This window comes from Magnolia sinica, chromosome 13, assembly GCF_029962835.1.
Source record: "Magnolia sinica isolate HGM2019 chromosome 13, MsV1, whole genome shotgun sequence".
In the NCBI taxonomy this organism is placed as follows: Eukaryota; Viridiplantae; Streptophyta; class Magnoliopsida; order Magnoliales; family Magnoliaceae; genus Magnolia; species Magnolia sinica.
In genome coordinates, this window is record NC_080585.1 from 9,510,354 (window position 1) to 9,565,665 (window position 55,312).

Genomic DNA, 55,312 nt, shown 5'->3' on the forward strand with positions numbered 1-55,312 from the left:
GGTTTTCAGCCAAAATACCCAAACACAGCGACCCACCTGAACTGCATTCAATAGCGGTGACAGGCATGACAAAACAGCATTCCCCAATCAACCAAGTTAGAAAATCAGGCTGCTGATGGGGCAGTTGGACCACCATTGCCTCATTGAAGTTTCAATCCGAAAGGATCGAATTGATGAAACTTAACCACACCGGAGAAACAGGCAGCAATAAGAAATTGGGATTAAAGTGATCTTGATAGATCAAATCGGTGAAACTTCATAAATCAGCGAGTCAGTTGAATAGGGTTAGGAGTGGAAATAAATTCATCACAGCAAAGGCATCACATGGTAGTACATGGAAATAGTGAAAAGGCAAATTATTAGCTATGGAAATAAATGGAATAGAGGAATCCCTCCCCTGCCTATATATATACACATTGAAGATGAAAAGGTCTGTTGACTGGACATGACTCCCAGCTGAGATCCCATTCAGTACACCCAAAAAAAAAAAGAAGAAGAAGAAGAAGAAGAAAAAAAAAAAAAAAAGATAAAAAGGGGGAGGGGGAGAAGGCAAGAAGAAGAAGGAACAGATCAACAGGAAAAGAGGTATTATGGTAAGAAGCCTATTCTCTCTTTTTTTTCATCTTTAAGCAGCAACAGAATGAAAACACTCGGCGCCCATCACTCACCAAAATGAACGCGCAACAAGGCAATCACTCACCTAAAGCTCTGCACCCAACAAAAAAAAAATGCATCTAGCTTCGATGGTACCCGTCAACATCATGTCATGACTGCCAGAACACGTTTTGGTCTTTACTGTACAACGAGCGGTCTTGGATTTCTAGATTAGCGACATGCCAATCGATAAGCCGTGCCTGGACACATTTACACAGCGCCAGTCCCATAGGCAACATCCACCATCCACCCTCATCCCTAAATCACAAACCCCAAAATGTGAAAATGGCCAAATGATGTTTATGACATGTTGAGGTTTGCTAATACCACACATGTAGATCCTAGCTCCATGCCTGGGCATATGAGCCATCCATCACGTAGGGTCCACAGTGTAGACGGCACCCAAGAATCCGGCATGTTGACTCACTAGCAGGCAACCAGTGTATGAATAAATGATAGGATCTGCCTGATAGAAAGCTTGGATGTCCAGCATGTTGACGGCTGGGATCTACGCGCGTGTGGAATTAGCAGATCTCAAGTACTAAACTGAAAAATAGCCAGCAGGCAAAAGATGGTAAAGAACACTCACATGCTAAAACTCAATGGTTGAAAGTTTTGATGTCTTCCATTCGATTGGGTTTTGTAATGGATGAATCCGCATATGAAGGCTACGACCTGTTCAAGAAGACAGAAATTTCAGAACATAAGTGGGATGAAGAAGACTGTTAAAACAGTCCAAGTCACGGGAACACATCATGCTAGGAACCATCATCTATGATCCATGTCTTTCCAAAGTCATGATTTATCCTTTGCTGGGACATGATATTAAAAAGACAATGTTAAAATGAATACTTCACTCATAAGGTCCAGCTAAAAAAGTGTACTTTAACTCATTGCATTGTAAGTTACTGCACACATTGCTTTGTCACAAACATACCACATAGCAGCTAGGATCACAGACCTCTCCCTCCCTCCCTCCCTCCCTCCCTCCCACAGCAAGTTCGGGCCCCTGAGCACGAAAGGTCAAGTCACATCCGCTTGATTGTTCGCTTCTCTCATGATGTGGTTGAACATCATGCAGTCAGTAGAGCAAATGTCTATGGCTTCGCCCAGCAGATTCACACACTTCCAAGTGTAGAGTCATGAAGATAATGAGCCAGGGGCCACCTTTGAATCCCATCCACAATAAGGGAGGGAAATGGGAAATACAATTGAGCTCAGGCTACTTTTAGGCCACATGTGATCGCTGAAGCTTTTGCAAAATTATACTTGTGAAACCCCACTGGGCTGGAGAAAGACGTGTATAGCCCCTATGGCTCCTAATAACGCCCCCAACAACAGCTCACCAAGGGTTGCCACAGGAACAACCATCAAAGTTGAGTTTGAAGATGTCCTCCAGCAGCGGGTGCCATAAAGCACCAACCCTCAAGGGGATCCACCTAAAAAGCACACCTCACTAGCTGCAACCCAATATTACCGCACCACTCGCGCGCGCGGGCAACAGCAAAGCACTAGACAAGGAATGGAGAGCAAGGTGTTCCATAACAGTAACAGTAGGCGTAATGGCCACCACCACAACCATTATGATACAGGCCATAACGGCCATTACAGCTCATTTTTTCTTTTTTCTTTTCTTTTCTTTTCTTTCAAAAAAAAACTGTTACAGGACCATTATGGCCTGTTTTTTCTACAACAGTTATTATGTAACTGATTTTGAATACCTTGATGGAGAGATTTAGCCTTCTAAAAATGCAAGTTCCAGCCACCTTCTCCACACAAAAAAAAAAAGCTTTTGCCAATGATTTCCACAATATCTTACCAGCCTGCACACATGCTCTAATCCACCAACTATTGAGCTGATTTGGGTTGCACCAGCTGCACTTCAAACTTCTTTAAAATTGCATCCCGGAGACTGCTAGCCACTGGACAGTGAATGAAGAGATTGACCATGCTTTCCTCAGCAGTGCAACACAGGGAGTGTCTGTTCTGGATATGGAATCCTCTCCTCTTTTAAGTTATCCACTGTTGGTCACCCGTTGTGACAGGGCAACCACCCCCAAAAACCATAGAGAACCTTCTGCTCGACTGACCACTCCAGTATCTTGTCATTCGCTGTTGGATGAATGTACGTACCTTTCAGTAGATCATGTATTCTAGTTCAATGATCTCAGCCTGTCTTGAATTTCTTCTAAAAGGCGGGTTCAAGTCATTACCTTTTGCACCTTTCTCTACAGATTTCACAACCAATTTTCCTTTATTAGTGGCTAATGGCTAAGGCATAAATGGATTCAAAATTTTCATCTGCTAGGAGTATGTTGCTGCACCAGCTAATTTCCCAAACTCTGACATTGTCATCGCACCCAACCCTGAATTTGTTATGTAAAAACTGAGGTACAACAATGATATAGCCCACTAAATTGCTCAACCTTTCCTGCTGCTTATTGGTTTCACATTCCTGCCATTTTTCAAAGCATGCTTAGCCAAAAGAAGCATACTGGATTTGTGCAGCTGACCCCAATCAGTTGGGATAAGGATTAAATCGTGATGACTTAGGCAAAAGTTATCATCATTTCAATCGTGATGAAATAAAATTATCATCGTTTCAGAAGGAAAAAAAAAAAGGAGAAGAAGAAGAAGACTTAGCCAAAAGAATGTTCCTCAACAGAGGCGCCTCCACCTAGTCCAAACACCACCATCCCTTAGCCAAGAGAGCCTCATTGACTAGCGAGCTTGCCTGATCCCAAGCCCACCCTCATTAATAGGCTTACAGACATCATACCCATATAGAAGGTAGATTTCGTTGTCATGTTCCCTGCTGCTCCATAAGAATTTTCCTTGCATCTTTTCCAAGTCACCACCATCAAAGGGCATTTGAACATCAGTATCATATACACCAGCAAGTTCCTCAAACTATTCGAAAGACATAAACTAAAGAATCAAACTACGCCCCAGGATTCAATGCCTGTTTTGCTAGTAAGTGTAACCAGAGGTAAACTGGGGATTTTCGCCTGTTGCTTGGTTAGTCTACACTCGATAATCTCCACAAAACTGATACTGGGTCTTCGTCAAGATTGAACCGAGAAATACTGCTCTTTGCTAGATTGATATGGAGTCAAGGGACTTATCTCAAAACACATCAGTACAAGCTTCACATTGCTTCTCTTCCTTAGAACCATCCCCGAAGACGATGACATCTGCATATTGAGAATGCATAACAAGTACTCCATCCTTGTTGATCAACATACCTGTCATCACCCCCACCTCAACTGCGTGATCAAACAGCTTGCAAAGAGCCTCCACTGCCACCATGAATAAAATAGGAGACAGCGGGTCTCCTTGCTGGATTCGGACCCCTTTTTGACTGCCAAAATGCCAGTTTTAGACTTGTAGATGTTCCTAATTAGCTCTCTTCTTGTTGAAGGATTGTAAAGTTTTATTCTTGGGTGTTGAAGAATCCATGTCACTAGCAATTGGCCCGAATTATGGATAAGATTTCAGCTTAATCATCATTTAGGCATATACATTTCAAGAGGATGAAATGATGTAGCCAACACCTATACTAGGGCGGAGTGTCCAGAGGATCTTTTTGTATGAAACATGCATTTCTGTTAAAACTAAATCCTTCAGATTCATTAGGGATGATTTTGTACTAATAAGTGCAATATTTTGGTACCCAATGAGACCGTGTTAACACCAAAATGCCTAATTCCAACGATAGAAACCCTTGCTGAATAAGCCCATCTGACACATAACAACATGAAAGTGCAGAAAATGTTCCTCATATATGTGTAAACATCATAGAGATTAACAAGTGCAAGAAATCAAACAATTCTTTAAATCTCCCATGCAGAATACTTGAATAAATGTACATCGTTAAGTATTAAGCTAAAGAAATGCCTCATCGTTAAGTATTAAGTTAAAGAAATGCATAATGGGCCATCGTAAGGGGACAAATCAAGCAATCAACCAAGGCTAGAACCGAATGAAAGTACATCATTAAGTATTAGGCTAAAGAAATGCCCCATCGCTAAGTATTAAGCTAAAGAAATGCATAATGGACCATCATAAGGGGACGAATCAAGCAATCAACCAAAGCTAGAACCGTATTTCATTCTCTCGATGCTACCGTCAGTAGCAAATCATTAAAAAAAAAAAAAAGGTGTAAATGCATAAAAGCTTACCAATAAGAGTTCAACACAATGGAAAAAGCAAACATTTATTGATTTTGTCAGAAGAAACAATGTTTTAAATATCGACAATATATGTCGATATATCCCACGATATATCTTGTATCCCACCTGTGCAATATGAAACACACAAGCAGTGCCGATATATCTCACATGTTCGATCCGGTGAGCATTTTCAATGCCTGATCCCTTTTTGTTGAAATTATGTTAAATCAATGTCAAAATGGCTACAAATCCATTAGTTCTTCATGTTTTGCATGAAAAATCATCGAGTCGGAGTTTTGACTTCGATATCCATTAGTTCGCCATATTCTTTTACAAAAAAAAAAAAAAAATTCAAATTTTCCTTCAACCAACCTTCAATTGAGATTAATTTCGAAGTATTTAGGAGTATTTAATTAAACGATCATCACATACACTAATTTCAAAATTTGATGAAATTTGAGGAAAATTCAAAATTTCCCCAATTTCTCCCAAATTGCTTGCAATGTTGCACTCCAAACATGAAATCAAGCATGCATGAGGGTTGATCTACTGATTTATCAAGTCCTTGTCAATTTTCAGAAAATAAAAATAATTTTTTATTAAAAATTAATTTTAAAAAATATTAAATTATTTTTTTCGAAATTTCACTTCAAACAATTGTCAATTGAGACTAATTTCGAAGCATTTAGGAGTGTTTGATGAAATGATCATCACATACACTCTAAATGTTATGCATTCAATTTGAATATAGTTGCGTTAGTTGAATCAAACAACGCATATCTTAGGACCCTATATAAAGGAAACCTATTATGCACACTTCTTTTTTGAGATGTTCTGATTTAAAAGTGTGTATTCAGTTCCTTTTAACAATCCCAAAAGTTTTATTGAAAAATTCAACCATTTTCCCAATGTTTCCCCATGTTTCTCAAAAAGTGCGATAAATTACCCAATACAAACAATTTATCCAGTGCGATAACCGATACGTATTTGTATCCCAAGGATGCGATACACAACGCGATACCAATATTCTGAACACTGAGAATAAATTTTATGGTCTAGCGTGACAAACATAAAAACAAACAGAAAAACAAATACTGTAAAACTAATCCCTTTCCTGATATGATCCCACTTTCAATGTTGGCATGACACATTCATATGAAAACACCATTAATAAAAACTATTTATGTTCTGTTTAAATGTAAACTCTCTTGGAGGGGCTACCAAGGTTGTTAACAGTTGGCAACAGGGTGCCCCAAGCAGTACGGTTAGCAATTGTCAGGCCTGGACAAATCTCAAGCTCGATTTTGAACTGCATGTGTCAGGGCCTACTCAAAAAAATTCTTTTGCTCAGCCCGATCTCTGCCCATTGCAAGCCACAATGATTTTTCTTTTGCTCAGCCCCAACTCTGCCCGTTGCCAGCCCTATTGACTTGTACTATCCTTTTTGCTCTTCTTCTTTTCTAATAACAGTGTTTTATTCTCCTTTGCTGATTAAAAAAATCTGTGTTTCTTCTTTGAGGATGGGAAATTTATTTAGGCTATGTTTGGATATGAGGAAAACCATAAAAATCCAGATAAATGAAAAGGTTTTCCAATGATGTGACCTTTTGTGTTGTTTGGATAACAAAGAAAAGGTTGCAATCTGCAAAGTAATCAGACTTTTCCATAGTTAAGTTTCTATGGCACAAGAAACTAGGTGACAGTTGTCTAATGGATATGAGAATTCCACTTCCAATCCAAACAACACCTATTGACAGGAATTCAGAATAGTCCCTTGGGAAATGATAACTACGTCATCATCAGGTTTACCCTTTCCACAAGCAGATCCAAACAGGGCTTGAGAGAAAAAGAAATAGATTACAAGGAGAAGGAATCTCCAAACAACAGTGCTTCAAGATTAATCCATTGCCACCCAAAGCTACCAGGTACATCATTTCCTTCGCTGGGGAAGTGAACGGAATCAACCAAGAGATCCATCTTTCTGACTTCCCCCACCCATCTTGCCAACCTCCGAGTGTACTACAAAAGGATCCCTTTTTCTTATGATGGAGGAGCAGGCAAGTGGAGAAGTTGTTTAAGACCTGCCATAGGGCCTTCACCTCCACATCATTTGAGTCAACCCCAACAGGGCCCGCATAGATCCACTGCACCTCATCTTGACCCCCTCCCAAATTCCAGCCAGTCCAAGATTCCCTCTGGAGCTCCTGCCAAAATTGAGCTTCCACATGCCTCTTGGCAGAGACTTCTAATCCAACCCCTCCTGAGATCAGCTCGAGCCACCCCCAAGAACTCCTTAAAAAATCTGTGTTATTATTAACAGTAGCAGCAGTAGTTTGCCTATTGCAGAAGACTAGAGATGGACAGTCAGAAATCCTTCATAACATGCTGGCTTTCTGAACCCTCAAGCTAACATTTTATAGCGACCCACTCAATTACATTGAAAATATTGCACAATAATGGAGCATAAAGCAGGCTCTATGATTGAGGAGGGGAAATATGTTTTGGGAGAGAGAGCAGCTTACCACGTTAATCAAGGATGTAATGTTCCACAGAGCATATACACGTGCAAGACCTGCTGATCGCCGAGGACCATGGCTGAATAGAGCGTTGATTCCGGCAGGGAATGGAGAAAGTATGCCCAGAGGAAGGATCAGCAAAACTAACATGAAGTCCACCAACGAAATAGAATACAACAGGAGCAAAGTAAGTAGCACTAAGCTAAAATCTGCTAAAAGTAGTATTGAGATGACCAAACCAACAAGATCCTGCAATGATAAGAAATGACAAGTCAACAAGATTGCCATGGCAAAAGACAAAAGCATACTTTTAGGATTGCATTGTACATACCTGGTGGCCAACAGGTTTAGTATTGTGAAGTATTAGAGAGAAAGGGTAGAATATATCTTTCTTTTCCTCAAGCATGCGCAAGCTACAAGTATCTAAAACACCTCCGCATATCCTTTTACGTGTCATCATACTTTCATGGCTCCTCAAATTTCCTGGCGGATTATCTCTATGGATGCTATATGCACTGCAGAGCACACACAAAAGAAAATAAACAGAAATGTTGACCACTCAATGGCATTAAAGTACAGGCAACAACAAATGCAACATGACAGTGTAATAGAATTTGAAATTTTCATGCTACCTTGATCGTTGGTCAATTCTTATTGCGCCAACTGAATCTTCAACTGCTGGAGTCTCAGATTCTTCTTCAACTGCATATACAACAAGACCGAACTGGCAATAACCAAATCCTGTAGCCTGAAACCAGGCAAGATCAACCCGCACCCCATGTGCACTCAAAGCAGGATTTGCATGAGTTTCAAGCCAGCTGATGACAGGCAGAAATGTCATTCTCAGGTGTCCACGGCGAACCAAGCGCAGATTTGCATTCAATCCAGCCACCAGCCGGTACCAAATGGTCGATGGAACAGACTGTAAGATGAGTAGAAATATATCAACAATTACCAGAACACAGAATGTACCATCCAACCATAGCAATGCATGCCCATGAGTTGGTTGGATGCATGGTAGCTGTAACTAAGTAGCTTCTAGCAGGATCTGAATAAGTACCTGGCTCATGAGGCTAGTGAGAACATTATCACTGTGAAGAGAGAAAGGAGCCGTGTAACTTCCTTCGCCTCCAAAGATTAAACACATGGGAAATCTTTGATGAAGACGAGGAGGAAGATCAGGTCTCTTTTCATCTCCACCGAGGAAAAAATCTATATAGGCTAGCATTAGATCTGGAGTGGCAGCCACCTGCATAAACAGTAGAATGTAACAGTCAGATTGGCTTTGACAGTGCAAAACAAGAAAAACTTAAAAAGCAGGCACAAATATACTGAGAAGTAGAATGTATAAATATGCATATAGATCTATACTCACAAGTCAATTAACCAACCCAAAGTGACTAGGGATTTTAATAACTATGATCTGGACAATAAAATGCCCAACGTGCGTGCATAAACATGAATATGCAACACAACAATGGAAGAGAACTATTGTAGAAAAGAACCTTAAGCCCTTCATATAGAGCACGTGAACGGCAAGAACGTAAGCATGCATGATCATATTCTGATCGAACAAATTCACGAAGCCGTTGTAATTTCTTTCTCCGGCGCCATTGCTGCCATGACCAAGCAAGGGGATATGCAAGAACAGAAAGAATGCTGTGGACGGATCCCTCCCACCATTGATAAGTGGCCAAGGCATTAATCTCATCAACAAATCTGTTGAATGCATCCTCATATCTGCAATACAAAAAAGCGAACACAAAAACCATTATACTTTCATATTTCAGAAGAAACATCAGTCAACAGGAATACCAAATTAAGACTTTACAGTTGCCAGCTACACAAATGGGAAGAATTTGTGCAGCTGCAAATGACATTCTGGTTCTCCAGTAAGTCCGATTGGAAATAACAGCAGGAGATCTGTGAACATCTCACGTACACTATCTCTGTTACTTGGTCTGGAGGAGAGTGAGGAAGGTGCCAAGGTTCACTGAAAGTATTAGGACCCATGAAATACATTCTATGCACATGACTTTGGGACTCCTCGGCTCTATTAGTTTCCAATACCTGTATGTAGGATGAGAAGAAGTTAAGTACCCTCAAAAATAAAAACTAAAGTATGTAAGGTTGCCACTACACAAGGTTGCCAGTGTATGTAGATATTGCATTAAGGCAGTATAGACATTAGAAGTGGAAGAACACCTCATTCAGTGACTCTAAAAAAGGGAAGGAGTGATCAATTTGAGACCCATGCTGAGTGGGAGCAGGGCCTGGTAATTCATCAGTACCAACGAATTTCATGCGTGCAACACTGAGCACCAAAGCTAATAGGACAAGAAGACCCGAGAGAAGAAGACCAAATAACCATGGCCCACCAAAAGTGTATATCAACTCTTCGAGAGCAGTATAGCAGCGTGGCAAGTGATATCTGTCCGAAATGCATTTGTAAGGACAAGGAGTTTCAGCAACACCACCTGTCAAAAAACACAAATTTTTGGAGCGAATTTGACACAAAAAGCTATAAATAGCAATCTTGAAAATTCTAGTTATCTTGAAATAAATCTGAGAATGTGTATTTTGAATGCCTCTCCAGAAGAAAGAAAGCTGAAGATAATCATAATACAATGCGATGTTGCAAAACTTCAAAACATCTGGACAAAGTATTGATGGAATGCAACTCCCTCTCTAATGGCAGGATGCAAACCCATGCTTACAATAAAGTTCTGAGCACAGAATTGCATTCAGCCCCTATATGCGATATTCTTAAATATAGTGGAGCTGACAAGCAGATAGTATACAGATACCTCGGATATTTATGAATGTGGCTCGATGCGGAAGCTGGTCAGGTGGGCACTGTAGGCAAAGAGCTCCATCAGATCCGCTGACATTCTTGAAAGTGCCAGCAGGGCATTCCTGCAGAATGCAATCAGGAACAGAATATCACATAAAAATGCTACCAATCAAAAAATAGATTGCATCTAAACTTTTGCATTCTACAACTGCCTCATAAATTTTCTTTTAGTTTTACTTTGCCTCCAAATCATGACAATGAAGTATGAAAGAATGCAAGGAAAAATTATCTCCCAACACTGAAACCATCCACACAATACCAGCAAATGCCCACAAGCAACAGCAGCAGCATTCAATTCCCAATCATCTCTATTATCTCTTTTCTTTTCTTTTTTTTACCTTTTTTTTAAAAGGATAATCACCTCCATTCTCTCTTTGACTACTTTTAGTTGTTTTAATGCTTTTAAAGGATCTTGTGTTGAGGTTGAGGTATTCCATAACAGTAATAGTGGCTGTAATGGCCACCACTTTTACCGTTACAATATAAGCTGTAACAGCCATTACAGCTTTCTTCTTTTTTTTGAAGAAAAACTGTTTCATTTTTTTTTCCCCATAACAGCCGTTACAACACCGTAATGTGCAACAGTTTACCCCGTTACTTTTACATAACGGCCGCTATGGTCGTTACATAGCCATTTTTTAACACCTTTGTTAGGTCTCATAGACAGTATCATAGCATCATCCATATCAATTGGTTTAGGTTCCACTATAGATGGGTGAGTGGGCAGGCGTGCACTCGTGCATGTGTGTGTGCATGTGGTGTGTGTTTGTGTACACACAGCCACACATATGGTGATAATCCTATATATATATATATATATATATATATATTAAATGCCAAGTCAATCATCAAGTGGACCACACCAAAGATAAATGTAAAATATTCTCTAAACCCCTAAATTCGGTGTGATGGCATATCTGGTGATTGGATTGACCTAATTTCTAGGCATTCCATGATCATGGTGGGGCACACCTAATGCAAGGGTTGTATGGCATACACACACCATGATGGGCCCCACACAGAATCCATGAGTTTTTTTATGGCACATCATCCCTTTCCATTGCTCCCTATGGTGTGGCCCGCTAATGATTGGTTCAGCCTGAATTTTTAGCTGCATGGGGAGGCCCCCTTGATGGACAGGTTGGATGGCAAGCACGTAGATGGGGCCCCACAAACAACTGCTACCATCATAATTTTTTTCTGAGAGATCACCACCATAACAGTACGGTTGGTTTGGTGTTGTATGGGGCTTCATGGGGAGGCCCACTTGATGGACAGGTTGGATGGCATACACATGGGTGGGACTGCCACCATCACAAATTCTTCGTGAGATTACCACCACAACATTACAGTTGGGTTTAGTGCGGTATAGGGTAGGGTTTCGTAATGTTTGTCTCTGCTGCATGCAGAATGAGGAATCAGTGGATCACCTTCTGCTTCAGTGTCCATTTATTTCCCAAATTTGGTGGGAATTCTTCAGCAAATTCAACATCAGCAGCTGTATCCCGGAAACTACTTCTGATATGCTTCCTTCGTGGCATGGTTTTAAACTGGGCAAGATCCGATCTCGCATTTGGCGTATGGCTCTGCTTGCTACCTGGTGGTCTGTTTGGGAGGAAAGGAATGGCAAATGCTTTAATGATAAGCATTCTTCAGTTCAAGCGGTGTGGGCCAGGGCCAAAATTTTGGTCATAGAATGGGCAGGTTCTATCAGTGGTCTTGGTGACGCTGATCTTTTGTTTCTAGGCTTCTAGTTCTTCTTTTCTTTTTGCTGCTTTCTCAGCAGTCCCCTTGTAGTTCCTCCCTCTTTTAATATATTCTCGTTACGTTCTTTTTTTCTTTTTTCTTTTTTTCTTTTTTTAAAGGCTGGAATTTGGGTTTGGGATTGGAGATATGGTTTGGGGATAAGGGCCCTATGCAGGTTGCAGCTGAGGGTTAACAAGCTAGGGTTTAAGGGCCTGTTTGATAGGTGGCAAACCATGGATGATTTTGGCAGATTTACATGATATGATATTTCATCATGTTTCATTCACCAGGATTTTGCAACTTTTCTAAGGTCGATTTCCTCTGACAAAATCAAGTGCATAAATTTTTATTTTTGTTTTTTTAAATGGCATGGAAAATCTTGGCAAATCTGCTTCATATGAAGCCAAATTGTCTGCAACATTGGTTAAGGCACCTTATAGAACATCCTAGCTCTATGGGGCCCACTATGTTTTGATTTTGTAAAGCCAGTCCATCCATTAGAGATGAGAACCCTCATTTGAACCATGCATACAAAAGATCAAACCCATAAAAAACACTCATCCAAACCCATCACGGTGGGCACTAGGAAGGTATCACTAGTCAGGGTTTTCATCCCCATTGTTTCTGTGGTGGGACCCACTTGAGGAGTGGATCTGCCTCATGGTTGGGCTGATGTCGTAAAGTGAGCTGATGAGATGGACAGATGGAGGGTTTATAACTATAACACCACAGTAAGGCCTGTAGAGATTAGGGTAACAGAGGAATCCTATAACCACGGGTTAAATGCAAGTCAAGTCCAATTTGAACCATCCATATTGGATGGGAATTTCCCATAACACCTGTTATATGGAGTTGTAACGGAAAGCACTATGCCATACAACCCTTGCATTAGAATGTGTTATATGAGACCTACCGTTGCGTAGCAGTAAAATCCACTTTGTCCATCACCTTTGTAAGATCCCGTTAGAATGTGTTCAAAGATTATGCAAATCCACGGAAGATACTAAAAATGATTGCGAAATGGCCATTAATCGTGGCAACCGTTACATGTTATATGGCCGATATAGTTCTTTTTTTTAAAAAAAGGCCATAACGAACTGATCCAGGGTTCAATCTCCGGTACTATAACCTTTCAAAACAAAAACAAAAACAAAACAAAAAATTACGAACCATATAGTAACGATAATGACAATAGCTGTTACCGTTATTGAATACCTAGGATCCAAGACTCAAGTGGATCACACCACAGGAAAGTTTTTCTTAAAACACCGACCATTGAAACCTTCCCGGGGCTCTCCTTAATTTTTTGTGGGCAATCCATGCCCTTCACAAGGTGATTCCAACAAGGATGGAGGGAGCGCACAACTATCATACTAACCCAAAGCTTTTGTGGGCCCCACAAAACTTTCAATTTTCGATTTGGAATCCCTACTTAGGGATTTTTGTATGGCCCACTTGAATCATGGATCTACCACAATGTTGGGCTCTCACCCTAGTATGAGCCGTCGTAAATGATGGAACGTTGTGGGTTTCACACAGGCACTATAGTGTGCCCCACATGTCTACCGATTAAGCGCACATCATTATTTTTGGGATCCAAGGTCAAAGAGAGGCAGATGAGAGGGCAGGATCTTTCGTAAGGATTTCCACATGGTGATAACTACATTATCAGATACCCATACAAGAATGCAAGAATGAGGCAGTTACATACCCCATAGCTTATCCAGTACAAAATCTCCTTTAAGATGTAGATATTAAACAAGGGAGTTGTACTCGTCCTCATCCACGGGAGGGTGTTATACTCAGCCTCCTTATTCAAAGGATTTTCAAACTCTATCAAACAATGGCAAACTCCCCGTATTCTCCGTTTTGCCATGGATTTTATTGTGGCAGAATCATTATTGACACTTTCCATGATTTTTCATGAATCGTCGCCTATCAAATAGGCCCTAAGTTTCGGGGCTACAGTTTAGGTTTCATTAGAATTTAGAAATCTAAAGCTTGGTGATTTAGGGTTAAATTCTATGTATGGGGATTGGCAATAGGCCATGGTTTGGAAATTTGTAAAAAAAATAAAAATAAACATTAGGGAGTTGGATCTAGACCTAGATAGCGATGTTGTTCGAAATTTGATTTTAAAAAGGGACTGCAATTAGGTTTGATAGGAGAGCTTGGATATTAGATTTTGGAGTGACCAAATAGGTACTGAATTAGTGTTACTATGAGAGGGGTTGCATGAGGGTTACTATGCAATTAGGATGAGGAATTAGACTTCAGGTATTTAATTGGGAAAATTCTAAGGAGAATTGGGGAAATTAGTAATTTTAGTATTGCTATTGATGCATGTATCACATGTATCGCTATTTTTAAGAAACATTGGCAAACACTGGGAAATTGGTTGAATTTTTCAATGGAACTCTAGGGCATGTTAAAAAAGACATTATTAACAAAAAAAAAAAAAAAGGAGGAAGAAGAAGAAGATCACAAAACACGGGCACACATGATAAGTTCCCTCTATATAGAGTCTTAAACTATGCAATGTAACAAAAAATAATAAATAATATTTGTTTTTGGGAGGAAACAAAAATAATAATAATAATAATAAGCACTTGCAGAAGCGGGAAAAGAATACAAACAGACTTTCAAACAAATAGCACTAAGTAGCAACAAAAAAAATTAGTGAATAAACCAGCTTTAACATACATCGCGTAGCTTGATACAAGCCCTTTAATAGATCTGATGGCCTCACCCACCCCCAGACTTTCATTACGAACACATCTCCAATTCTTAGCCCCCCAAATAACCAAAAAGACGGCCATGAGAATCAATCTTCATTTAGCTTTACCAGCTTTCCCAACATCTCCCCCATGCCAAGACCACAAGAGATCTCCAACAAACTTCAACATCACCCAATCTATACGAAGCAACGGCAAAAATTGGGCCAAACTTGATAGGCAAAAACGTCAAAAACAAATGATCAATTGACTCCGCATTTTCCATGCACAAAGCAAATATTGTGGAAATTAATCCCCTCCCTTAAAGATTATCCATGGTGAGGATCCTTTTGCGACCCACAAGCCAAACAAAAACTGCTACCCTAGGCGGAGCTCTGTATAACCAACAATGAAAAGGATGGGACAGGGAGATACTCTAGGAAAGGAGGTGATGGACCTATAAAGCAATTGAACAGAGAAATTTCCAAAAGAACGGCCCAACCAAACCATGGAGTCCTCTAGAGAAAGGGAAGGCAAGACATTATTGAAATGATTTAAAAGCAAGACGTACTGGCCAAATTCATCATATATCATATTCTTGTGAGAAGGGGGATTCCACACCACTAAGCCACCACACAGAGAAGCAATCCGCCACAAAAACCACTCTAGGGAAAAGGTTCTGAAGAGCACGATCACCACACCAAATATCTACCCAAAAAGGGATGTGGTTGACATTTCCCAGAGAGAAGTCAATCCTCCTGCAAACAAGATTGTTTGCCACCACGATCGCTTTCCAAATATGAGAGGTTCTATATAACGAGAAACACTTCACAAACCACTCGCCATCCTGGACCCCTTATCTTATGGCTACAAGATCCATCCATAACCTCCCTTCTTCAACAACAAATCTCCAAATCCAACCCCACCACTTGAGGAGGCAAAACTTCCTCCCTTCCAAGGTGCCTTTCCAAAAGAAATCTCTTCTCATCTTATCGAATCTATCCAAAACCTCTTTGGGACACTCGAACAAAGATATGTAATACAAGAGCATATTGAAAAAAAAAAAAAATTTACCGCCTTTATAAGTGTCGGTCGACCTCCAAAAGACAGTATCAACACTTCCAAGAAGCTAGATTCCTCTCTATCCTTTTTATCACCCTATCACAAAGGTGTCTAACCGGCTTCCCAATGCACAAGGGCAAACCTAAATACGCGCAGGGAAAATATCCAGGCTTTCATCCGAAAGTACACGTTAAGCGGAAAAGGTCTTTGTAACCACCTCAAAACATTTCAGTCGGGCCAGCATTTCAGATTTCTCCACTTTAATCTTCAACCCTAACGCCGCCTCAAAACAAACAACTTCTAAAGATTATCCACCAACAACTATAATATTTAAAATAGTAAATAAAAAATCACTAATATTACAATAATTCATGTCATTTATCAACACACTCAATGTACAAAATGCTTGCATTAAATTTGTCCTACAATGTACGATGCATTTATTTAAAAAATATTTTTTTAATTATTATTATATTTTAAGAAAATAAAATTATTTTTGTAAGTAAATAAATGAGAGTGGTCGATATTAAGAACAACATACACTCGCAAATATATAAATCCTAGGCACAAATAACATCTGATTAATCTAATTTTATTTTTAAAAAGTTAGTTTTTATATATTTTTCGATATTTTTAATTAAAAATATTTTTTCCAAAAATTCCACCAAGTTCAATCAATCTATAGATCAGCCTCTAAGCACTATAATGCGATTTTTCAACACTAATAACAAGTTAAATGGGTGAAATGGGAAAATTTTGAGTTTTTCCCAAGTTCCTTAATTTTTCACAAATTCGAAAATCAAAGGTCAAAATCCATGATTATGTAAATTATGTAAAATTATGGATTTCATTGATTCCAAGCAATTTAAACAAGAGAAAACAATTCAAATTAGCAAAAACTCACTAATTAGGTTTTCGGTATTGCATGTTTTTTTATCTGAATTTTCGCACTCAAATCCCCTTTTCTCTCCAAATAAATGTAAATTAATGGTTGAAATCCACATATGAAGGGATTCTCAATAATAAATAAATAAATCACAAAAAAGGGTTTATTGAGAATTTTTGGCAATTTTGGAAAAGGGGTGATCTTGCAAGTGCGATATCGTTGGTACATATTACACATATCCACAATATCAGGTAATTTAATAAGGAGAATTTTCAAAATATCGCAATGTATCGATATGTTGTTGATCCATTACAATATTTTCGAAAACATGATCCATACCAAAAATTTTGACACCTTCAGCCTTAATTTCATATCACTATTGTGCAACACCGATATTTATAAATTGTGATAGATTTGCGAAATATCAATCAATACCAAGAATTTCATATCACTGTTGTGTGACACCATTATTTAAATCAAGGGGGGGGGGGGGGGAGGGGAAATGGAAATTTTGGGAATTTGGGGTACGTGCGCCAATTTAAGGAATGGGGAAAATAAAGGGGAATAAAAAATAAATAAATACCTGAGAATGGAATGTGCTCTGGTATCAAAGTTGATGGAGATTGAACCCAGGAGAATGTTGAATTGTACTTACCACTAAAGGTTCATTAACAAGTCAACTTAGGTTGTACAAAACTCAATCATATCCCATGCTAGAATAGCTTTATAGCAAAAACAATAAAGAATATAAAGGAATTGCAAAGAAAATAGAACATCAAATAGAGTATAGTCTCACCACCAAGGAAAAGCCCTGAGGATCAAATTTAAAGAGGAAAACTTGCAGTTGCAATTTCCCATCTTAGGGAAAAGAACATCCTAAAGAGGTTTAATAAGAAGAAATAAAAATGCAAATTAAATAATACACCTAAGGACTATTGACTACGAAAGTATATACAACCATTGTTGTCATCATCATCATCTAAGCCTTATTCCAATTAATTGGGGTTGGCTACACGAATCATGTTCCACTATTCCACTCTATCAAGGGTCATACCTTCAATTAGACCATTTGTCATCGGCGATTTTCTCACTACCTCAATCCACATCCTTTTGGGCTTTTCCCTTGCCCTTTTAGAGCCTTCAACTTCTACCAACTCACTTCTAACCGGCATGCTACTTGGTTTTCATTCATATGACCAAACCATCTAAGTCTACTTTCCCCCATCTTATTACCTATTGGTATTACTACTATGTTCCCTCGAATGCATTCATTTCTAATTCTATCCTTCCTCGTCTTGCCACTCATCCATCTCAACATCCTCATTTCAGCTACACTCATATTATTTTATTTTATTTTAAAGCAACGGGATTATATTAAAAAACGAAGGAGAGAGAACAAGGGGGAGCTGCTGAGATAGCAAAACCAAAAAGGCTACAAGCCTACAGAAAATTAAAATCCCTAAGGTAAGAAACATTTGCTACCCATTCAATTAGTAATTTTTTCGCCTTTGAGCCCACAACTTGAGCCAAAGATTGGGAGTTGTTGAAGCATCTGTCGTTTCTCTCCTTCTAGACCGCCCACCAGATAGCAAGGATTGCCATTTTACACACCTTTGATCTAATTTTACCCAGCTTGAAGCCGTGCCAGTATGCCAACAAAAAGGAGGCAGAAGCTGGAACGCAACCGCTAACGTTGAATGTGGAAGAAAAATCCTGCCGGATCTGAGAGATAAAGGGACAGTGGACGAGAAGATGGTCAACTGATTCATCGCTGCCCATACAGCAAAGGCAGATGTTGACTAGCTGCATACCTTTCTTCTTTAGATTGTCTATCGTGAGAATCCGATTCTTAGATGCCGGCCAGCCAAAACAGATAAATTTGGGAGGGACGGAATATTTCCAGATAAAAGGAGAGGCCAAGGTTGCAGGTGGGGAAGGGGGGGCGAGAGCAGTGTAGAGAGACTTAACCGAGAAGCGGGAAGTTTTGTCACTAGTCCAAATAATTTTGTCCGGCTCAAACTGGATCGAGTTCACCCTGGATAATTGATCGAGTAAATCAGCGTACTCAGTAACCTCCCAATCAGAAAGATTTCTACAGCAACTAATATCCCAAACTATGCCTGAATCGGATTGAGAATAGAAGCTGGCGATAGCACTATCCTTGTTGACAGCAAGGCGGTAAATAGTTGAGAATTTGTCCCTCAACCTCATTTCTCCCAACCACTGGTCGTCCTAGAACCGAATCGCCGACCTGCTCCCCAAATGAAAGCCAATATTCTCAATAACAAGATTTTTGGAGCGAAGGATTCCTTTCCAAATGCGTGAAGCTCTATAGGTTGAAGATTCCTTGGTCCAGCTTCCTCCCAGTGATGACCCGTATTTCCCTTTGATAACATTGCTCCATAAGGCTTCCGGCTCCGAACCCAACCTCCAGGACCACTTGCCCAAAAGGGCCCTGTTCATCACCTTCAAATTTTTTATGCTCACTCCTCCATCCTGGAAATGTCTGCATACATCTTGCCAATCCAAGAGATGGAAATTCTTCTAATTTTCCTTGCCGCACCACAAGAATACTCTTCTCAACTTATCGATCCGAAGCAAAACAGATGGCGGGCAGATAAAGAGGGGCATGAAGTAAGTAGGGATGTTGGACAAGGCCGCTTTAATGAGAGTAAGTCTGCCCCCCATGGATAAGTACCTATATTTCCATCTGGCCAACATCTTTTGAAATTTCTCCATAACCTTGTCCCACATCGATATCAGAGGGATGCCAATAGCGAGCGGCAGCCCAACAAACAGCGTCAGGAGCGGGGCAGGCGAGCAGCCCAAGTACTCAGCATAAGCGTTTAATTCTAGATCCGATAAATTGATCCCAAAAACCTTGGATTTGGCCATATTAATTCTCAGCCCTGAAACAGCCTCAAAGCATCTAAGAGTCGTGTGGAGATTGTTGATGGCTTCAGAATCCGCTTCGATCATGATAAGTGTATTATCAGCGAATTGAATATGGGATATCGGTGTGACTACCCCTGGCATTGAAATACCTCGAAAAAAACCAGCGCTTTGACCCTTCAACAACATCTGAGAGAGAGCCTCAGCAATCATGAGAAAAAGAAGGGGAGAGAGGGGATAACCTTGGCGTAAACCCCTCAAACTAGGGAAGAACCCTTTCGGAACACCGTTAAGGAGGACCGAAAAATGAGGCGATTCGACGCAGGCCACGCAGGCCTTGATCTACTTCCTCAATTTATCTCTAAAACCCATACGAAGAAGCATATAGTGAAGAAATACCTAGTCCACATGGTCGTCAGCCTTCTCAATGTCGAGCTTGCAAAACACACTTTTCTTCCCAGACCTGTGACAAGAGTGAAGAACTTCATTGGCTATCAAAGCACCTTCGATGATCTGTCTACCCCTTATAAAAGCATTCTGATACTTGGAAATCAACTTCTCCATAACTGTCGATAGTCTTATGGGTAGAATTTTGGCCAGAATTTTATACGAACTGCCAATCAAACTGATGGGCCTGAATTCGAAAAAAGAGCTTGCTCCAACAACTCTAGGAATAAGTGTTATGAATGAAGCTCCGATACCCTCGGGTAGCTTTCCCCTGGAGTGGAATTCGTTGAGGAAGTTCATGACATCTGGACAAACGCTGTCCCAGAAAGTATGGAAGAAACTCATGGGAAACCCATCAGGTCCTGGGGATTTGTCTCCTTCCATCGCATCAAGGGTCGCTTTTGCCTCTTCTTCCGAGAACGGAGCCTCCAGAGGATCTGCTTCCGATCTCAGGAGTGAGAGAAAAGGGATCCCGTCCAATCGAGGTCTAGACCATCCCTCAGAGGAAAGAACTGATCTGAAGTGATCCACAGCTATTTCGGATATCTCTTCTGTCCTAAACCTGTCTACCATCTACAGTGATGTTGTGGATGGCTTTTGCCTGTGCTCTCATGTTAGCTAAGCTATGGAAATATTTAGTATTCTTGTCACCCTTTGAGATCCACCGAGCCCTCGATTTGATCTTCCAAGATAATTCATCTTCGAGGGTTCTGGAGGAAATGGATTGAATGATCTGAATGCGTCTGGATAAAACATCCATAAGGAGGTCATTGCCTTCAACACTGGTGTCAATCTGATGCAGCTCTGCAAATAAAGCTTCAGTTTCGCTCTCTTTTGAAGATCTTCTTCCTTCCAATCTTTTATTTTCTCCTTACGGAGTTTAAGTTTGCACATCAACCTGTGTCCAACGAAACCATTACCTAGAAAGAGGCCCACCGCCCCACAATTTTCTGCTTGAATCCGTCGATGTTGAGCCATGCTGAACTGAATTTGAATGGTTTGGGGCCCCAATTAGCGTCAATTACCGAGAGGAGAATAGGGCAGTGATCAGAAGACGTTCTAGGAAGGGCAAACTGATTCACTGTAGGGAACTCCTCAAACCAATCCGTGGATAGGAGAAACCTGTCTAATCTGGATTGAATCTGAGATCTACGGCCGTTAGACCAAGTAAATTTGGCTCCTGCCAGAGGAAGATCCACCAGTTCCTGAAACTGAATCCAATCGGAGAAAGATTGCATGGCAAGGGTTGTTCTCCTTTTACGAGAGTGCTCCTCCGCAAAACGAATCACGTTGAAGTCACCCACGTAACAGCATGGGCCTGAAAAGGATTGTCTAATGGCAGTCAGCACGTCCCAGAAGTTGAGCCTTAAAGAATCATCATTAGGACCGCAAACAAAAATAATAATACAACGGAATTTGGAGAACTTATCTTGGAGAATAACCACTTTTGAATAGGCACCCGACAAGGAAGTCTGCAAGTCCCACTTGGAGGACTTCCAAGCGATAAGGATGCCTCCCGAAGAGCCAACTACATCCAAAGAGACGAACTTAGCATCCTGAGCTCCCCAAAGCGTAGCCAAAAGATGATCGGAGAACGAAGGGACTTAGGTTTCCCGAAGACAAATGACGTCCAGATTCTTTCTCCTGATAGAACCTTTGATGAGGCTCCGCTATTAGGAACATGTTGTTCCTTAACTGCCCAACATTTTATCAATAAAGCATGGCTGGTCTTACGGCTTTCCCATAAAATTTCCCTTTCAATTTGAGTGGAACATAACGGTCACATGAAACTCCATGGGAGCATCTCCAATTCTTCCATCCACCTTGATTTCTACGGGCAACATCCTTCTCAATGGCTCCACTCTCATCAATTATTGACCCAAGGTATCAAAAGTGGTCATTTTGGAAACCTTCTTGGTCAGCAATCTAAATATAATTCATAATTTTCACTTCTATTGTTACTAAAATTGCACTCCATATACTCTGTTTTAATCAGACTAATTTCAAATCCTTTAGATTCTAAAGCATCCCGCCATAAACCTAGATTTGTGCTTGCTCCCTCCCTCATCTTGTCAATCAAAACTATCATCTGCAAACAACATACTCCATGGGACCTCTTCCTGCAAATGCCTTGTTTAACTCATCCATAACCAATGCGAAAAGGTACAGGCTCAATGCCAACCCCTGGGGCAAGCCTACAGTAATTGAGAAATAGGAACCCACTTGTCTCTCTACTAGCAGTCCTCACATTTGTTATTGCTCCCTCATACATATCCTTAACCGTGTCAATATATCCTCTTGAAACTCCTTTCTTTCCCAACACCTACCAGATTAACTCTTTATGGACCCTATTGTATACTTTCTCTAAGTCAATAAAGACCATGTGGAGATCCTTCCACCTCTCCCTATATTTCAATAGTAGACCTCTCAGACATGAAACCAAAAAGATTTTCGAATACAATCATCACATGCCTTAGTCTTTACTGAATCACTCTCTCTTAAAGTTTCATAGTATGGCTCATAAGTAATCCCACGATAGTTGTTGCATCTCTGCATGTTTCATTTATTCTTATATATAGGTACCAGGCAGGCATTGCCTCTAAGTAGGGGTGTACATCAAGTCGAACCGAGTCGAGTTGAGGCTAGCTCGACTCGGCTCAGCCACTAGCTGACCCCAGCTCGAACTCGGCTTGGCTCGGTCCTCGAGCCTGACTAACCAACTTGGCTCGGTTCGATCAGCAACTCGAGCTAGTTCGAGCCAAGTTCAAGCCGAGTTCGCCTATGCAGCATTTTCACAAAAACATGGACTGCACCTTCAAAATCTCATTATATGTAAAACAGCAGCAGTGGTTTTACAGGTATTCTATCAAACACCTTCTAAGCAACATAAAAATCAAGAAAAAAAGGGTATTTGTTTCATATACATACCTTCCTTGCCACCAGCCACACTTCGTTGAGTCATTTCATCAAACACTTGGTGAGCAACATCAATATCAAAGTAACCGAGTCACCGAACTAGTTCAATCCAAGTTCGATTCGAGTTGGGTTCGATCCAAGTCAAGTCGAGCTGGGGCCAGCTCAAACGCATTTTCGAGCTCAAAAAATCAGTTCGACTCGGCTCGAACTCAACTTCAAACTGAGTCGAATCGAGCTTTTTCGAGTTGAGTCGAGTCGAGCGAGCTAACCAAGCTAAACATTTCATCCCCCAAGTGAGAAGAGAGGCAAATGACATCACGGTTTGCCCAAGGAAGGTGTCAATCGCTCTTCCCTTTGTACTTATGCTGTAGTTTCTTTGCTCTTTTAATATATCATCAACATCTCACCAAAAAAGAGAAAAAAGGAAAAGGAAAGCAAAGGTTGGAACACATGTTGCAATCTAAAACCCATATAGAAACTTTGGTTCATGATATACATTTATTTGAAAAGAAAAAGCTTCACATGATATTAGATACAACAATAGAGTTGTGACACTACCTCACAGAAAACTCCATAAAGCCCTCTTGGGCAGGCTTTTCCAGTAATAGTTCCATTTTCCCCATCGAGGGCCTGATCTCTGCCAATTCCTCCCCTGTCAACAAATCAAAATTTTCAAAAATCAAAAGGTATTACAAGGACCAGTGACAAGATTCCATCTGCAAAATAAGGTCAAAAGTAAAACAAATATTAGAAACCTAATTTGCTCTGGCATAAACAAACAAGCAATAGTCAATGGCAGTAAGCAAATAGCTACCAGATTCTAACATGTTCAGGTACAGATTAGCCTCCAAGGATGAAGCCAAATTTTTTTAATGAAAGGAACATCCAGATACATGAGTGATAATTGCCACATGGGAGTGAGTTTCTGGGAAAGGTCCGAATGGAAGCATGCATCATCATCAGAAAGAAACTTAGTTCAGTTAAGGCATGTCCAGAAAAAAGAAGGAAAAAAAAAAATCCAAAGTCAGTATCTCCAATTACAAAGTTTCAAACACTCCATAATTAATTACCCTAAATACTGCCAATGACACTGGAAAGAGGGCCGCCAATTGCAAAATATTTACATCCAAGAGAATGGATAGATGTCTGATGAGATGTACATTTGTTATACAACTGAAAAGGGTAATTTGGTCTCTTAAAATAATATAAAAGGTTGTTAGTGAGAGAAGAAGAGAGGAACAAAATTCACATATTATATGGAAATTTACCCACATACCACCTTTCCCTTCTGCAATGCCCTTGTTTGAACTAATGACCAATGCATGAGGGGCTTGTGGCAATCGTTTTTAGAATAAAAGTAAATACATTTTGTCCCTAATGGGTGCCACAACCCATTTCTTGTTATGAATGATTCTTTAAGGTGTCTGATATATACAATGACAAGAAACAACAAAATTTCTGGATGCAGATTAATGATAAAAGCTAAAGAAGCAACAGATTTCACACGATCTTCACAGCATATATACCAATATTTGTTAAAAATAAATCAAAGACCCGTCTAAAGGGACGCCACAAGGACGACCATGCTTGAATAAAAAGAGAACTAACATTTGTCTCTCTCCATTATCTAAAACAACATAAATGTGGCACGTCCTGTCAGAAGGATTGATCCTTAAATCCTATCTGACCCTTTGCAATAAATTGAAACTTTAATTGATTATATCTCAATAATAATTGCGCAAAGTAATCAATCCTTCAAAAAAAAAAAAGGACAAAAAAAAAAAGACGGCATTCCCTAATCAAGCATATTAAAGCATCATACATGATACATCACAAGTTTTATGGCACCTAAGAGGAAAAAACACATGCATAAATTCAAGTGCATGAAAGTAGTTTGTTATAATGCAAGGTTACAAAGTGGATAATGGTATCCAATGACTATGGTCTAGAACTTACAAAATATATCATGGAAACATCAATTTCCCTAATCATAAAAACCTAATATGCGATTCTGACACTTGAAAGGGGGGGACTTTATTTTTTGATGCACAATTAAAATCCATCTCAAGGCAATAAATAATTAGACTTAAAGTAAATGTTTTGAAACATAATCAAGCAGCTAGTTGGGGTGGTGGAAGGGAGACTTTGCAGGGAGGTGATTGCAGGAAAATGTGGTGTCCAAGGAGGATGGTGGGTCAAGGATTCATCCTCTTATAGGGCCTCAGGGATATGGAAAGCAGTTGGAAGGGTGGCGAGTTTCGTCAAGGGATTCACTTCTCTTGTCATAATGGGCAGCAAATCCGTTTTTGGCAAAGACTTGTGTGGCTTGGGGAGAGCCTTCTCAAGGATGAGTTCCCGACGATTGTGTCCTTGGCTCCGAACAAGGATGTTCCCGTTGCAAGCTGCTTCTCCATTTCTGGTGGTGTCAGAAGCTTAACCAACAATGAAGCAGAGGAGTTCATTCAGCTTTTGGATCGTCCGCATCACATCATACCAGGCCTTGCATAGGGGGAACCTATTGGTTTGGTCTGTAACCAAATCAGGCAAGTTCTCCATCCGATACTAGTACAATGTGTTGGCTGATAGCCCTTCAGGACGGATGGCTCCCGACACATCTTATGTGTGGTCCAACAAAGCTCCTCCCAAGGTTGCGGCTTTCATTTGGCTCACAGGAAGGAACAAGGTGCTCACCATTGATAACCTGTAAAAGAGATCACCGAGGATTCCTAATGGATGCATCATGTGCTTAAAGGATGCGGAGTTGGTGAACCTCTTGTTCATCCATGGTTGCGTTTGCTCGGAAAGTGTGTAGTTTCATCGCCCTCTTTGGGCTATCTTGGGGTGATTCTGGGTTCTATCGAGATGGTCTTCTGCGCCTGGCATGGGAGAGGTGTGGGAAGCAATGGTAGGGTCATTTGGCAGCTGGTCTTGTTAGTGATCTTATGAGCTTCATAGGAATAATAGTTTCCTTTCGCGATAAATGTAGGTCAGAGTTGGTTGAGTTTCAAATGGCTAAGGCAGATGTTGTATCCCTGGGCTAATTGTATCATGGCCCCTGACCACTTTGTTTGGAACGGGTTGGCTGGGTTGCAATTAGCGCTTTTCCGCCTTTATGGCAGTTTTAATAAAATTTATTTTACCTTGCAAAGAAAAAATTAAGCATCTGGACAACATAAACAGTGAGACCATTAGAAATGCCAAATAGGAAAGGAGAATATTGAGTTAGATACAAACCTTATACTTAAGTTTCCTTTCACGCTTGCTATTGGAAGATATTCATCACCTGTAGGAATGTCAGACCAGTGAAAGTGTATCCTTCCACCACCTCCACCACCACCGCCATAGTGGCTACCATGTCCACCAACACTAGTGATGACAGAAGCATCGCCGAGTGTTAACGTACGCAGAAACAAAAGAATGGTTCCACCAGATCCACCACCCGGGCCTCCATTTGGACTATTGAGAAGCTCATAATCTCGCTTACTAACAATTTGACTGTAACTTTCCCCATCAGCTCTGAGTGAGCCATAAAGAGACAAGCTTGACAAGGAGTGCTCCAATGAACCCATTACTGTCAAGGGAAGTGCAAGTCAAACCATCAAATTATTTCAACATATGTAGACAAAATACATGTTCTACCCCCTCCAATACATGTGGATATAATTATTTTGTAAATGTCTACAAAGATTAAAAATACAATAAAATAAAAATAAAAATAAATCATAGTGAATTTTTTTTAAAATAGAAAAGATGATAAAAAGAAACGCATTCTGGTAGACAAATATACTAGCATACCTACAATCCCGCCACCAGCAGCCGAACCACCTAAGCTATCATTCCCACTGCCACTACCAAGCTCGCAAGGCAAATCAGCATTTCCATATGCAACACCACCCTCAATAAAACTACCATTGTAGTACCCATCTCCACCTTTACCACCATGCCCACCACCACCGCTGAAACCATTGCTTAGAACCTTTCCTTTACCCACCCCTCCTCTGCATCCTGCATATAGTCCTCTCAATTGTAACTCACAAGTTCTTCATTTCCACCCCAAAGTATGGGGTGTTGTCTATGATTTATATATAAAAGAAACATTAAGAACAATTTTGATCATCCAAGCCCTGACAAAAACATGAAACAGAACAATTCCTGTAGACAAGAACAGAAGCAGACATCATATTAAAAGATTTCAACGAGTCCAAATTATACCCAAGCTAGATGCACTTATTGTCCCAGAAGACTGGACAACTACAGTTCTTGCCCTGTGGAAATGAACAACAGATCCTTTTATGTCACCTGCAACATCAATGTCTTCAACACGACAAATCTGCAGAACGGAAGAAACAAAATTGCAAAAGCTTTAGGCAACAGGACAACTGCATTGGACAAAGAAGTGAAAAACAAAATTGTGGAATAGTAACCACAGAGTTTTATTGAAAGCAAGAAGGAACACCTGAAGAGTGAAAGACAAGGAAGAATTCACATTGCAATCTTCAGGTGGATGAACTAATTCCATGGGGCAATCCTGGAGCCCACAGTAAAGCCTTGGTGTCCTATAATGGATATCATTAAGAGTGGTGCCCACTTAACACATGGAAGAAGTCAATGATTGGAAAAAAGATCACCCAACAACAAACTTACACATCATCGGTAGATGCATTTTCCAAGGGGCCCTGCAAAACAGATCCAGGCCCAACCTGCATACGAAGCAAAAAAGAACCACTTCATTACAAATGAGATTTGCCAGAAAAGTAGTGCCAAATGCCAGAAAAGGAAATAATGGTATTTGAAATTCAGAGCATCCAATAATAAACATGGTAGAGTACAACTTGGTAATCCAAGAAAATAGACAAATAGTAGTGTCCCCAAATTCAGGCCAGATGGAATTTTATAGAGCAAGTATTCTAGAGATAGACACACCACGGAAACTAACAAGCACACCTTTAATTTTATTTTTATTTTTTTTTATTTTTTTAAAGATGATTCATTTTATTTAAAAGCCAAAAGACGGACAAAAGAAAGCAAAGCAGAGACAAAAATGAAAAAGAAAAAAAGGAAAATACAAACAGCCACTCAGGGCACCCAAGCCCTGATATACAAGTCAGCCGGCTGATAACCCCTACAACAGACCCACTTCTGTTACAAAAGCAGCGGTTGTTCCTCTCGCCCTAGATAGACCAAAGAACAGCAAGCAGGGCGACCCCCCATCTGGACCTGCCCTTTAAAATATTGTTTTGCAGAAAGACCCGCATGGAAAACTAACAAAGTTATCAGATACCATAGGTCATCCAAGCACAATAACAATGACAAACATGCACTTTTAGAGTTCTGTATTCCTCCAGATTTGTATCCCTGCATAGATACAAAAGTTCTGCCACTTCATAGCTCAGGTCATCTTGAAATAAGTCATAAAGCCTTGCCCAAACTGTGAACTCATAGACTATGAAAACTATATCCAGATACTAACATGGACTCAGAAATGGGATGGCCATATGATTGTCCATGTCTCAAATATGAAGGATACAGATACAGATATGGATACCCGTATCCATTTGTAACATGATATCCATACTTAGTTTTATGATGAGCATTTGAACCATTATATTTTCTAGTTTCACTAAGCAGGGTTGATCTTTCTAACATGCTAAATTTAACAAGATGATTAACACTTATAATTTTTGTAGTGTGCACACACCACGCACATACATTGACAAATAGTATTCAAAAAGCCAGAACCAAATAGATGGGACAAGGCTATAATGATCGATTGGCATAGGCACATATAATATGTCAACAAGGAAGAAACTTCTCAGAATTTCAGAAATTATGAATTATGAATCTAATACAATCAGATTGAGTTAACAGTTATTTCCCCCAAGTATCCTGCAGTATCCACCGCCCTTTTTTCAAGTCGCTGAAAATTTTATTGAGGAAAGAAAAGCCAACATAGGTTACACGGAAAACAAGGCAGAGATGAGCTGATTTTAAGTGATCCTTTCTTCAGTCATTTTCTAGCAATTGGAAATCCCATTGGCCTCTCTTGGAATCTTAGAGAATACAATCATTCTTTTTAGCCAGACAGGATCTAGTCTCGGAAATATGAAAGGCTACTTTCCAAGGAACCTCTATTGCATAAGAGGCCCACTTGATAGCCTTATTATGATTCATTCAAGGTTATAAAAAAATAAAAATATTTGCTTCTCTCATTGTCCAAATGTTCGATACAGTGTCATTCATAGTATTACTGTCAAAACGATATAGAAAGAGAATCGAGGGGTCTGCAGTGCAAGGTCTGTGCAGGACTACCAATCCTGCACGGATCAACCCCCAGATTGAAATTTTGACTTTGGTTTCTGGTTTGCCTTTATATGATTATGACAATCGAATTTGTGAAAGTTGTGTGTTTGGAAAACATCATCGGAAAAAATAAAAATAAATAAATAATAGAAATCTTCGCTTCTCTCATTGCCATCAACTCCAACTCATGTGATCCCTACGAGACACAAGGACCCGAAAAAGCCAAAAGGATCTCTCCTTTATCACCCCTCGAAAACACCGCAGGCCAGCAGGTTACCAAGCACTAATCCATTTAAGTTTAGCTAAATCTGACCCAAAGAATAGCAGATCCGGCTTGCACTTGCCTTACCCATGTACAATCAACGGTTTTCAATCACAAATAAAATTCCTCTAGAAAGACTTCTCAACTCTGGCCTTAATCATCAGCATCATCATCATCATCTAAGCCTTATCCCATCAGCCAAATGAATCCTGTTCCACCAGTCCACTCTATCAGGGCCAGACCTTCAGTTAGACCACAGGTCATCCTGCCTTTTCTTATTACCTCTGTCCATGTCCTTTTGGGCCTCCCCCTTGCCCTTTTCAAGCCTTCAACTTGTACCAACTCGCTTTTAACTGGCGCAGTTCTTAGAACTCTCACGCCTTCCGATGCTTTCAACTGATGATGGCTTACTTCAAAATTTCCACTATTTCCAGAAATCCAAAAATGAAACATGGCAACATTTTCTAAGGAATGTTTCCCATCAGATGGAAATGACCTGCCAACCATCCTTCTGTCAATGAGTACCTGGGAAAGTCTGAACAAATTAAGAAAAAAATGATTCCACATCTATGCAGTGATGGCACAACAAATAATGTGGTTTCCTCATTTTCCAAGCACAGAAAGCAAATACTTGGAGTTGCCACATTCCACTTCCAGCACCAATATCAGAGATTCAGAACCATGCCCAACATGATACATTGAGAATATGCAAATATCTCCATGTCATAACTGTGAGGGGAGGTCAGTGGCAAGGTATTTTTCATAAATATGGAGGATCAATAGCCTGGAAGATATAAATGGCACGAAGGATTTCAAAGATGAGAATAGGGATAAAACAGAGGATGGTAATATGGTTAGAGAGGACCGATGGTGTACAGATAATACCCTTGTGTATTTAACTTGGTACATAAATTGATCAATATCAAGTAGAAGGGTGCTAGTTAGAGATTGATTATAGTAATAGGAGGCAAGCTACTACGGTATCCTACTTAAGGAAGAAATCCAAGGATGAACAGCTTGGGAGTCTCCTTTGATTGTAAAAGAGTCTGGAAAAAATGTGTTCTGTTCCCTGGTTAAGTTGAAGGCCATATCATATGGAAGTGGTAATGAAAGGAAAGTTTTCAGCTTAGTCTTTCTGTTTGGTTGGTAACGAGCAGGTGCCTGCCCTTTCCAGGAGGTTCTGTGTCAACCCAGGTCAGACAAAGGTGCTTCTTTTCTTGGTTCAGCTGCTTTGGTATGAGACTCTGCTGGTTACAAATTTTATACATCGATTTACCTGGCCGTACATGCTAGTCATGCTAGTCATTTTATACAACGATTTACCTGGACATGCATGCTAGTCATGTGTTGGACACGTTACAAACTCGTTCTTGAAATAATGGCCCTCTCTAGTAAATTTATGGATTCATCTTACATGCAAAAGATACGCTTTATGGATGACAGCATAGCATCACCGCTGGATTCAAATGAATTGCCCTATCCATTCTGAAGATTGTTAATCAAGCCCTTGTGGTTGGAGCGACCAACTAGATCTGCCACTACAAATTTCACTAAAAGCAATCATCTTTATCGCTAGTTAGAACCTTGTCAAGCCTTGAAAACTATTGTAGCGAAATGGCATCATATGATTACAAAAACAAGCAGTGTCCCTCCAGCGACAAATCAGGTATCAAAGAAGAACGCATAACCTAAGGTTTCCAATTTGATAAATGGAAACATAGTCCTAATCAAAGACAACCACACCCAAGAAACTAACGATCAAGCCTCCAGCTTACATTGATACTGTAAAATAGTGAAAGAATCAGACGTTGTGCTTCAATCCGATCTCCAGATCCAGATAAATTCAGCAAGCCTTGTCCATGAACTCCCAAATTTGAGTTAGAATGTATAACAGAAGATTCCTGACAAGAAAAATATTTACCAAGCATGTCATGATGAGATTATTGATCAAAGTTCCAGAGAAATGAGAGGATAACATGCAGTGGAAGGAATACCCTGAGAACAACTAAATTGCTAGCCTCAAGCAAGGATGTCGCAACAATTGCATCTCCACCCCCATCTATAAGCATTTCGGAGTTCCACATCAGGAGCATTTTAACAGACATACGCAAAGCCCCATACACCTAAAGATGAGTAAGTTTGGTGAGAAAATAGAAGACAAATAAACTATAAATATGGTTAACCATTAATGAGACATAAATGGTATTCAGTGGTTGAGATGAAGCAATGGCACCTCAAAGTATGAGAGATTTCTCTATCAGTCAAAGAAATCAACAAATTAAGTCATTAACAAAGTTAACAACTTTAACGAGATATTAAACATTTAAACTTCCAACGTACTGAGATGCCTGAGATCATAACCATAGCAGAAATTACAAGGCCAACAGGTTTTTTTTTTTTTTTTTTTTAAAAAAAACAAGGAATAAGAGCAACATAAAAATCTAAAAACAACAGGTACAGGTGATGATGTCCGGGATTGAATATGAAACAACACAATTTGTCTGTACAACGGACTTGCAACAGCAATAGCATTTGTCCGTACAGCGGACTTCTCCACCAGTAGAATCATCATCATCATCATCATCATCAATTCTTCATCATCATCAGAGCCTTATCCCAACCATAGTTAGCAAACTGGCATACAGCAAAAAAAAGGGGAGGCATGGGAAATGTTCGTGTTCAATTCTGTTTCAAGCCTTAAAAAGACGGTCACAAATTTGGTCAAAGAAACAGAAACATTAAAAAATTGGAGAATGAAAGGTTCAGGTCTAATTCAGTTTCAAAGGAAAAAAGAAGGGAAAAAAAAAAAAAATTGGAGTGAAAAAAACGGCTACATATATGCATATGTGAGTATTGCATAATGGTTAAAATTCTATGTGCATGAGTAATATTGTACATAGCTAATTAAATAGCAGGTTAATAGCGTTCTTTGACTTTATCGAATCCTTCTATTTCTAGTACTTGGTATAGAAACGGATCTCTCTCCATTAAATGTTTCCACCTTCTACTCGATTTCATCATAGGATGGTAGCAACCAATCTCTATATTTGAATCAAACGTGTTTAATTTGTTTTGCCCAAAAAAATAAGTATTTTTCACTTTGCCTTTCTCATACATACGAAGTCCTAAACGTCTAACCAATTATTCATGTTTCTTTTTTAAAAGACAGTTTAAAATGGAGTTTTGTGAATATTGGAATAGCTACTCGAATCCTACTCCATTCCATTCTATCAGTATCCTTATTAAACCATAGGTCATCAAATCTTTTCTTACTAGCTTCAACCATGTCCGTTTGGGCCTTCCCCTTGCTCTCTCAGAGCGTTCAACTTGAACTAACTCACTCTTCCTAACTGGTGCAGTACTCCGTCTCTGTTGCACACGGCCAAACCATCTTAAGTCTACTTTCCCTCATTTCATTACCTCTTAGCGGCACTCTTAAAGTTCACTTGAATGCATTCATTTCTAATTCTATCCTCCCTCATCTTGCCAATCATCTATCTCAAAGCCCTCATTTCAGCTACACTCATCCCATGAAAATGTAGTGCCTTGATTAACCCACATTTTGCCCCCATAGAGCATAGCTGATCATATAACTATCCTATAAAATCTCCCCTTCAGTGTGATTTGTATGGCAGGGATCATGTAAAACTCCAAAGGCACATCTCCACTTCATCCACCCAGCTCTAATTCTAAAAGTAACATCATTCTCAATCTCTCCACTCATGAATTATCAACCCAAGATATTGAAAATGGTCATTTTTGGTACTTCTTCATCAGCAATTATAGCTAACTCCCCATTTCCACTAATATTGCTTTTTTATGGATAATGGAAGAAACTTTTTTTTAGAGGTGGAAGTAACTTGCTAAAAACGAAAAAAGGATAAAGATTCAGAACAAAGGATCGACAGCCAAAATTATAGATGGAAGGAGAAAAACAGGGAGCAGCAAGCTGCTGCTACAAACTGGAAAGCAGAAACAACGGAAAAACAGAAATTCTTCACTTACACATAATCTCACTTCGACACGCTTCATCCTCCGCCAATATATCCACCTACAAGTTGGCATCTTTGGGAACCAGCAACAAAGAGAAGAAGAAGAAGAAGAAGAAGAAGGCAAAAGCGAAGAACGAGGAGGACGAGGAGGAGAAGAAGAAGAAAGGGACTCAACGCCAACCCTGGTTTAAGACAACATAATTGGAAAGTCACTAATCTCTCCGCTAGTCATCCTCAAATTTGTTATCCCCACATGCATATCCTTAATCATGTCAATATATCCTCTTGAGGCTCAAATCCTTCCCAACACCAACCAGAATCTCTCTCTAGGCACCCTGCTAAGGGGCCATTTGGATGGGAGTAAATGGAGGTAAATGGAGGGAATTGGGAGTAAATGGAGGTAAATGGCATTCGAGGTGTGCTTGGATGGGAGTAAATGCATGGAAATGAAATGCAATGAGAGTAAATGGGTCTGTAAATGAAATCCTCAGTTTGAGAATGGATTTGGAAGTAAATGGGGTCAAATGCCTTTTTGAGCTACCTTGGAGAGTCGCACGAGTTAACAAAGGTGCCGCTACGCACATGTCCGCCATACACATGTCATGCTGATGATACTTTGAAACAATTCAATTATTGGCTACACTAAAATCACACCCGAAAAATGATCCAAAACCAACCAAAGGTTGGCCATCTAAATGGATGGTTAGAAAACATTGGCACGTTGCTTGTTTGTGATCCTTACATTTGTGGCCCACTCAAGGCTTGAAATTTCCTCATTTTTGGCAAAAGTATATATTTCAATGGGCTTATTATAATCATTATGAAATATTAAAGCTGATTTGGGATATCATATATGTTCCCTGGAAATATGTTGAAATATTCCAATGCATTCCAATTCCTCCCATTTATTCCCATCCAAACATAATAGTTGGATTTCAAATGCATTTCAATTACTCCCATTCAAACACAACTGAGTAAGCTATTTACTCCCAATTCATTTACCTCCATTTCTATTTCACATTTACCTCCATTTACAAGCTCCCGAACAAGCCCTAAGTCAATAAAGATCATATGGAGATCAATCCTTCCTTTCATCCTCTCCCTATATTTCCCCATCAGCTATCCAAGTGAAAATGCCTCAATGGTTGACCTTCCTGCCATAAATCAAAATGGTATCTGATACACTCATCTTATGCCTTATTATTTACTCAATCACTCTCTACCAAAGTTTCATAGTATGACTTAAAAGCTTATCCCAAAGTTTCACTAATACAATGAAGGAATAAATTAAACCAAAAATTCTTCACATGAAAAAAAAAAAAAAGGAATGAATTAAAATGAAAACTAACAGCATCAATTGGGAGCACAATGTAGATGATAGACCACCAAATATAAGAGGAAAACTGGAAAATCTAGGGAAATGTTTTTAAAAGAACTTCAATCAATATTTTGTGCATTATTTTGCAGTAATTTCATGTGTTAACTGGCATGCAATCCTACAAATTGCAATTATTTATTAAAGGAATATTTCGAACAGTCACCATGTATTAAGCTAAGTATGCGAAGAAAAGTTAGAAAATCTAGGCAAATGTGACCTGCCAATTATCTATAACACAAGGATAGGCTAGATTTATGAAGTCACTTACGAAGCCAAATAAATCCTTTGACATCGTCTATCTCTAAGATTTCTATGAAGGTATAATCACCTAATCCATACCCCAACTAATTGGGGTCAACTACATAAATCATGTTCCGCCATTCCTAATGCAAGGGCATTTTCACATCGAGCTTGAGTGGGGTTGCCCGTGGGATGCAGGGGCACACTCAGGGTGGGCGGCACGTGTGAGGTGGGCCCCACCTGTGAGAGGCGGGTGGCTCGTGTGAGGCGGTACCCATGTTATTTGGGGCCCACGAGGGGGGTTCGATCGAGGTCCTATCCCATGAGATGTGGGGCCTGAGCTATGAGATAAAGAGATTAATTCGTCATGCTCTAACAATTCGAGCTTTTAGAGCAAGTGGTTAATTATCCTGCATCAAATTGGTATCAGAGCGGGAAGTCACGTGTTCGAGACTCCTCATTGGGGGTGATTAATGTAGGGACATTTTCACACCAGTTCGAGCTTTTAGAGCAAGTGGTTAATTGTCCCGCACCAAATTGGTATTAGAGTGGGAGGTCTCGTGTTCAAGACTCCTCACCAGGGGTGATTAATGCAGGAACATTTTCACACTGGGCTCAAGTGGGGTTGCATGTAGGATGCAGGGGCACACTCGGGGTGGGCGGCACGTGTGAGGTGCGCCCCACCAGTGAGAGGCGAGTGGCTCGTGTGAGGCGATACCCATGTTATTTGGAGCCCACGAGGGGGGTTCGATCGAGGTCCTAACCCATGAGATGTGGGGCCTGAGCTATGAGATAAATAGATTGATTCGCTATATTCTAACAGTTTGAGCTTTTAGAGCAAGTGGTTAATTGTCCTGCACCAAATTGGTATCAGAGCGGGAGGTCTCGTGTTCAAGACTCCTCACCGAGGGTGATTAATGCAGGGACATTTTCACACAGAGCTCGAGCAGGGTTCCCTGTAGGACGCAGGGGCACACTCGGGGTAGGCGACCCGTGTGAGGCAGTACCTGTATGATTAGGGATCCACGAGGGGAATTCAGCCGAGGTCCTAACCCATGAGATGTGGGGCCTAGGCTATGAGATAAAGAGATTGATTCGCCATGCTCTAACAGTTCGAGCTTTTAGAGCAAGTGGTTAATTGTCCTACATCAAATTGGTATCAGGGCAGGAGGTCTCATGTTCGAGACTCCTCACCGGGGGTGATTAATGCAGGGGCATTTTCACACCGGGCTCGAGTGGGGTTGCCTATGGGATGCAAGGGTACACTCGGAGTGAGTGGCCCATGTGAGGCGGTACCCATGTGATTTGGGGCCCACGAGGGGGTTTCGGCCAAAGTCATAACCCATGAGATGTGGAGCCTGGGCTATGAGATAAATGGATTGATTCGCCATGCTCTAACAATTCAAGCTTTTAGAGCAACTGGTTAATTGTCCTGCATCAATTCCACTAAACTCCCATAGGCATTATTGTTGCTCACTATTCAATTGTAACCCAGAACATGCTCATGTTAATGAAAATCCTAAGGATGAGATCTGATTAGGATCAAATATGTTTTGAATATGACTAGCATCATAGGATTCATAACATCGATTGGGACAAGGCTATGACGATGATGACGATGGCGATGATGATGATGATGGAAAACATAAAGTACCCTCACATGATTAATTCTTGCACCCTGACTAATGCAAATTAGACAACTAATTGGGAGAAAACAACCCTTAAAAAGTACAATCATCATCATCACCACTTATCTGAACAAGAGTTCTCCATATCTGTATTGATGAATGTATCTCACCCTTAGGATACAAAAACATATTGGGAAACATCGGGAAATATCAAAGTATCAGGGAGTGTATCACAAATTCGCACTGTGAGGGAAACATTGGGAAAAATGATAATTTTTTTCAATGAAGCTTTGACAAATGTTAAAAGACATGTGATTACACACATCTCATAAGATTACAAAAAACAACAATGGATAATAAGTTCCCTTTGTATAAAGTCCTAAACTATGCACTATCTAACGGAAGTAACGTGACTACATTGAAAAAGAATTCATATAATTCATAAATCATATAATACAAGTACCAAACCAAAGAATACAATTTATTAGTTACACAACTCTATATTATAGTGCATTTTGTGAAAACTAATTTTCAAATAATATTTAATTTTTTGTAAAATATAATTTTTTTAGAATCAGAAAAAAAAAAAAAAAAATTTATAAAATTTTATTTTATTTTTAGAAAAACAAAACAAAACAAAACAAAAAGAGTAGCTGATATGTAGATCAGCCAACATAGACACATAAATCAGCATATTTTGTTTATTAGGATGCTTTAAATAATAATATTAATAGTTAATTACTCTTCACTATTTTTTATTAGAAATAATTTTTCAAAAATTCAAGAAAGTGTCGCCATTCCATAGATAGGCCTACAAGTAACCTCATATGGTTCAAGCCCTTTTAGAGGATTGGGCTATGCATGTAAAGGTTGCATTGGCCGCTTCTTTGGCATGATTTTTGGTTCTTGGTGTTGTATTCTTTGCTCATGCTTCACGAGCTTCTTAATAAAGTGATTGTTATCTTTCAAAAGAAGAAGAAGAAGAAGAAGAAGAGTGAAAACGGAAGATTTTTTAATTTTCCCTAAATCCTTCAGTTTTCTCCAATTTCGAAAAATCAGAGCATAAAATTCATTATTTTGTATGCAAAACATGCATAATCATGGGTTAATTGTTTGTTTCTACTGATTCTAAACAAAAGGATTAGGCAAAAACTCTTATCAAAAGGATTCTGACGCGTTACTGCTCTTTGATCACAATTTCGGCCAAAAACTCAATTTCTTCTAGAACAATTCAAAAGGAGTTGCCAAAACACACTCCAAATAGATTTCCACAAAAAATTGGGAGAAATTTGGGTTTCATTGATTATTTATTTTTCCATATTTTACAAGAGAAGGACCCTTGCCCTTGTATCATCGATACTTATTGCATGCATAGACGACACAAGGAGCTCTTAGAAGGTACTGGAAGATATTTTGTGATGTACCATTGATACCACAATAACCACGTGATGTCAAAGATATATTGATCAATACAGGGGAATTTTCTAATTACCCCCCGAGTTTCATATCAGACCCTTGCAATACCAATAGTATCAGCCGATTTGATATTGTAATCACCAATCCTATCTAATTAGGGTCAGCTACATGAATCCTATTACGTCATTCCACTCTATCACGAAAGAGTTTGATATGATCAATAAATAACTATGAGAATAAGCACGCTTTGTTTAACTAAGGGCCTGTTGGGTACATGTCACAATGTTGTGTGGATAGAGTCATCCAGACATGGTTATTTTGCGAAGATTACTCTCGAGATGACCATGAATATCTGGTGTCTAGAAATAGCACTATCAATATAAACTTAGGCAGATAGCGCTATATGGTGTCTAGATGACACAAATTGGCATGTCATACATTAATGATAAAATATGTAAAATTTTAATTCATTTTTAAAAATATAAATGAGTTAAATTAAGTTGCATTGTGGGCCAGATAGTAGAACTATGGACCCTACATATCCAAGACATTACTAGTGGTGGGCCATTTGGGCAAGATGCAATACTTGACCATGTGGTGTCACGATATAGCCAAATGTATCTTTTGCCCAAAGAGGTTTGCTCCTCTAGGGCCCACCATGTTGTATACTCATCAACTTTTTTTTTTTTGAAAGGTAACGAATATATTAAAACAGAAAGGAAAATACAAAAGAGTGCTAGAGGGGCTGCCAAGGAGGCAGCCCGGGCTAGACACCTAGAAAATTAAGGCCATAGCACTCTAACACTTTCGACTGGGCCACCCATTCTATAATACAGCGTTTAGCCTTTGAGGCGACAATGGGGGGAAGGGAAGCAGAATCTCGAAAACATCTGTTGTTCCTCTCTTCCTAGACAGACCACCAAACATCGAGTCACCATACGCCACAATCTAGTTCTACGCTTATCGATCCGAACTCCATGCCAAGCCTGAAGAAGAAGATCGACCGAATTCGGAAAACACCAACTAACGGTGAAGCGGGAGCAAAACTCAGCCCAGATGGGGAGAGTGAACGGGCAGTGGATCAAGAGGTGATTAATTGATTCCTCGTTCCTCATGTAGCACAAACATATGTTCGTCAGGATCATTCCTTTTTTCCTCAAATTATCCACCATCAGAATCTTTTTATTACCTGCCAACCATCCAAAGGCACTAATTTTTGGGGGGACCGTGTACTTCCATATGAACGTGAAAAGGGGCAGATGCACGCTGGACGACCTCTCCAACTCCCTATAGAAGGACTTGACCGAGAAAGCCTTTGATTTATCTAGGTTCCAGAGGAGGGCATCTTTTGTTGAGGGGGAAGGCACCACTTTATAAATACAGGCTAAGAGATCAACGAACTCCTGGTATTCCCAATCTTGGAGATTTCGCCGACATTACACTTGCCACACAACTTGACCGTTGTCCACAGAATAGCAGTCAGTAACTTGCGCTGCTTTATTCGGGGCCAGGCGGAAAATGCTTGGGAACTTTTCTTTGAGGGGGGCTTCGTTCAACCATCTGTCTTCCCAGAAACGGATTCTGTCACCTTTGCCAAGCTCAAAACTGATTGCGGCAAGGACCTTTTCCTTCATGGATGGGATCCCTTTCCACAGGGCTGACGTGCGATACCCAGAGGAGTCTTTAGACCACCAACCACACCCCGATTTTCCATACTTACACTTGATAACCTGATTCCAAAGACTCGTGTCGTCCACCCCTAATCTCCAAAACCATTTCCCAAGCAAGGCCTGATTCATTGGCTTCAAATTCTTTACCCCTGCTCCACCGAATTGAAGCTGGAGACGTACAGACTTCCAATTCATGAGATGGAATTTAGGTCTGTCCAACTTACCGTGCCAGAGAAAGTCCCTACTTAACTTATCAGTGGATTTGATTACCGAGTTGGGACAGCGGTAAATGGACATGAAATAGAGGGGGAGATTGGATGGGGAGGCCTTGATCAGCGTGAGCCGACCACCCAGAGAGAGAAACCTACATTGCCATTTGGCCATATACGAACCCATCCTGTTAAGAACTTTGTCCCATGCTGCCATGGGAGGCTTTCCTATGCATAGGGGCAGGCCGACGAAGGAACTGGGAAGGGAGGTCGCTGCACAGTGGAGGGATAAGGCCCAACGCTCGGTTTCAGCTAAGTCCATGTTTACCCCGATCAGTTTGGATTTAGACAAATTAATCGATTGACCAGATGCTGCTTCAAAACATCGGAGGGTCGTCCGCAGGTTAACGACATATTCTTGAGAAGCTTCGCAAAAGACCAAGGTGTCGTCAGCAAACTGGATGTGGGATATTGGGGAGGGGAGACCTTTCATGTCGATTCCTTTCAGGATGCCAGCGTATTGACCTTGATGAAGCATTCTTGACAGGGCCTCTCCAACGAAAAGGAACAGAAACGGGAATAGGGCCCACCATGTTGTATGTGTGCCATCCAACCCGCACATTAAGCCAGCACACCACAAGGATGCCACAAAAAGCAGGCTTATCCAGTCATTAGGTAGACCACGCAATAGAAAACAAAGAAAAACCACCCAAAAACCTCCAAATTCATATGTTGTCTCACCTGATGGTTGGATTGGCCTGATTTTGGGCAGCCAACTTCATGCCATACACAAAATGGACGGTTCCGATCAGCGTCAAAAAGTCACCATGTGGGCCCACTGTCAACAACACACGGGACAAACACTGGCATATGAAACATGAGAAAGAGGCAACACACCAGCTTTCTTTCCATATATAACATGGATGGTTCCGTTCATTAAATAAGTCATGTGGGCCCAATGTTGGCAAAACACATTGGAATACGAGATGAGAGAGCAAAACAAATCTTTCTTTCCATCTTCTCTTTTTTTTTTCTTTCCTCCATGTCTGTTCCTCTGCAACATTTGTATAACAAGCTTATTCCACAACATGGGGAGTGGGGCCCACACCATGATGTACGCATAACATCCAAACCATCCATAATATGCACCACCACATTTTCTCCTTAGATCCAAAAACTCAAACGGGCCACTTCATGTAAAATTATGCCTAAAACCTCTAAAATCAGTGTGGCCCACCTAAGGTTTGGAGTGGCCTGATTTTGGGGTATCCTTTCATCCCAAAGCTTTCCTTATTCTAAATGAAAAAAGATGGAACACAAAACACGGTGGGCCCCACACAATCTTGAAGGTTTTAATTGTGAGCGTCCCCATCCCAAAAATCGCCTGTGGAATTCACTTTTGGTGTGACCAGTTTCTGCATTGGATTGGACTGGATTCCAGTATTTAGGGTGAAGTTGAAAGGCTGCACCTTTCGGACAGATTGATGTGGTCCCTACATCAAGGTTGGCCCTTGCACACAATAATGTGGAAGAAGCTTATTCTATGAATGTTACGGAAGAAATGCCCTATTTTTCTCTTATCAAAACAGCAATATTCCAAGTTTTTTCTTGGAACCCAACTATGCCAGTAATCCAGCAATTAACAAGAGAGAAAATGCTGTGAAAATAGTGATATTTAGATAGCATTGCTATTTATATAGTCCGTTTGTGCACCAGATGCAAAATAGCCTCTGTTGACGGCACTAATTCTCATGTGAATATGACTATGCACCCACCAAACGGGCCCTAAAGCTCATTTAGTACTCACAATTTGTAAAACAAGATTATGGCAGGGAGGAAAAAAACAACGAAGAAGTATCCATCCAACATGGCACCTGATCCCTAGATTGGTCGACCGGCATGCCACCATTAAGCCCTGGTCCAATGACGCTCATTGATATTGTGGTTTTTTAATAGATAAAACCTCAAGTGCACAGCCTTTAAAGTCCTAATGCAATCTTCTCATTTCAACACTGCAATAATATTGTATTTAGAGCAAACTTGAGCTATAGCTCGCGGCCTCGCACATTTATATTCGATTTCTGTAAAGGCAAGGTTCCTAAACCAAGCATACCGTCTTCTTACAGAACTAAGAGATCAAGGCTTCCCTCAACGAAGTATATTGTAATTTGTAAAGCATGGAGAAATCCTGGCAAAACTGCCCATTTACAAGCCTATGACCCCTCCCAAAATCTAATCCAAGATCCCCTCCATACTTCAAGGAACACTTTTAGAAAAGACTATTCACCCACCCACCACATTTCTCCTAACGCATTATTTACTCACTATAGGCACCCCACCTGACTCGGGATGACTAATTGCAACAAGATCCGAACCAAAACTTGTAAATTGGAACTCTTAGAACCGAGCAACCCAACAAGCCTTAGAACCCAGAAACCTGAGAGCCCAGCAACCTAGCAAGCCTGAGAATCCAGAAACTAAAACCTCATGGTTACAAAACTATCAAAACCATTAAATCATTGATTCAACTATAATGGAGCAGAACAGAAAAATTGCACCAGCCGCTTATAAGTGGTGACGTCAAAAATTATTCACTATTAAGCATCATGCACTATCCACACAAGGTTATGCCGATAGATATTGTAGGTGCCAAACACAATGTAGCAAGTTTCATCACAACTGTAATCATCATATCATAGTCATATCCAGATGATACTATCTGCACACATGTATGACACATGCTAACAGACCCTTAAACCTCCCCCTGGGAAGTATATGTATTATATTTGGAAACGTGGATATGTTTGAAGACAGGAAGGACAGGTATAATAGTTGTCAACACGTTCTGGTGGTCGCAGGGTGGAGTTTTACAGGATTTATAAGGGTTCTCACGTCAGTCAATCACACATGAAAGCAGATCAATAAACAATGCAGAAACTTACCTTGATTACTGAATCACTCATGAGAAGCTCCTCAGCCATAAGCTCAAACTCTGAAAAGGGATAATGTGTTAGGCCAAAGCTCAATACTCCGCCACATAGTAGACTAAGCTGTCCTTGAACCTGCATACATGTCCAGTAAAGAACAGAAACAAGAAACTGATTAGTTACACCACCATATGAATAATTGGATGAATGTTGCATAGTGATAGAGAGAGCATATTGCACATTTGGACTCCCGACCAAGAATGAATGGGCATAAAGTACCCTTCCATGAAAGGATACACCCAGCAGATTACAAGAGTGCATTGAACCCACATCCATTTTAACAGTAACATTAGCCCAGTCACGATCTTCTAATCGAGCAATTTAGCCTTGCCCATAGAAGCCTGCTTCCGATATTCCATTGTTTTGGGGTTCTTCATTCCAAATTTCCAATTCCCAAATATACATTTATTATTGGCTTTGAGTTCTACAATTCTAACCTTCATAAGAAAAGGATTTGATGTGAAAATATAACAATGGATTTGTATAACCTATTAAAACCCTGTAATTGTACAAAAGGATATCGTCGTCATCATATCATCATAGCCTCATCCCAACCATTTGGGATTGGCAGTTATTTAAAAAGAAAATGCATTTGTTTTTTTGAAAGGCAAAAGAAAATGCATTTCTTAAAATTGGTTGAGCATATTGCCAAACCATGTATCCTATCTATTGGGGCTTGGCAAGTGTGGGACTTTGTAGCCTGTACACAAATTGGATTTGACACTTTTGTGGATTTTTTAATAAACTTCAGTTATCTCTTTGAAATTAAAGAAAGGATTTGACACTACAAATACCCACAAAACAAAGTTCATTGTCCTAGTTGACCAGAAACTCAATTGGAGAACCCAGACAAAAAAAAAAAGACTAGACAGGTTTACATTGTTGGGACTACACATTTCACACAAGCAATCATTTAGGAAAGCAACTTCCATACAAGAATTAACTACATAATGCTAGCCAATCCGCAGATTTATGGTGGAATAAAGCCAAATATACTCCAAGCACATCCAGTATCCAAGGTAGTGCACACCTGCCTAATGACATTGAGCGAGGCCCTCCACCACAAATGACATGAAGCATCGCAAGAACTTCTCTCAAGTCTATAAGGGTGTGTTTGAATTGGGGGAAAACCAGGGGAAGCAAAGGGAAAGCAAAAGTGTGACATAAGCATCTGGTAAACTGACATCAGCTCAAGGGATATGTTGCAATTTTCAAAGGAAAACATCTTTTCCCACTAATTTTACCATTTAAAATGCCACATCAAAGCGAAATCTCTTTTTTCACCAATTGACTTTTTGAGAAAAAAAATTTACCCCCTTGAGGAAACGAAACTGATTTCCTTATCTTTTTATGTTTCTCCAACAAAGGTAATATCAAATCAAAAGAAAATCATTTGTTTTCCTTAGTTTTCCTTCCTTTACCCTTAGTCCAAACACGCCCTAACAATAAGAAAGCAAACGAATAATTTCCAAGCACATGTAAACCATTTTCCACAGATTCAGTTATCTCACCCATTTTCTACATTAACTTGGCCACGTCGATTCACCAAGGCAAATGAATGATTTCCAAGTTAAAGTGAGTTTTTGAACAATGGACTATATACTGTGAAGCCCGATAAAATAAGTCCAGGACACATTTTGTAGGTTATCTTATAAAAATCATACTGATCAGACAATCCAATCCATCTTTAATTTAGCCTTATTTTCCAAAGCCATCCATTTTTGAAGCCATCAATTGAATGGTTACGATTGCCTAACGAAAAAGACTCTCTGGAATCATAAGCAATCCATGATAGGCCCTATCAAAGAGATTAATCAAATTGCTGACTAGATCTATTTTTTGTGTAAATTTTCTTGACCTCCTACTGAAGCCCATCGATCAGATGGTTCATATTTGTCAGACCCGCTTGATATTTGCATGGTAGCCCATGAAACGTGCTCTAAACCTAATGACCAGTCTAGATCAATGAATTGGAAAGTATCCCAATGCAACTAAGAGCATTATAAATAGTTTTGCTACGTAGCGTGTAGCTTACGCTACGTAGCGTAGTGTAGCTTAGCCGTAACTCATGAAAATAGCATTAGTCACATGTAGCACGCTACATGCTAATTTTGCATATGCTACATGCTACATAGACTATGGTACACAGTACATAGCTTAGACTACAAGTTATTTTCACTCAAACATTAAAATCAATAAATGTTTTCAATGATTTGTTATATTTTTCATTTTCTAATAAAAATTAGTTAATCTTTTCAATGATTTGAGTAAAATAATACAAAGTAATAGTATTAAATCAGTTATGTTACTCTTTCTTTACCTTTCTAATTAATCTCTACCTATTTTTCCTATTATTTTAGGCTGTATTTGGTTGCACCAAATGTCATTAAATTTCATTACTATTCATGACTAATTTGGTGAAAAATATCATGATATTTGGCGGAAACAAGCACAATCTTAGTTAAAAATCTAGAAGTAGCAGGTAGCTTGCACTACACGTTATGTAACTTAAGCCTCACACTTTAGAGGGGTGAAATGCTACACTACACACTATTCGCTATTTCAAAAAACTGGGAGCACTGGAGCATCTTTCGAGTTTAGGCATGTCATCCTACATTCCATTAATTACATATTTACCTGAAGATCAAAAGACTTCAACAAAATAAACAAAGACAGATTTTCAGTACCATTACATATGAAGGTTAGATTTTTGCTGACCTGTACACGACTCCAGAGCAAAGGGACTACAACTTTAGCATGATTTCTGATATTAACATTTGTCCAAAGTGGCTGATTAGGAAACTCCAAAAGAAGTGTGTCCGTCTGCGTTGACATGTTGTGATTGCTAACAGTAAGACTTCGAGGTACAGAATCAAAAAAGGTCCCCGCAGCACCAGAGTTTTCATGACAACCAAAGCTGCTACCTCCTGCAAACAATGTCAAGTAATCTAAATCTTGCAGAAATTCAACATAAAAAATCCAGTAAACCACTGGTGGAAGGTACAAACAAGAAACAACATAAACTGTAAATTCTTCTCTTTTTTTTAGATACATAACCTGTAAATTATTTGCTGCTGCACAGGAATTTTAAGGAAAACAGAATTACGACACAAGTTATCAGTCTTCTTCTTTTTTTCTTTTTTCTTTTTTGCGATGATTATGATTTAGGAGTGTTTAAAAATTTTTTGTGGTTAACTTAAAATTATGTTGAAAAGAAATTAGAATACAAACACGAAGCCCAAGAAATGAAGGCTTACAAATAGTTCCAAACCAAAGAACATATCAATGAACTCTCAACCTAACTAACGAGATCCAGTGTATAGGAGCTGCGTACAATTATCTTATCTTAGAAGGCTTACTCATAAATTTGTGAGAAAGCAATAGTACCCGTAGATTTCAACAACAGGGAAAGAAGAGCCAATCAGACTAACCATGAAACAAGATTTCTATATCATCATGCCTGCCGTAAGTGTCGACAGCAATTCTTCCACCGCCCCCTCCAGCCAAACCATTACCACCTGAGGCACTCATCTTGCCATTTCCTTTCCTGCTCTTGAACAACATGACTACATAGAATAAGAAGAAGAAGAAGAAGAAGAAGTACAAAAGCCAGCCAGCTCAAAATGCAAACATGTCACAAATTGTGTTAAGAGTTATGACAAGTACAAAAAGCCAAGGGGTACTGATGCATAAAGCATGCGCCCAAATGCACATCCATGTCTTCATGCATATGTTGTTAAGTGCACAACATGCATATACTCAAGCTTGGAATATTTTCTCATAATTAGTGTTTGATACTTGGCTCATGGTGGTTTGAGGGCTTGCTGGCTCTAAGAATATCATGACAGCATAAGCCAATGGGCATTATGCAACTTTGTCTAGGTTGATTTTTTGCATCGTTTGGATACTTTCCAATTCCACTACAACCATAGTTTAAAAACTTACAAAACTTGAATTGATTCGGTGTCTACTGGGTAGTGTTGACTTGAAAACTCATTTGAGTCTTTACTTGCCTCGATTTTTTATTTTTTTATTTTTGACAGGTCACTAGACTCAGCTCGATATTTAATGGCCGCAGCCATGGTGAGTGGGGGGGACTTCAACATCACCCGCTTTTCTTTCAAAAGGCTGAAGAGTGGTAAGATTACTTCTAGCATGAGAGATTTCTCCAGTTGGGTGCAGCGTAATGATATGGGGGATCATCCTTTGGAGGGAGCTCTGTATACTTGATCGAATGGGTAGGAGAACCCGGCAATGTCTCGCCAAGATGTTCCAAAACGGTAACGGTGGTCATAACAGCCACCACCGTTACCGTTATGATACGGGCAGTAACAGCCGTTACGACCCCCGTATTGGCCGTTATGGCCCTTTTTTATTTTCTGAAAAATAATAATAATAATGATAATTATTATTATTATTATTATTATTATTATTATTATTATTAAAACTGTTACAGGACCGTTATGGGTTCGTTATAGGGCTGTTATGGACCGTTACAGGGCGTTTATGGCCTGTTTTTTCTGTATTGATGTCTTTTAGAACATCCCTGAAGTTTCATTGAAATTTTCCACCAATTTCCTAATGTTTCCCAAAAATGGCGAACATTGCATGATACGTGATACATCCAATATCTCCCATGCGATACGTAATATGTTTCTGTATCCCAAGGGTGCAATACATCCATCGATACCGATATAGAAAATATTGCCCGTCCGCTAAAGGGTAGCAGCTTAGGCAGTTGGCCAAAGATGGAGGTAAGGCTGAAACCCCAAGTATCTTCCAACTTTGTGTTGTACAGAAACAAGAGCTTCTGATTGTCAGACAAATCACATCTATCCTGTAATGGTAGGAAACACTAAGACCCTAATAATCCCAGCTACTGTCTTCATCAGGCAAAGACAAGAAGCCAAAAGTAGGGTAGAGAGAGTGGAAAGAAGGAATAATTAGTAGCAATGAGGTGGAGAAATAAAAACAAGTGCAAGCTGGAACACAACTCAGAAGTGGCATAGGCACGCCATTTCCAAGTACAATCACCACCCAAGTGGGTGAATTTTATTTATCCCAGTTATTATCTTCATCAGGCAGAGTTTTAGCAGACAGGAGGAGACAAAAAAGAGTTGATGAAGGATTAATTAGTAGAGATGAGGTGGACAAATAAAAACAAGCGGAAGCTAGAGCATGACTTGGCAGTGGGAGTAAAGGTGCCATTCCCAAGTGGGTTGCCACTCAAGCGGGTGAATGTTGTTTCCAAGGGCAGAGTTGAGTTAGAGCAAAACTGTGACAAGTAATTGTACTTCGAACGCTAATCCTCAGCTGTAGTTAACTAAGGTGATTGGCGAATGGGTACTTCAATGCTTTTAATCCTCTTCACCTTTTTTGTGTGAACAATTTTCTACTAACTGGAGCAATTTAGCTTCATGAAAACAATCTGAAGGAAGACGGTGAGAGGCCACACCCATGTCAGGTTACAAATCAAGTCAGGATTTAATCACGCTACAGCATTGATGCTAGCTCCTCCAATTTATTAACAGATAAATCAGAAGGGAAGGGATATAGCAAGAAATTTCCTCGAAAATCAGAGGAATTCTCCATGACTGATCCTGATAGACTAGGATGACATTCTCCACCACAAATAACAAGGTGTCTTCTTCAATCAAAACAGCAAGGTATCACATCCTACTTAGGGACCAAAGCCCACAAGATGAAACATATTGTCAGAGGCCATAGATAGTTGTCAGCCAAGTGGAATGGTGAGATGAATCTTGACACAAAATGGTTAACATAACGGCAACCCCACATCAGACAGGCAGAGGCCCAGGTTCCCTGAGGAAGAAAGCTCCTTATAAGGCCAAATTAGGATGGCCTAGTTCTCACATCCACCCTCCATCTGAGAAAACTGAGTGAGAAATAAGAGGACAGAATACATGGGACCAGATCGTAGGAGCTGACAAGCAACTAGGGGTACCAGGCTAGATCCATCTAAATTGAAGAAAAAAACAAGAGTACCCTGAAACACAACTATTGAGAACCGTTGATATCCAGCACTCTACCAGGTATAAGTCAGGCAGTTTTGGCAAATAATGGTTAGAAGATTTTCGAGATGGGCCAAGCTTACAGGATCCTTACTAGGGACTCTTTAAAGAACATCAGTCAGGTCATACTTGGTTTCCCCAGTGGGCAGGAGCTCAACCAGTGAAGTGCTCCTCTTCACTGTGAAAAAACTGGAGTTGATTTTCAATCATCGAAGCCTATCTGCTCGTGAAGAAATGAGACTAACGAAATTTCACGCAGGAAATCAGCCATCAAAGGTCTTCCCTACAGAGCAAATTGGGGACCTTGAGGCACTTCTGTAGGAGGAATGGAGGTTTCCGTCCTTGCAGCCTAGAAAATCACTAAAACATATAATCATCAATTTTGACCATGAGACCCTAGGGAGGGGACTTACAGACTGTCCAACCACCATTTGTCATTTGGGAATAAGCCTACTAGTATAATCGTTTGACTGAAGGTTTTCTCCATGAAGATCCAGTGTCAGCTCCCACGCCTTCCTGAACTACATCCTCCACAGATTGACACCCAATAAGGGGCTTGATTCAGAATCTCCCAATTGGATTGTCAAGTTCCAATACTTTAAACTGTAAGCTACTGAGGGAGGGAGGGAGCACTTTGCCGTCAATCTCAAAACATGGCCCAACATAGATTAAGCTTCTCAAATCAGCAGTCCAAAGAAAGATCTCAAACTGGAGTCCAGCCAGGCACTTGAGGGGGCAATGGATGTGAGATGTGACCTGTTTGTCGCACCTTGGGAGCTAACATTCTCTCCAAATTCATCTTTCGATAAAATAAAAAAAAAAACTTTCTATCCAAATTTCCAAAAATAATAATAATAATAACACGTTCATCCAAGCTCTGCAAAGAGAGGACACAGCAGAAGATGAAAAGGGAACCCACTAGGTAGATGAGGTTCATACCAGCGACATTTCAGGTTGATGCCCAATCCAAGTGGACTGGAATACAAAGATTTTGCTGTACCAAAGATTAAAGCATTGATGTGGGGTTCTCAGTTTTGAGTTTTCACTACTTGACTCAATTTCCTAATTCCAGTCTTTGATAGAGAGAAACTCTCTTGATGTGGTTCATTGAGCCAAAACGAAGACAATCTGATCAATGTAAGTAACAGATGTGTTCCAGAATCCTTGTACATCTTCCTTCTCAGCTTCAAATACAAGTGAAGAGATCCTACATCTATTTTTCCAGCTCCATGGCTTAGTGGTAGACAGATTCTGTTTCAACACTGAGATCAGGGATCGAGTGCCCATGTGGTGTGGGTGGGTATGTGAGTGTGTGGGGGTGTGCGTGCATGGGTGTTAAAAAAAGAAAAAAAAAAAAAAGTAAATAAATAAATAAGCGAAGAGCTCCTACATCTATTTTTTGAGACAAGACACGTATTTGCAAGCTTCATATTGGTTGTATTTGATTTTTCTTTCCAATAGAAACTTTTCTTTTCAATTAAAACTGAAACCATTCACATGCAATCAAAACCCTAAATCCACCAGTCATATTGCAAAATCACATGATGAAGATTAGAATTAGATGCCTCCTGCCATAGACAAGTTGCCAATGAATTAGAATTGTATATAAAGCAAGATTGCCCTAATTACAATAGGAATGATGAAACGGGCACACTCATGCGTGAAGATTCAAAGTAAGAGGAGGAAAGATTACATTTTTGGAGCCTTGATGAAAATGCTGCCACCTGATCCTCCACCGCCTTTGAGCCCGCCATCCCCACCATCAGCGTATATCGACCCATTCGCTACAAGATCACTTCTCACTTCGACCCAAGCACGGCCACCCCCTCCGCCGCCATAGTCTTCCTCCCTACTCGTGGACCCACCCTTGCTCCCATAACTACACGGCTGCTGGAGCGTGGACCAAGAATATGCGTCCCCGCCCCAATAGTCCTCCGGAAGCTTCCCTTTGTCCTTCAAGCAGTACGCACCCCTCCCACCATGGCCCCCGCCCGCACCATCAATCCCGAGCGGTGTCCCGCTGGTCTGGGGAGGAGGATCGCCAGCAAGCGCCGTCGTATTGATCAAGGAACCTTCGTGGAAGGTGACGTTCGTCCCAATGATTCTGACTGCGCCAGCAATGATCGAAGCATTCTGGCCCAGGGTGAAGTCGCCGGAGAGATTGAAGGTGAGGGTGCAGCCGGCCACGGTGCAGTTCACGGAGACGCCAGGGAGGACGTCAACGCTGCCCTCGCCCTCGATGTAGAGATCGGAATCGAGTTCTAAGCTGGTGTTGAGCTCGCAAGAATCGTTCAAAGAACCGACGCCTTTGAGATCGTCTACGCAGGAGATGGCCGGCGGGCGAGGGGGTGACGGCGGAGGCGGTGGGGGAGATGGAGGGGAGTAATCGTGGATGTTGAAATCGTAATCAATGATCGAGAATTCGTCCTGGGAGGCAGCGAGGGTCGAGATGAGGAGAAGAGAGAGAAGGAATGCGATGGAGGAGAGAGATGGGAGAGGAGCTGCCATTCACAAAGATGGAAATGGCAATTCATTACAGCAGGTGGGCTAAATACGGGAGAGGAGGGCATGGGCATCTGATTGGGGTCATGGATGAAACGGTGGTCCCGCAGAGAGAATTTTTCGGTGGACGCGAGGGCTATTCTATTTAGACTATCTGGGAGGGGAGGGTTTGAGGTGAATCGCTTGAGGGAGAATCGTTTCTTTCTTAGATCGGCAGGAAAGGGGGATTTTCCGACGCAGCTATGAGAGAAAGGAGAGGGGGATGGAGAGCGCTGAACAGTATTTGTTGAGATGTGCCAATTGCACACGTGTGGTACACGCGCGTCCTTTTGAGACACGTGGCGGGCATGCGTAAGATCCTGGACGTTAGGTAAGCCAGCGGAAATTTTCAGGTTGATTCCTGCGCGGTCCTTAAGACCGATAGCCGATTTTGTTCTCTGATCGAGCGGTTGATGATTGTTGAGGAGGCCGGCTCCCTCTGCCCTGGTCATGTGATGTCCGGATGGGGATCAGGTGGTCATGGATCTGGTTCACCCCCACCAGGAGGTGGCTTGAGACCGACGGTCATGTCAGGGAACTTGTGAAGCCCATGATTTAAAAGTTTTATCTACACCATTCATTCATTCTGACAGAGGGCATGAGCCCAAAAAGAGGTAGATTGAAGCTCAAGTGGACCCACCATGGAAACAGTAGAGATTGAGTTTCTAGAATCGAATATTTCCATAAGCCCAGTCGATGTTCATTTGCCATCCAACCTATTAATAAATAAGCCTACTTCATGTTGATTTGTCATCCAACCTATTAATAAGGTTACGGAGCCAAGACAGAGACATCAACTTTACTCAAAACTTGTATTCTCCGTGAAAGTTTCAACCGATAAGCTTTCAATCCCCTTATTTACATTTATATGGTGTGGTTCACTTTGGGTTTCCAACTTAATTACTTTTGAGATAAAGCAGATTCAAAGCTCAAGCAGACCACATCATTGAAGCAGTAGCACTGTAGCAGTTTTGATTGAGCAACCACCAACCCAACAAAAAATTCTAAAGGGCCCTGAAAGTTTAGATGAGGCTGATGTTTGGGTTTTCTGTTCATTCACAGGTGTGAATTACGCTACCGATAGGCTAGATGATTTTTTCCTTTTTTTAAGGAATGATGGAGGGTACTAAAAAGATTCTGACCGTCTATGTCATTATCCCCACTGCAGTGCACTTAACTCGTTATACACATTATTTTTTTTTTTGTTTCATGGGTTAAAATAAGTTGAAAAAACACATGTACAAAAACATATGCATTAGGTGCCCCTGCAGTGCCCAACATATCAACTCTTCACAACTGCTCCAGCTCATGTTAGGACGTAAGCTCAAGAAACGGGTGAAACGGGTGGGCCATACCACAGAAAATAGAAGAATGGGACGGCCACAAATGAAACCTTTTTAAGCCCGGTGTGAGGTTTTTAGGTTGTCCTATATCGTGTCGAAGAAGCTTTCCATGCTTGTGGGCCACTTGAGTTTCTGGATCTTCTGATACACTGAAATTAACGGACACAGCTGATAGATGACATAAATGTCACACTGGCATGCCTGTAGGCCCGCAGAGCAGGGGTAGGAATTCTCGGGGACCGTAGAAGGACCACGTGGAAACGTGGTCCTTTTAGGTGGGACCTTCTGAATCGACGTTTGAATTTAAATAGAAGTAGATCGTATAACGAGACGATATGGTCAGCCCACGTGTCAAGGTAATGTACTGCCAATAGTTCGTCCTGTCATCGATGGCCTGTATTTAAAAAATCAAACCGTCACTTTCACACCGTGGAGGTAATCTACACCGTTAATTCGATGTCCACATATCAGATTGCGATTTGATCTATGCTTATTTTAACCCATTCACAATCCAACGGAGGAGAAAATCGATACCGTCCACCCACTTCTTTGGAGGATCCTCCAGCTGGCATAGTTTCTCGGCCATGTCCCGTTTATAGTGGGCCTGCTGGACGAACGAGGACCATGGGTAGATATGCAGCGTGTCCCGTCGGAAAACTCATGCACGTTAATCGCGTGGAATCATCCGTGTACACCTAACATTCTCCGAGCGCGATGGGAGGAGAGTTTTGGCGGTGAAGCTCGTTTCATCTGAACACCAACATCATGTTGATATAAACCTTCGTCTGAAAGGGTATCACCCTAGGCAGGCTGGCAGGGCATGCACATCGCAAAAACCGTTCACTCAGGTCATCTGAGGTGGGACCCACTGGATGAGCGGTAGTATGCGGGTGAGCCAGAATCGGCCAAGCCTCCCATAGAGGGAAGCGGCTCAGGTGGTGACTGTAGGGCTGTTGTGCTGTACATTCGTTTTGCCGACTCGGGCATAAAGTCAAAATTAGGTTGATTTAAATTTCAAGTGGGCCACACCACAAGACACAGTAGCGATTGAACACCAGCCGCTAAAAACTTCTTGAGAGCCACAAGTTTTGTAATGGCAATTAAACAATACAGTGGGCCCTAAGAAAGTTTCATCGGTGAGTGTTATCATCCTCACCATTTACTGCCGTGTGGTCCACTTGAGCTCTTTATTTGCTGCATTTTTTTAATCATGCCTTGAAATGAGACAGGAGAATGGATAGATAGTGTGGATATAAAACTCGTACATCACAGTGAGGCCCACATCACCCAACATCACCTATCTGTCTCGTGTCGGGGCACCACCCAATCCGCTTCTCCCTGAGGACCCGGTATTTTGCAATAACAGATTATCAAGGAGGCCGTGTGTATGGAAGCCTTGCCACGCATTTAGTTGAATTTAGACTCGTTGGCATACGCATCACACATCTGGACCATTCATTAGGTGTCCACTCTTCTTCCATTGTTGTGCAAAAATCGCGGCAATCATTCCATGGTCCGAAATATTAGTTACTGTGAGATATTTTCTATGAATGATCTTCTCCATCTGTTTCTGCATGCCACTGAATGTATGGTTTGATCATGTGATTGGTCTGAATTTTTAATGAACGTAATAAAGAGCAGACGAGCCGAATGGACGGTCCAGATAGGAGACATGGAAACCAACGAGTCGAATTGAAACAATGCATCAGGTGGACGTGACCGTGTTTGTGCACATGCGTCCTACCTAAGCAGCCGGTCGAAGCCCAAGGGGGACGCGGTTTGGTGAGTGACCCAACACCAAACAGTTAGCTGGTGTCAAAGCTCTGTAGGCCCACTGATGTGTGTGTTTTATCCACACCGTACATCCATTTTTCCAGCATATTTTAGGGCATAAGACAAAAAAAAAAAAAAAAAGCAGATCCAAATCACATGTGGAACACGCCAGAGGAAAACAGGGTTTATTGAATGTCTACCACTAAATTAGTTCAGTCAATTTCCATTATTTTCAGTGGTGTGGTCTACTTGAGATTTAGATGTCTGGACCGATCAGACAGCTGATAAAACAATACATTATGATGGGCCCGCGAAGGTTTGAGACCAGCCAGGTGGCTGGTGTTGGGGTCACTAGCCAAACTGCGTCGAGTCGAACAACGATTCATCAGGCCATGGACCCCACTTGCAGAGAGCCAACGAGGACCGTACAATGGTTCCTTTGTGAAAGACATTCGTGCCACCGTCCAAAGAAAAGGAGAAGCATTAGTGCTCTCCCTACCACCGCCAATGGAGGAATATTGGCATCCCGAGTCGTCATTTGGATAATTTGCTGCATATCCATTGTCCAAGATTGTTCCATAAAAAGGGAAAAAGAGCATGAAGATAGGGAGTTATTTGATACTCTGGCTGTGCATGAGGCTTGATATTCAGGTACTGTGAAATGGTACAAGTCGAATGGTAA

The 55,312-nt window shown here is 40.6% G+C and overlaps 1 protein-coding gene across 2 annotated transcripts; it reads right to left on the reverse strand.

Annotated features, from left to right (window-relative positions):
• Positions 1–341: 341 nt before the first annotated feature.
• Positions 342–51,745, reverse strand: LOC131222728 (uncharacterized). Of its 2 annotated transcripts, none has more exons than XM_058217893.1 (22): positions 50,667–51,745; positions 46,373–46,488; positions 45,660–45,868; positions 42,897–43,016; positions 31,416–31,544; positions 31,197–31,322; positions 27,504–27,559; positions 27,316–27,415; positions 27,072–27,189; positions 26,655–26,864; positions 26,094–26,430; positions 23,418–23,511; positions 10,150–10,258; positions 9,548–9,819; positions 9,285–9,412; positions 8,848–9,082; positions 8,403–8,591; positions 7,975–8,264; positions 7,674–7,857; positions 7,349–7,591; positions 1,244–1,329; positions 342–912 (listed from the first exon to the last, which is right to left on the reverse strand). In XM_058217893.1, exons 1-22 carry the CDS (start codon positions 51,479–51,481, stop codon positions 765–767), a joined length of 4,314 nt encoding a protein of 1,437 aa, XP_058073876.1. In that variant the 5' UTR covers positions 51,482–51,745; the 3' UTR covers positions 342–764. The 2 variants fall into 2 exon arrangements, with proteins under 2 accessions (XP_058073876.1, XP_058073877.1); XM_058217894.1 differs by having other exon boundaries at positions 46,373–46,493; positions 50,667–50,806.
• Between the last annotated feature and the right edge of the window lie 3,567 nt (positions 51,746–55,312).

Bases quoted from the DNA above. Each gene is read 5' to 3' on its own strand.
- LOC131222728 (XM_058217893.1), bottom strand. From the start codon at position 51,481: ATGGCAGCTCCTCTCCCATCTCTCTCCTCCATCGCATTCCTTCTCTCT. The intron at 31,545-42,896 runs GTAAGTTTCTGC...ACTCATCTTTAG, and splicing joins TGAGTGATTCAGTAATCAAG to GTGTATGGGGCTTTGCGTAT. The intron at 8,592-8,847 runs GTTCTTTTCTAC...CTGTTTATGCAG, and splicing joins CTCTATATGAAGGGCTTAAG to GTGGCTGCCACTCCAGATCT.